General features: G+C 33.7%; 5 protein-coding genes across 7 annotated transcripts; 3 read left to right on the top strand and 2 right to left on the bottom strand.

Annotated features, from left to right (window-relative positions):
• Positions 1-2283: 2283 nt before the first annotated feature.
• On the bottom strand, positions 2284-8899 carry LOC110683185 (binding partner of ACD11 1-like). The gene is made up of 8 exons (XM_021859533.1): positions 8688-8899; positions 8477-8580; positions 8316-8391; positions 4469-4537; positions 4319-4384; positions 3523-3848; positions 2867-2990; positions 2284-2742 (listed from the first exon to the last, which is right to left on the bottom strand). The coding sequence occupies exons 1-8, from the start codon at positions 8691-8693 to the stop codon at positions 2725-2727; spliced, it is 789 nt and encodes a 262-aa protein (XP_021715225.1). The 5' UTR covers positions 8694-8899; the 3' UTR covers positions 2284-2724.
• Positions 8900-22389: 13490 nt separating this feature from the next.
• LOC110683184 (annexin-like protein RJ4) lies at positions 22390-25663 on the top strand. The gene is made up of 4 exons (XM_021859532.1): positions 22390-23181; positions 24718-24936; positions 25040-25129; positions 25219-25663. The coding sequence occupies exons 1-4, from the start codon at positions 22702-22704 to the stop codon at positions 25426-25428; spliced, it is 999 nt and encodes a 332-aa protein (XP_021715224.1). The 5' UTR covers positions 22390-22701; the 3' UTR covers positions 25429-25663.
• A 17269-nt stretch (positions 25664-42932) lies between these two features.
• Positions 42933-47954, top strand: LOC110683183 (inactive protein RESTRICTED TEV MOVEMENT 2-like). Of its 3 annotated transcripts, none has more exons than XM_021859531.1 (2): positions 42933-43122; positions 43530-44077. In XM_021859531.1, the coding sequence occupies exons 1-2, from the start codon at positions 43005-43007 to the stop codon at positions 43970-43972; spliced, it is 561 nt and encodes a 186-aa protein (XP_021715223.1). In that variant the 5' UTR covers positions 42933-43004; the 3' UTR covers positions 43973-44077. The 3 variants fall into 3 exon arrangements, with proteins under 3 accessions (XP_021715223.1, XP_021715221.1, XP_021715222.1); XM_021859529.1 differs by lacking the exon at positions 43530-44077 and adding an exon at positions 47228-47954 and having other exon boundaries at positions 42937-43122; XM_021859530.1 differs by lacking the exons at positions 42933-43122; positions 43530-44077 and adding exons at positions 46789-47069; positions 47228-47954.
• A 1787-nt stretch (positions 47955-49741) lies between these two features.
• On the top strand, positions 49742-50852 carry LOC110683182 (inactive protein RESTRICTED TEV MOVEMENT 2-like). Its single transcript, XM_021859527.1, has 2 exons — positions 49742-50009; positions 50162-50852. The coding sequence occupies exons 1-2, from the start codon at positions 49895-49897 to the stop codon at positions 50701-50703; spliced, it is 657 nt and encodes a 218-aa protein (XP_021715219.1). The 5' UTR covers positions 49742-49894; the 3' UTR covers positions 50704-50852.
• Positions 50853-51069: 217 nt separating this feature from the next.
• Positions 51070-53740, bottom strand: LOC110683181 (tyrosine-specific transport protein 2-like). Its single transcript, XM_021859526.1, has 2 exons — positions 52125-53740; positions 51070-51362 (listed from the first exon to the last, which is right to left on the bottom strand). The coding sequence occupies exons 1-2, from the start codon at positions 53609-53611 to the stop codon at positions 51287-51289; spliced, it is 1563 nt and encodes a 520-aa protein (XP_021715218.1). The 5' UTR covers positions 53612-53740; the 3' UTR covers positions 51070-51286.
• Between the last annotated feature and the right edge of the window lie 18349 nt (positions 53741-72089).

Below are 72089 nucleotides of genomic sequence, written 5' to 3'. Positions count from 1 at the left end.
TAATACTTGATTTAAGACATTTTTAACAATCAATTTTTAATGTGGTTAAATCACTTCCCTTTTTTAAGTGACACAATTTTTCTCTTTGGAAATTTTATACAAAGTGCGTGCTCCTTATATCTTTTTTTTTTTCCCTTTCTCTTTTGGTCTAGCAATTGCATGTTAAATTATTTCCCTATCCTATTCTCACCTCATATCCTTATGACCTTACCCATTATCTTTATCTCATACAAGCTAATATCTATTTCTCCAACTAACTAATTAAGTTTCATATAATAATATTTTTCTCATACATAAATCACAAAATGCAATCAAAGTTTTTAAAGATTAACCAAATGAATAAATGAGAAGCCTAAAAAAATATTTTCCTCAAAAAAAAAAAGAGAAGACTAAAAAAATATAGAGGGAGTGTATTGAATTATACAAATGGACACAAATATCCATATAATCTATTAACTACTCCGTATTACTAAAACAAAACGTTGCTGACGTCATCACTGTCCACATGTCACTCTCTTAATAATCTTTTTCCCGCCTAAATGCAAGGATGATGTCATCTTTTTTTTATTTTTTATGTGTGTGTGGAGCTACCATATTTAACAATTTTGAAATTTGAATATTAGAAGTTTCTACATTACAACTTCAGCCTACCAATTTATCATAAAAAAATGAAACAGTTGTAAATAGCACACTAATAAATGCACTCTTACATTGAAATTTGAAATATGTATTAGGCAATGTTGGACAAGTATTATATCATAATTTTGATGAAAATATAATATTTTAAAATTACAAATATTTTTGTATAAGGTGCATAATTCTTATTTATATTTATCCAATTTTTTTAAAATGTATAAATTATAAAAATAGATTTTATATAAACTGTGCATCGCACGGATTTTAACCTAGTATTTTTTAAATTTAAGCTATTACTGTATAATATTTTAAGAACGTGAGGATGACCTCAACATTTGTATTTGTAGTTTTGTACAAACTAGAATGCTTCATCCAAACAAAACCCAAAAATAAAAATAAAATAAAAAGTTGAAAAAAAGACAAATGACGTGCAGGAGACTAATGGTCCGAAAGAATTTGGGACTTCTTCGGTTGTTTAGGCCATGCTTTTTCATTATTATTCTCCTTAAAAAAATAAATAAATAAATAAAAACTTTAGATACACACATTTCTTTTTGGCTTTTTTTGTTGAAAACTTTGATGCGGTGCGTGGGCTGCATGCTCCACGTAGCCAGTTTGCATGATATACACAACTTACATAGAAAGTTCTAACTCAAGATTTTTATTTTTTTTTGAATAAAAAATTCTAAATCAAGATTTGACATTTCTAAAACAAGGGTGTGAATAATTTAACTTGCTTCGTAGCCCCTTTTTTTTTCTTTTAATTTACTCACTTCCTTATTTTGATTTTTTTTTTAATTTGTTGTCAACGACTTGGCTTTGTCCCTCGGAAGGTTTTATAAAAGTCAATGTGGACTCTCATCTAACTAGTACCTATATGGAATTGAGAGCAGTTGCGAGAAACCCCCGTGGGGAGCTTGTATGGGCGGCGGTTAGACGAGTTGAAAGTGTGTGAGAGGTGGAGTGTGCTGAGGTAGCTGCGACACGTTTGTGGGCTTTTAGTGGCTAGGTGTGGCGCAAGTATGGCTGGAAGGTGACTCTTCTTTAATGTGTGAGGCAATTAATAGTGGCTCCAGAGGTCGCTCGTCAATTTGGTTAATTTATGATAATATCGGCATATTATCAGTCTTGTTATGTTTTTTTTTTTTCACATGTTCGGAGGGTAGGTAACACAATAGCCCACCTTGTGGCAAAATGGGATGTTTGTAGTTGTTCGGAGTTTGTTTGTATGAGTCCATTTCCACTAAGTCTTGAGTGGATTCTGATTTATAATAAATAGCTACCTAACGTTTCCTCGAATTTTTTTATATTTTTTAACATACTCGTAACTTTCTATATTAAAAGTTTCCCATCACTTTTCCTCTTGCAAATAATACTTGTTACATCAAATTTTACTTTTTCTCACGCACCTAAATTTAATGTAGTTCTTGATTAAAAAAGACGGAGGGCGCATTTTGGTCTATTGGTTACCAGCCCACCACCAAGCATGTAAAAAATTTTAGAGAACAAAGTTCCGAAGTAATTGAATTTGCAAATTATCCCTGGTTTTTTCATCCTTCACAAGGCTGGGGTGCAACATCACATTTGACTTTAACTTATGTAAGGTTGCTTGTGCTAATAAAAGGAAAAGGAGAAGGAAACTTCATGTTCACAAGAGCTTCCTGTATTCAAATATGGACTATGAATTGATACATTGCACGAATTGGTCCAACCTAATCAACATTCGAACGTAATTTATACACAAAAATAACACGAGATACCATTCATGAACTTAAAAGGCATAAAGAATATAGCGTTCGGGGGTGACAAAATTACAGGGATATTTTTCAAATCAAAATCTCCGGTTTTACAAAACAAAGATCACAAGCTTAGTCCTGGTACTTTTACCTGGGAACGAACAAAGATGACACAATCTCCAGGACGATACTTTAAGACTGCACCATTGCAGCATCTCAAGTATGTCCCTATATTCTACTCCTGACATGACATCTTACTTCGGAATTTGCTTGAAGATCGATTGGACTAGGGATAATCATGCATTGAGAGAACAAACTTGATTGCTCACTTATAGTAGTACAGGATTTCTGGCTATGCAGCTATTGGATCCTGCCATTTTAATAAGTTTTTAGCACATAGTTGAACATAACCAAGCACTTGGCGAATGATGAAACAACAAAACAGCAGAGAGTTTGATAAAAACTGAGAAGAGGAAGTAGTCAGAAGAACTCACCTTCGCTGTAAGATTTGACATAGCTGTGTGGAACTTCTGTCTAGTTTTCGTACCAGCAACATGACCAACCTTTGAAACCTTGCTGAAAGCACCATTAAACCATGCAGCTCCTGCAGTAACATACCTGTACAGGGCAAAACCAGAAATATTTACCAATCAATTTACAAATAACATTACCCCATAATCTACTGTCACGTTACATTTATACATTCCTTGCCAAAAGAAGAAACAGGATATTCTCCCAATTTCCTATCCCAACTTTCACTTCTTTTTTTCAAGTGTTTTCCAACAGCTTATAGGTATAGTTTCTCTAATTTTAATTTGAATATGTTGGTCACATACAAGAAAGTGCACATAAGGTACCTCCTCTAACTGGTCTATAGTGAGAATTTGAATATGTTGGCCATTTTTAGCAGCTTTTAGCCATAGAAGTGATAAAACTACCCGAATGACTGCAACTTACTGATGTTAGAAGAGCTAGCATTTGACCCCACTGATCCCAGAGGTACCAACTTGTAATTCATAGACCCCCAGGTAGGGTTTCCAGCGTACCCCCCCCCCCCCTCCTCCCTCTCTCTCTCCAAAAAAAAAAAGAAAATTATTTTTTAAAAAAAAAATGAAAAAGAAAAAGGACTGTAAGTAACAAGAATCGATACCGGCTTGACTTGACAGCCGTTCCTGTATCGTTTAATTTCCTCTCTGCTGCGAATAAGGCTGCCATTGTTTTGTCAGAGACTTGAAGCTTTTGGTCCACGGACTTCACTTTTTCATTAATGGCTGAAATCCCAACTGTGAGCTTCTCGGTGAGTCCAACTCTTTTGTCAAAGGAGCTGACCTTAGCAGATGCGCTAGCTGTTAGCCGATGCTTCTCATCAAATGCCTTAGCCTTATTCACAGCATCTTGCCGCATGGCAGAGCCTTTAGCTATCATACTGGAAACAACTTCTTGTGCTTTATTAACATATGCTTTACCAGATTTAGCCTGTTGTCATATCAAACACACTTTTAGCTCCAACAGCAACATATAGAAAATAATCAGTATATGTAATTCTTAAACATTAAGGGCATGCAATCTGGTAATGGAGTTTGCTGAATTGAACTTTAGAGGCATGGTTGTATGTGGTCCTTAATAATAATGGCTGGATATGTCCAGATGCTTTGTTTCACATTACAACCAGTGCATACTAAGGACTCTAATGGAAGGGATATATTCACTTGCAACGGAGGAGTATATTTACAAAACTGTCCCAAAACGGGTTGCTAATTTTATATCAGGCACAGACAGAGGGGGCTTGCAATAAATTTCTAACAAAGACATGGATCATGAAGTGTAAATCTGATGATATATATATTAATTAGTGACATTAACCTATGTAAAAGCATGTTGGCACTTGGCAATGAATTAATCATAAGATTGACTTTTTCCTATACCAAGGGTGCCCTGGTGCTCACCTCAGCATTAATGGATGTATCTTCAACATTTGATGTGATCAGAGTATTTTCAACTGTTCTTACTTCCTGAAGAAAATATAATCAGTGATGAAGAATGAAGATACAGTCATTTTGGTTGCACAGGTTAAAGTTCAGTTCAGTGACAATTACCGTCTCAGGTTTTACAGCATAATTTTCCGCAAGAGATATAGTCACAATACGGTCAACTAAAGTTGCTCCCTGCAAAACCAACAAAAAGTATTAATTAAGGTTAGAGGGCCATAAAGCTTCAAGCCTAAACAGTAAACGGATCTTACTATGGAATGTGTCTACAGCAAACTGGCAAAGTACATGAATTTGTGTTACGGATGCCTTCATAATTACAGTTAGATGCCAAAAATTACAAAGCGCATGAAAATTTGCTAAAACAGATCAAGCAGCTTCATGGTTTTGATTTCACTCAATTATAAGTTAGTAAGCTACAATAGGACAATGCTAGGATTTTTATTGGTTGTTAAAATAAATGACAATTTATATACTATGATATTGTGTAGTCTCTTAAGTCTTAAGCCAATCAACCACATGACGCGTTTTATCTTTCAATGGCCACCGTCCACACAGAACGCCCCCTGAATTTACACAATCACCTAACATTCATTATTAAAAACAGGGGAGGGTGGAGAACCCAGCAAATGCTCCAACCTCAGCTCCATGATTTCCACCATCAATTAACCCAAGGAGAGTAGGTGACTTTTGAAAGCAAGCCAAATATAAAAGGTGATGTGTACTTTATATGGGAAAAGAAATAGAATAAACAATTATAAACATACGGAGGGACAAAATTCTCACAAATGCCATCCTTCACTCTACCTTGGATCCCGTCCAATATCCATGATCACTTATTATATTGTCACTTTGAAATGCAATACACCATTTGTAATAGCATAGGAATGAGATTTTTTGCTTAAAAGCATATACTCCCTCCGTTTTTAGATACTTGCTCCATTTCTCCGTGCTCGGAGTTTTCAGAGAAATTGGAGAAAATAATAAAATATGGAGGTAGTGGGGTAGGTGGAAGAATAAAAAATTGTAAAAAGCAAAAGTAGTTGAGAGAATTGGAGGAGAGAGAATATGAAATTAATATGATTTATGTTGGGTCTACTAGTTGAGAGAAATGAATTAAATATTGTAAAAGCTTTCCAAATAAGGAAATGGAACAAATATTTAAAAACAGCCGGAAATGGAAAGTGGAACAAGTATTTAAAAACGGAGGGAGTAACATATTTACACAATGTATTTGTGCAATACGCGACAGTGCGAGTACAATAACTAGTTTAGTGATTAAGTGCTATTAGCTGATTCTCACACCATATCTTGGAATAACCATCTAAATTTTTTGACAAGACAAATCAGTCAATCGGGTAAAGCTTTGAAAAGATTGTGTTTATCAAGGTGGCCAGCACAACTAGAGCTATTTACAAAATAAAAACTATAATATTCCTCTCCGTTTCTTGTTCTCACACACACACAGGGATGCGTGCGCGCGCGCACACACACACACAAAAGGATAAGCTGGCTACCTTCATCCAGCCAAACAAGTGCTTCACCCAATTTCTTTCTTTCTAGTAACAAATATGTGAAATTCATGAATGAAGTAACACATACTCCACAACAAGCATTACAAAAATAGATTCGTCTAAGCAGCTTGAAAGGCTATTTGATCTCTTTCCCAAACTACATGAGCTGTGCAACCACAAAATCCTTTCTTACGGTGTTTGGGGTCTTCCCAACAGTTTGGTTCATAATATAAGTGTTTATAACCAAAAAAGGTCTTCGAATTCTTTATCACTGATACAAAATCCAATAACATTTTTAGCAGCTTGTGTTTTGTTATTGCTGCACGATTGCAAATTTGTAGTTTTTGTAACATTAAGAAATAAAAAAGGCTGGGAGTAATACCAAAATTAAATCAGAATCTTGACATACATTTTGCAGTATATAAAAGCAAAAAGTGGACACATTGGGAAAGTGAGGTAATTCAGATCAAATTGGGTGAAGGAATATATATGTTCACTTCTTTCCATCATGCTTATAACTAAAGGAGTCAAGGACCTCATAGCAAAATAAAATATATCATTGTATTTTGCTTTGGCTTAAGGTAAGGCTTCCAGCATAGCCTAGTATAGGTTCACGGAAACGTGCATACAAGGGGGAGCAGAAACATGAGCTAAATTTTAATAACAGTTAATCAAAGTTCTCACACAGCCAAGTGGCAATAGAGGACAAGAGCACCTCTAAAGGTGATATCAATATGAATCTCACTTCAAATTTGCTAGCTAAAACAAAGTTTATTGACATCCTCAAACCCTGCCACAGATTATATATTTAGCTTCAATCCATGGATCACGGCATTGTCATCAAATTGTTTTAACAGCATAAGAGTAGAAGATTATTATTGTTGACACATAATATCAGCAAATTATTGAATACCAACACATAGATGCTCATAGGAACTCAAGTAAATTTCTTATGGCAATCTATTAGGAGAGGTGCTTATTAGTGCATCATAGTACTTAAACACCTCTTAAGACCCCTTGCATTTCAAATATTTGCGTATTAAAAAGGGTATCCAACTGCAAGCTCACTTGGCAACATTCCTATTGACACAAATAAAAATACAAATGCTCCTTACTAACCTTTTAGTACACTTAGAGAAGTATGTTAAGCAGTTCAACATAACAGACTATAAGTTTTAGAAGCTGAATTAATAGCTTAAAACAAGTGAAGAAAGAAAATTTTCACAATAGGGAGTATAGTTTAATAGTATAATACTACATTACTACCTATAGCAAATTGATAAAATTTATGTGAAATCTATTATTTTTATAAGCTCGTCGTGCCTTAGAAATGGTAAGTTTTATCATAAAATGTTTAAGATTATATGACTCATTGATTGGCCCTTAATAGGCCTGACTTTTCACCTCTGTTCCTGGTAGCTATTCTTCTAGAATTCAAAATACACTAAGGGGAGACATTATCAGCATGTGCTAATGCAAATTTCAAATCCAAGTAAATTCACAAACCTTTCAGCCACATATGCACGAATTTTTCGGCCACTCACATCACCAAGAATAAAACTATCAATAGTGACACTGCCAAATTGCAAACTCCATGATCAACAATGCTTTAGCCACAACGTAGACTTCTAAGTTTAAGCAGAAGATGGCTATCAGCCTCCACAAGTCAACCGATACTTCAAGTTGAGTGTGAGCATGGAGGAGATGGAAAAGGGTAACAGACTTACCTTGGTCCATTGAGCTTCAATTGATTTTCAGGGAACAGGAAAGCTCTAGTTCAGATACTTTGGCAATATAAATTCTCCTCTGGCAAATTATATTACTGTCTAAAATCCAAGTAAGGAGCTCAAAGCGTCTAAGATTACCTTTCCAGCTGACATATCCAAGTCACTTTCACCCAACTAAACCCAAAAAATTCCCCATTCTGTTCTCTAATGCCAGTATGTTAGAACTTAACTGTCTACTGCAAAGCCAAGTTCAGTTCAAAAGAATGTTCGCCACATTGCACACGCCACAGGGCTATACATAATACAAAAGTTATCCTACATTTGCACTCAGATAGTACATCCAAAATTCCAAACATTAAGATCAATAATAACCTTCTTCAATTTTAACACTCCACATTTTCCTACTTAACAAAGACCGTAAGTAACTAGACGTCACACTATACAAACAAGTGCACCCTTATTAAGCAAAGCATATCAGCTAAACTCCACAATTACGGTCTGAATTCCTCAGTATTCGCAGTTAAAGGTTGTGAATTCATATAATCCCTTTCCTCCTCAACACTCAAGTCCTCAACTAATTAATAATTAAAAATAAATTACAATTGAATTTGTTTTACAAACAAACAAGAAAATAATAATAAAATTAAAAATTAAAATAAAACTGATATTAAATGATGTTCAATATTAATATGCAAATAAGGAAATATAATATACCGATAGCAGCAAGGCGATTTCAAGAGCTTTCTCTTCTTTAAAAGTAACAAATGCAGTCTTTGAGTTAACTGATTCACTGCACCCAGAAATTAATGGAGTTAAACAAGAAAAACCCACTAATTAATTAATAATTATCCAAATTTAGAAGAGTAAGAACAAACCGTTGGATCTCAATGTGTTGAATTTCACCAGAAAATGAGAAGAAATCATAAATTTCTCTCTCAGTTGCTAGATCTGACAAGTTTCCAACTTTAACTGTTCTAGTCTGACAAAAAAAATAGCAAAATTTAATCCAAAAAATTCAAATAAAATACTAAATAAATGAAACAATTAGCAAAAATAAAAATGGGTTTTGTTTGAATTTTGTGATACCTGCATTATTAGCAAACAAAAGGGATTTTTGTCTGCAACACAGAGATTTTTTTGAATATTTTCTCTCTCTCCTGAATATTTGGGTGAGCTAGTAATTGGCAATTACAGAGTGGAGTTGGGGGTTGCTTTAAAGAATTTTAAAAAGGAAGAAAGACAACTCAGATAGAAGAAGTAGCACTCATTTCATTGCCACATTTTGAATATACCTTAGTTGACTACTAGGATTGGGTTGGACTCTTGGAGCAAGCAGCCATCTCCTGACTGGATGCTCCATTGCACCTGAATTACTCCCTTCGTCCCATATTATAATTTATGTTTTCTATTTTGGAGGTTCAAAATATTGTTCCTATTTTTATTTTTGACTAATAGGTAAAGACACGTATACCCTTTTTTTTTCTAACTTTATTTATTGTACTTCCTAAATTATCCTTGAATTTTCCACTTGCTTTGTATTTTTTTCACTTTCTTTCTCTAACTTTTATCTATAATTGTACTTTTCACCTTTTTTTTTTAATGTAATTCATTCACTTTCTCCTCTCTAACTTTTGTCTATAATTGTACTTTTTACTTTTTTTTTTAATGTATTTTATTCACTTTCTCCTCCCATTTCTTAAATACTGTGAAAAAACACAAACAGAAACTATATTATGGGACAGAGGGAGTACATTCTTTGTTCCTTAAAATTTGTCTCATATATTCATATCGGCTTTTAGGTCAAAAAGATTTTAACGTAATTAAGTAGAAAAAAAAAGAGAAAATAAGTGGTAAAACATGCGAGTATTAATTAAATAAGGCAAAAGCTAACTAACACTTGTGGACGTTAGATAAGATGATTGAAAATAGGGTTATTAAATTGAAATAAACATTTATCATGACGAGTCTCCTCTCTATTTTTTCTCTCTAAGGTTCTTCAAAAAAAAAGTGTTTCATAGGCCTGAAATTTGGCTATTTCTGACCCTTTCCCTTTAGTTTTTTATGTTTTTGTTATTGAATTCAATAAATTTACACTCTTTAAAGGTAGTAAGTACCCCTATAGTGGGTTTGAGTGTTAAAGTGCCCCTATGGTGGGCTTTGTTCTAGTTTTGTTTTTGTTTTTGTTTTTTGAGTTCAGTATGGTACAAGTAGTTTCATGGGTAAAGATTTGTGCAGGATCGAAAAAGATGTTAATCCTTCGATTACAATCAGATGAATCAGGCGAAAAATTTCTTCGCGACTACAACAAATCGATAGACCCCTTTGTCGAAAAAAGCTGTAAATCAAAACAATATAAAAGAGAATATAAAGAATGTACGATTTGCAACAACGATCATAGCTCTGCTGAAAGGAAGCTTTTATTTGATTCAATTGTCATGTATTTATTAAATTTAAATCTCTTTGTACATGTCGTATGACTTTTTATTTATGAATCAATCTTTATTAAAAAAAAGAAAAACATTAATCATGACGATTGACGCATGATTTTGGCATACATTCAAAATTTTATACTCCGTACCGTTTTAGAAAATATTTTAAATAGTTTTCTAACGCCTCTTGTTAGCATGATCCATTAAATAAAAAGGTTTGGGGTAAACGTAAAATGACACCCTTAGATAATGCAATGGTGGGCTCATGTTAAAGTGAGGGGGTATTGTGCCCATGCTAGGAAAAAAAAATGCCTCTTTTATATTACCATAGAAAACTGGTAAATGATCATATTAAAAAGGAGCCTAATTAGTAATAGATAGTGATCCCACAATCTATGAAGTTTCTTTGTAAATCTCTGTTATATAAGCCAAGGATTTTGATGGTGGTGTCAGTGGCGGAGCCAGAATATTTTTGTTAGGGGGGTCAAATATTATGTATGTACTCATATCGCATACGTAGTAAAAATATATATACTTCTTTATAATACTTCGTATAAAATTTAATAATATAAAATACAATACTTTCCAATTCTAAAACAATAAAAATTAAATGAGTGAGATCCAATTATTTATACAAGTATTAAAAGTAAAAAATTGAGTTAAGTGAGTACCTTCTGGACATAGAGAGACAAATGCCCAAAGACCCCAAACTAGATACTATACTCTTATTACTACAAGTTTGCAGGCGGAATAGGACTCGAACTCAAGATGAGGATGACAAAATGATTATAGTATCCAAATTAAACCAACTCGACTAAAACTAAGCATGTGCAATATACTGCTACTTTTAATACATATAAACAATCATGAAGGAGGCCATGGCCCACGCCAGCCCCCCCTTGGCTCTGCCACTGGGTGGTGTCTACCTAAAATATCTAAGATGTCATAACTCTTTTAAAATTGTCAGTGTATATAAATTTAGAAACTTAAAGAACGCATCACGTGCATATAAATCTAATTCTGCTTAATTTAAAATTGGAGAAATTGTCAAAAATAAGCAAACTTTTTCGTGGTTAGCTCAAAATAAGCAAATATTTTGATTAACTTAGAATGGAGAAACACAAGTTTATCACCATGATAAACAAATTTTGTTGGCAAAATTATAAATAATTCAACAACTTTTTATTAAATATGGACCCCACAATTGTACAAAAATGTCATGCTGATTAGACATCTTTGTCGATTTATTTACGATTTTACCACTTGATAAAAGGATTTTGTTTATTAAGATGATAAATTGGGCTCCCTCCTTAGAATGAGTTGACCTTTATGAGATTTTTTTTTTTTTTATTTTGAATAGGCCAAATTACCTACAAGGCTACAATCTTCCAAACAAGCCACATTCCTCTTTTTTTTTTTTTTTTTTTTTTCAAAATGTCCTCCTCTACTATCCAGCCACCACCTAACCACCCCTCATTCCCAGCCATCACCTGACCACCCCTCGTCTCCCAACCACCTGCCCAACCCCACCCAAAATTCTAGAGGCTAGGGGGGGAAAGAGAAAGGGGCGGCAATGAGGGAGGGAGACTAAAAAGGGGTTAGGGTGGGGGACGGTCGACAGTCAGGCAAGGGAAGAGAGAAAGTGGTAGGCCAACAGTCATGGAGGTAAGGGGGAGATAAAAGAGTCGAGGTGGGGGAGGAAGAGAGTGAGATAAAGGGAGAGGGGGTTGGCAAGCATTCAGGGCCGAGAGGGGGGAGTTTGGTTGCCGGGGGGGAAGTGGTGGTCGACAGTAGAAGAAGGAGAGGGAGAGATGGTTGGTGGTGGAAGGGGGAGAGAGAGAAAAATGTCAAGATTCGAGAGGGGAATAGCGATGGAGGCCATACATCATCTCAACATTATTCATAAAGATTTTAGTCATACAGTTTCGCCATACTTTTAGAAGGAGTAAATATGTTAATAAACATTTTTAGGGACATAATCATATCATTTCAACACATAACACGTTCTATTTATACGATTTTAGTCACACTTTTAAAAAGGTAGGGAAAAATCTCATGAATTTTGTGATGAGACATTTTTCACTACTAATATGCTATTACAAACTTTTGAATAAGGTCGGTGGTGGAGCCTTATATGACAATTTTTATCATAGGTACGATATCAATAAACCCAATGCAAATATATTTCAAATCAACAACACTTAGGTCTGTTCTTTTGAGCTGCTCTGTCCCGCTGACGAAATCTGCTTTGCTGAAATCTGCTCCGCCTGTCCAGAAGCTCAAAAGAACAGGACCTTATTTTTAATTTCTTGAATAATTTATAATTATAATAATAGTAACCAATCAATAATCTAAAAGTATTTGATATCAAATCAACAACACATACTATAATAGTAATCAATGCTTGATTTTAAAATACCTTTTTGCATGATAATTATCCACGGTTCATTTCAGTAAATACGTGAATAAAGAATCAACATATAGGAAAACTTGATTTAAATAATCCAACCTTTGGCCCGACTTATTTTTTATAATCCGACCTTTTAATTATTCCACAATAATCCCAGCTTTATACCCCATTCTATTCTATCAGGTTAAACCAGTCACCAATCTATAACACCAAGTCACCTTGCCATGTGTTGCATTTTGATTCGTCCAAATATTTTTTTAATATAAAAAATAATAATAATTAAATTTTCTTATAAACTTTTTTAAGAGGAAGCCCCAGTTTATCTCCTTGATAAACAAACAAAATTGTAAATAAATCAACAAATTTGCTTAGTCATCATGGCATATTTGTAAATAAATCAACTATCGTGGGGTCCATTCTTAAATCATCATGGCATGTTTGTAAATAAATCAACTATTGTGGGGTCCATTTTTAATAAAATGTTGTTGATTTATTTACATTTTTTTCATTTGATAAACGTATTTTGTTTATCAAGGAGATAAACTAGTATTTTCTCCTTTTTTTAAAAATTAAATACTTCCTTCGTTAACGATTATTTGCAACAAATGTACTTTTCGCGGAGGCCTAGGCAAAACTTTTAAGGCATGATTATTGAAAAATAAGGGCACTTGGTTAAGTATTAATCCTACCTAAAAAAAAACAATTAAACAAAAGCATATCACCACCGAAACCCAGAACCACCACCGACAACCTACCAGAACCACCAAATCCACCGAAACCGAGAACTCAAAACCACCACCAAAACCACCGAAACCCAACCACGAACCCAACAAAACCACCGACTAATCACCTTAACCCTTCGACGAACCACCAAAACCCGATTAGATGAACCACCAAAGCCACCCCCACGAACCACCAAAATCACCGACGAACCACCGAAACCCTTCTACTACCGCTAAAACCACCCCCACGAACCACCAATAGCACCAACGTACCTCCAAATCCCACACACCACCGAAAACCACCACGAAACACAAAACCACCGAAAACCACCACCACCCAGAAGAACCACGAAACCCAGAACCATCACCACCCATAACCACGAAACCCAGAACCACACCACCCATAACCACCACGAAACCCAATTAAACCACCACGAATTGAATAAATCCAATTAAACCACCACGAATTGAACCACCACAAATTGAACCACCACGAAACCCAATTAAACCGAAACTACAACAAATTGAATTAATACCAATTAAGCCACCACCACGAAATCACCCACGCCACCCCCACGAAACCAAACCCACGACTACCCATGAAACCAGACCCACCCACCACGAAGACCCATCCCCACGAAACTTATGTCACCCCCACGAATCAGATCTGAAACCCCTAAAACCACCCCACGAACCAGGCGAACTCAAATCCACAAACCCAAACCCACGAACAAGACGAACCCAAACCCACTAACCAGACGAACCCAAACCCAAATCGCAAGAGGAGAGAGAAGGGGGAAGATGAACCAAAATGTAGGGTTAGGGTTTAAATTCTGGAGATTTCAATTAAAGAAGGGTTAGGGAGATGAATGATTTTGATGAAGGTGAATGATTTTTGGTGAAAATGATTACAATAATCAGATTCATTAGGTAAAGAGTGAAATTAGGTTAGTGATTTAATTAGATGTTTAAGTTGTTTAAGTAAGGGTAATATGGGCATTTTGTGGGCAAAAAGTTACTAAAAATGGAAAGAAAAAAAATTATTGCACATAATAGATAGCAATCGAAAATGACAAATGTTGCAGATAATCGTTAACGGAGGGTCGGAGGTAGTATTTTTTTTTTCATTCATTTTTCCCCCTTCCTCCATTAAATCCGGCCACCTTGCCCTTCACCTCCCTTCCCGGCCACCTTCCCTTAAAACCACGATCTCTCCCCTCCCACCATCCATTCTCTCCTGCCTCTACTCATCACATTCAAACTCTCTTAAACCCCTCAATTCTCTCTCCTCCCATGTCTACTCTTCTGCCATGCCTTTCCTTCCCAACTAAACCCTTAAATTTCTTCAGTTTCTGAAACTAAATTCCCAAAAACCCAAATCAAGGCAAAAACAAGCATAAGTTATTAAACCCAAAATTTAATCCCAAAAAAAAAAAAAATGGAATTCAATTGCGGAAGAAATCAATTTGACCAAGAAAGAAAGAAGAGGCAAGAGAGACGGTGAACATTGGGGCTCGCTGCTGGTGGAGGTTGCGGGGATTTCGGGATGGGGGTGGGGTTCGATTCAGAGAATAGGGCCATGGGTTTTGGGGTGGGTTGGGATTTCGCGGTGGAGGGGTCAATCCGGTGGGGTGGGGTTGGGCTGGCCGGAAGGGGAATGCAGAGTGGCAGAGGGGAAGGGGATGGTGGCTGGGAGGAGGAGAGAGCAAGTTTTTTTTTATTTTTTATTTTTTCCTTTATTTTTATTTTGTTGAATTGAAAAGAAAAAAAAAAAAAAAAACCAAACCAATTTACCTGAATGACAGGTAACCGGTCATTTTGGTCTGATAGAATAGAATGGAGTATAAAGCTTGGATTATTGTGGAATAATCAAAAGATCGAATTATTAAAAATAAATCAAGCAAAGGTCGAATTATTTAAATTAAATTTTCCTAAAATATATACACATATATTTCAGTAATTTTGTTCACAATATGTTTAGACAAATTTATATTTTATATTTAAAAGTAGTATTAAATTGATAATAAACAATGATAATCGTGCGTGGTATAGGACCTAACCTAGTTAATGAGAAATAACAGTCAAAATTTGTAAAATTGGTCTTGAAAAACAATTAGTGATGCTAATTTTGGAATGGATCGAAATAAGTATTATTATAAGCATGCATAAGGCTCCTTTAAGTAATTTACCGAATCTTTACATAGTTTAAATGCACCTTGATTGTATTAAATAAAACTGTATAATAAACCTTTTTACAAGTACTAATATATATATATATATATATATATATATATATATATATATATATATATATATATATATGCGGTAGCTGGATGAAGAATGACATTTCACGACTTAATGTAACATTTAAATGTTTGATACACACAAGCAAGAAGCAACTAACAAAAATAGTAGCATATTGTCTTTTATTAGTACTTATTATTATTGTAATATCTTTTGGCATGAAAAATGAGTTAGCTGGTTCTGGAGTTGACTGTGGAGATCATGTACATGTAATCCTGCAAGCTCCTCGAGCCATACAAATCTTTTAATTTGATTAATGTGTCAACTGTCAATAGTTGAACTACATACATCAGGGAGAAATAGGAAGAAGAGAAAACCAAAGTTAAAATAAATGATCGAGTAGTTAATCACACGTACTCTAGCTTCATGCTAATTATATGGAAAAAAAAAAATTATGCCTATATGATTTTGTTTAGTGTGTTCCTTTTCTATGTTTACGTTTCTTTTTTGGGCGTTTTCTTTCTTTGGTTACGTTTTTATTTTAAGTACTCATAATAGTTTTACTCAATTATCCTCACATTTACCTACTTCCAATAATGCAACTATACTCATTTACCATTTTATTATTACATGAGCAAATTCATATTTATCACAATGATAAACCTGATTTGTTTATCAAAGGGTATATTAGTCTATTTAATCATGAGCATTAGGGTCAGTTTTGTCAATTTATATTGTTGTTAGGAAATTCCAAGTAACGGACGTTATGTCAGATTATAGGTGAGCAGCTTCATCTTCTTCCCCTGTTTCTGCATCTTTATCTCCAATAATGCAACTATACTCATTTACCATTTTATTATTACATGAGCAAATTCATATTTATCACAATGATAAACCTGATTTGATTATCAAAGGGTATATTGGTCTATTTAATCATGAGCATTAGGGTCAGTTTTGTCATTTTATATTGTTGTTAGGAAATTCCAAGTAACGGACGCTATGTCAGATTATAGGTGAGCAACTTCATCTTCTTCCCCTGTTTCTGCATCTTCATCTCCTTTCCCAAAAATAAAAACTTCAAACCCACCTTATTTCTGCATCTTCATCTTCTTCCCTAAAATAAAAAAACTTCAAACCCTCATTAGCAGCTTCAATGGAAGATAAAAAGAGGATGAAAAATCATACTCTTAAGGGTTAACCATGGGGAGGTCTACTGTGTCATTTTTCAAAAAATGACACCATAACATGATGATGTGTCATGTTATAATTGGTCAATTTTTAATTTATGTTTAAAAGCCTAAATGTACTATAATTGTAAGTACATGTAATTTTAAAAGAATACATAATTATAGTTTTTTAAAATCTATTTTTATATTTTTAAAATTATTTTTGAAAATTAAATTATAATTAAAATTTAGAAAATAAAAATTCATCATTGTTCTTCATTCATGATCTTAATTAACCACCCCCAAAATCTTGTATAATCTATTCGAAACTCAGCCCAAAATTCCGACCAAAAATTCTTCCAAAGATTTGATTTATTGGGTTTCGAATCTACTTCCTTGATCCGTATACAAATTTCGTTTTAGGGTTCGATTGATAATTATGATTTATGTAAAAATCAAGTTGTTTGATAGTTTTGAGGATGATAATAGCCTTAGGAGCATGTATTATGATGATCTAAAACACAAATTTTCAATATTTTTAACGATCAATGGATAACAAGGGTGTGCTATGCGATTTAGAGTTTGATTTTTTTTTTTCGCAAACTTGTTTAATCTAGAATCGAGATCTGCGATTTTTTTTTAATCTGTTTGTGGTTAGGTAATTACTTGTATTAAGTTAGGTAATTACCTGTATTAAGTTAGGTAATTACTTAACCCACAAACAAGTTCGAGAAAACTAAATTACATTTATCAAATCAAACAAGGGTTGCGATCAAAAAAAAAAAATTGCGACCACTTCATCTTCTACAAACTTGATTCTCCTTGTTCTTTGACAAAATTATACAATAGTCCACATAAACCATATTTTCGAACCATGCAAAGCAGAATTCGTCCTTTGCAAATACTTATAAATGAGATTGTTGTTGAGATTTTTTTTATAAAGAAAAACCTAAAATCAAAAACTGGAAAAAAAAAAATGCAAAAACACAATTTGATTTCGAATTTTTATCCCGATTTTAGTCCGGACGAATTTATCAACAACTAAAATTGATTTTGGGGATTGGGGGGCTAATCTATGACATGATTGATGAACAATGATGAACAATAATGAACAATTTTTATTTTTTGATTTTTAATTATAATTATAAATTTGAAAATTGATTAATATTATAGTAAAAATAGATTTTCATAATTTATGACTATGTATATCTTAAAAAAAATACATGTATTAAAAAGAAAACATAAAAAAATACAATTTTAATACATTATGGACATTAAATATAATTCAAAATGAAAACAAAAATACTAAATACAAGCCAATCAGATTTCGCCACATTAGCAAATTGTGGTGTCATTTTTAAAGAATGACATTGTAGAATTTTAGTTAACCATTCCCTTTATTTTTCCCTATTATCTCAGGGTTTTCTTTTAATTCGTGACGAAGCCGCCGTATATATGGTGGTAGAAATGGTGGCTCTCAAGTAACTTTAATGGAGGAGATACATAATATAGGGAGGAAAAAATAATGATTAAAATGGCTGTCCATTCTCACTGGTCTTTGTGGGCAATGGACTTCATCGTCGTCTTCCGACGACCTTCCTCCATTGTTAAAGGGAGAAGGTGGGTCTTCTTAATTTCTTTTTTCTATCTCTTTTGTTTTGAGGGAGAAGATGGAGTGACTCTGTCAGTTAATGGTCTGTTTTGGACACGGAAATGAAAGGGATTGATAATATTTTTTAATTACCTAGCACGAGATTCAATACGGAATAATTATGGAATTGTCATTTCATAAACATATTAAGTTTATAAAAGTGGGGAACCTGGGCTTCCTCTTATTACATATTCCTTCTGTTTCGTAATAATCGCAACATTTTTCTTTTACATCCGTTTTATAATAATTGTAACACTTTTTAATTTGGTAAGGACCACTACTATTTTATTATTTCTCTCTTTTACAAACCCCACACACTACTATTTTATTATTTCTGTCTAGATCTCCTAATAACCATTAAATATATCCCCCACTAACTCTAATTTATATTATAAAATAAAATTCAAATTTTGGTCCCCACCCTATAATTCTTCTAAAACTTTGTGCTACACCTAGTGTTGCGATTATTATGAAACGAATGGAGTATCTATATAGAGTAATATATTTTTAAGGACAAAGTAATATATTTACACGCTTAAGTTGTAGGGATTAACGACTTACCCATTTGGCCCTGTCTTTTTCTCTTATTTTTGCTGAACTGATATTATTTTTATTGAACTGAAACTATTTTTGTTGAACTAAAAGTAATTTTACTAAACTGAAATTATTTTTACTGATTAAAACTTATTATACTGATTCTCTATTACATTTCTTCTTTAAAGTTAGTAATTAAATTTTTTTTTACTTGACTGAAATTATTTTTACTATACTGAACTTATTTTTATTGAATTGATATTATTTATACTTGACTGAAATTATTTTTACTGAATATAATATTTTTTGAGGTGAAGAGAACAACACGACCTTACTAATCATTTTACCAAAATATTTACATAATTTGCGATCTCAAAGCAACAATTCGTACATTTACCAAAATATATATTAACCTACTCCATCCCAAAGCAATTATTCCTTTGTACCAAAAAATTTACCTACTACGAAGTACTCAGTAAATATTTTCATTTTACCTACTCTCAAGTCCCAAAGCTTTTTTTCTTAATACTCGTGTATAACCCCAAACACACATAACTTTAGAAAAAGGAACGGAGGGAGAATTAAAAAAATAAAAAAATGCTTCTTACCTTCTTTTTTTTGATAAAAATGTTTTGTCATTTTATATTCACTTCATTTCAATTTATTGCAACGGCTTAACTTACATACATACATATCAATGCATAACTTTCATTAAAAAGTTACATTACATACTCTCAATGGCAGAGCTAGGATTTTAATGTTGGTAGGGCACAACTGATTAATACTAATCAAGAGCTATATATTATAATATAGTATAATATAATATAATCACAATCAATAATAATTAAAAAATGGAATAGCCAATTAACATAGATTACCGTTATAAAAGAAATATCATTGAAAAAATTTAATTATCAAGCAAAATTTTAACCACTTAATTAACCACTACTAAAAAGAAGGAAATTTTGTTAACAACTACCATTTAAATAACCACTTTTGAGAACAACTACTTATTGCTTTTTTTTTTTTTTGAAAAAAATTACCACAAAAACACAAAAAGTTTAAGTAGTACTACCACTTTAGGTTTTCCGGCCAGAATTTCCGGTTGATGGAGTTTACTTTATACAATTTCAATCAATTGCGATAGAGATAACAATGGAATTCGTGCACGAGCACAATTATAGGTAAATTTTATTTAATTTCGCATTATAGATGATTTAATTTCTCAATTGAATATTAAAATTAGGGTTTATGTCAAAATATAAAATTTAGGGTTTTACAAAATTGGGGGATTTGGTGCAATTGAGTTGTACTACCCAATTTAGGGTTAATGTAGAAACAATTTTGTTAGTTCATATGGGTTTTTTGGACAGAAATTTAATAAATTGGGTCTCCTTAACCGGAGATTATTGTCGGAAAAGTAAGCATGGTAGTGCTACTTAAGCTTTTTGTATTTTTGTGGTAGTTTTTTCAAAAAATAAATTTAATAGGTAGTTGTTCTCAAAAATAGTCATTTAAATGGTAGTTGTTGATAAAATTTTCTAAAAAGAATTAGAAGTGAGAACAAATTTGACTAGTAACATTTCAATATGAGGGGAAATTTAGTCCTCAACATTATCATTATTATCAGTTTATATTGTTATAATCATGGTCGCCCACTACTAGCATGATTAAAGATTATGTAGTATTAGCAATTGAAAAGTGCAAAACGGACAATCTAAAGTAAAATATTAGGCATAAGACTAATCACAATTCAAATTCACAATACTTATCCACGCATGCATCTAAAGTATCAAGTATATTTGTATATGAGTTACGATTGAAAATACTAAACCCGCTAGCAAATTAGAGTATTAATTGCATATAGATCTTGATCTTGTAAGGTTTGCTTATTTATTTTTACTAGGTTAAGTCTCGTGTCATGCACGATATGATTAAAGTTTACAACAAATAAATTATAAATAATGGTGTTAATTCAATAATTTATCAAAAAAAAAAAAAAAAAAAACTTGTAAGAAAATAACTTGAATTTTAATTTATACCAATACCAAATACGTAAAGGTTATTGAATTGGTGTTGAAGTATATCCTACCAAATAACACATGTAAGTGTCTCACATTGAGAAAGAAGAGAGAGTTATAAGATTAAGGGGCTACTCTTCCTATTACCATATGGTTTTGGGATGGAATCTCCTTTGGTCTTGTGAAGTGGACTCTCTTTCTTGATTTGCAGGTATGGCCCAGACCCATATTTAACAATTGGATTGTATATGAAAATAATGAAGTAATAGAAATTTAGAAGCTATAAGATTTTATATAAGAAAATGAATATATTAGCTTAGGTTAGTTAATTTTATTTTCCTTTACGATAATTAGTATTCCGTAACTAACTTTTTTAAATATATTTTTAGTGAATAGTAGGAAAAAAGGCAAAAATGATTTTGTTCGGTTGTTCTTATAAGCGGTATGTATAAAATTTATACAAAGTATGCTACCAAAATGATTTTTCTTTTTTAATTAAAATAAAATTTTATTGTCTAATTGATAAAAGTTGGAGAAAAATTGATAAAATTATAATAATCTTGGATAATAATATATTCGAATACCTTATTTTAAATCTATGTTATGTTAGTATTTTTGTAACTAAAAGTTTTCTAGTATATACATAGAATATATGTAAAAAACAAAAATTAATTGAGTATAATTAGATTAAATAAATTGTGAAAATGAAAATAAGTATTATTGTAGGCTAAAAAATGGATGTCATTATAATTTGGCGAAAAAAAAAAGGAAAGGAAAAAAGGCGGGAAAATTTTTAACCAGGAAATGACAAGTGTCATTCCTAATTTCGCCTTTAGTATATAAATTATTGATTATTGATTTTTTTTAATAAAAAAAATCAAACTAAAAAAAAAACTAAAATGGTAGGGCATGTGCCCTACCAAGTCCCCTCCCCCATCCACCCCTACATACTCCATATTAATACTAGTAATTTTTTTTTTTTTGGTCACCCGGCTCACCCTTTAGCATAATCCGGATTCAGGGCTCAGTTCTAGATGATTAGGTTTCAGTTCCCTTCCAATTATTGTTGCGGGGGATCGAACACGCAGTCATCCCTACCAAATGCAGCCCCAATCACAAGTGTAATTAAATATGACCCTCCTAACAAAACTTTATATTGTAAGTCAAATAAATATCCGATGACCATTATACTATTTCCCTTAAATATGCCATACTTGAGATTAATCTAATGCTCAATTTGTTTTTTAATACTGGCAACAGTTTGATTGAAACATGTGCCATCAATGCACAAGTTTGACCATAAAATATGCAGTTATTAGCCGATTATTATTAATATAAACAATTAAAAAATATATATCTTAAATTATACATTAATACTGATTCAACAATATCGTAGTACAACACAATGACAATTGATTAATTTTTATAAACGGGATCTAGTGTAAGTCAAAGTTAATACTTCATATACAAATGGTAGTGTCTAAGTTAAGTTGTTGCAAGTATTCGGAAACGTTTGAAGTAAGGAATTGAATAAAAAGCATGTGATGAGTCAACAAGTCAAACTGAAAAGCAGAAGAGGGACAATCAATTAAGAAATTGAAAAATGTACAAAGTCTAATAACAAGTCTTTCTACAAAGCGTTCATTACATACTCATCATAGTCATAGTCTACTAGGAAAGTCACAAAACTTTCACTAGAAGCCAATTCTAGTCCACCTGTATTTTTTAGGCCAAGTCAAATTTTTCATATTATAACCCATCATTCTTTCCCCCTTCTATAATGGATCCTACTTTCTTTTAAAAGCCATATTCCTTCCTTGCACCCCAAGTACATATACACACACTCACATAAATGCAAATTATATAGCCAAACAACCCTTACAAAAGTTTAACATATTATTGTAATAAGTTTAGTTTAAGGAAATGGCTAACCTAAACTACTCAAAGAACCAAAGCTCATGCTATGAGAGTGATTGTAAGGCGATCTACGAGTCATGGGGAAGGCTAAGCACCATGGTACAAACAATCGCGACACAATCAACACAAGCCGAGAGGAGGGAAATAAGGGAGACTTACAAAGCAATGTATAATGAAGATTTATTGAGTCATTTGCAAAGGGTTAAGATTATGTTGAGTGGTAAATCAAGCAATGAGGAGACTAAATTCTCGGTTGCGACATGTGAGGCCTTGTTGTTATGGATGGTTGATCCTTGGGAAAGAGATGCTTGTTTTGCTAAGAATGCACTTGAAGAAAATGAGACTGATTTTAAGGCTTTGGTTGAAATTTTTGTTGGTAGGAAATCAAGCCATATTCTTATGATTAAACAGGCTTATCAAAATAGGTTTAAGAGGCAACTTGATCATGATTTTGTCAACTTAGAACCTCCTCATCCTTGCCAAAAGGTATGTATGCTTACTTTACAAATTATTTTGCATTTTTTTTTTGTTGATTATACTTTAAACGATAATGAAATTGAGTATTATACTGTTTGATTTTTTCTTCTGTTATACACTCTTTAGAACGTGTGCTTTGGTTGGTATTATAATGTCATTCAAAAGGCATAATAAATAAATTACTCCCTTTCATTTTTATGTGTTCACCATTTGCTTTTTTGCGATTTTTGAAAAACATAATTCCTTTGGTTTTTTAGTTGAATCATTTTCTAAAAACAAAAGTAAATTAGATACATCACTTTTCTTTTTAATTACTAATAAACTCTCTCTATATATCTCTCTCCTATTACATGGGTTTACTTTTTTTCTTTCTCTCTATTTCTCTGATCTCAAAAAATTGTCTAAGAGTACGCAATTTTAAAGTGATACAACTAAAAGGAAACGGAGGAAGTATTAGGCATTACTATTTCTAATCGTGTATTCATAAAAACTATAAAAGTTACATTGTGTATTTAAAAATACGGAGTAAATATTTAAACGAATTTGACAAGATCCCAAAAGTATTTTTTTTTTTTAACAAATACAATGGAACATTAGATCAGGACTTCAATTCTAGAAAAGAAAACGAAGTAAAAAAAAGTAATAATAAAAAAAAAATAAAGAGAGGAGTATACTATACAACTTATTCAACCTATTGTGAAATGGTTCGTGTTTGTGGGAAGAGAGGGATTAGAGGAGATTGCACAAAATTGTCCGAACTTGAGAGTATGGGTATTGTCTAATGTTTCTTTTCTTACACCAAAAAAGTGTTGGGTACTTTGTTGTATCTTTTGACTGTTGATTTCTTTTACTATTGAAGTGTGGTGCTAATTTATCACAGAGTACTATGTTTAGGTGAATTTTTATTTTTCGAGAGAATTTTTTATGTTGTTCAGAGGTGATTTGTTACGTGTCTCACTAAGTTAGGTAGAACTTATTGACATAAGACCATCTTAATATGCATATAACCCATCATTGTAAGTGCTTTGTTACTAAAAGTTTAAAGAATATTTCAAAAGATCCTTGTAAAAACACCATTCCCAAAAAAGAAATAGTTAGTAAATAGGCAAATAATGATGCGATGAACAATTTCAACAAAAGAAGTAAACAAAACAACGAAGTGGCATGCTAACAATAGTATTGATATGGATGGAATTTGGAGTCGAAAGGACATCAACAAATTGTGACCAATCCTTTCGAATAATAATGAATCTTTTGTATGGTCTTGTAAATCAACCACTAGGAAGAAAAATTAGCATTATGCCAAACCCCTTGGAAAGCCCCCTAAAAAGGCCTTAGTTATAGGGCGGCAAAAAATGACAATCATACTACATATTCCTTTTAAGTTGGTTTCCGACTAATATGGATTTGAGTCATGTTACTTCATATTCAAAATAATACTTGTAAGTTTTAGTGGTGAACTGCATGTAAGAATTTGTACAATGATGTAATAGACTAATTGTATCCAAAAAATTTTATGGAATGTTTTTTTTGATTGGTTTATAGATTTTGGTAGCATTGGCAACATCCCATAAAGCTCACAATGTTGATGTGAGCCAAGACATAGCAAAATGTGATGCAATGAGGCTCTATCAAACAGGGGAAGCAAGTTCAGGATGCATTAATCAAGCTGTAGTTCTTGAAATTCTAAGTAAAAGAAGTATCCCTCAGCTTAAACTCACCTTTTCGTCGTATAAACGCATCTTCGGCCACAGTTACACAAAGGTGGTACAACCTCTTGATCTTGGCTTCAACAATCAACTTTTCATTACATATATAAGCATTACTTAAGAGAACCTAACAAACCGGCCTTTGCATTATAATGTAGCAACTCAAGAAGGTTAATTCGACACAATTTGAGGACTCATTGAGAAATTTAGTGGATTGCATCCAAGACCCTCCCAAATACTATGCCAAGGTATTTAAGTTTCAATGAAAATAACAAGTGTTATGTTTTGTTTCAATTAGTAAGTTATGATTGTTTAATTGGTGCTATGGTGCTTGTAGATGTTGCAAAGTTGCATGATGAAAGGCGAGGAAACGAACAAGAAATCCTTGACACGGTTAATGGTGAGCAGAGCTGAGATCGACATGGGTGATATTCAAAAGGTATTCAGGAAGAAATATGGGATGGAACTTAGAGATGCAATATGTCAAGCCATTCCTGCAGGGGATTACAGAGATTTTATGTTAGCATTGGCTAACAATTTTCGTTAATTGTGGTAGCCTTAACTAGTAGAAAATTAATGATACATATATGTAATTGTGTTAAAATTAATCATCATTATTAAAGTTAGAAGACTATGATTAGTTAAAACTAAAAATAAATGATACATATTATGCTGAAGTGTGTAACCTTTGATGTAAGAATATAAGGCTATGAGTATAAGTTGTATAACTAACTACAGTAGCTTTTAAGACAATGATGTAAATGAGCCTGGTTGCTTTTCCATTTTGGTGTTCTAAAAGGTCTGCTTTTCCCCTTCCTGCTTGCTACTCCGTATTTTGCTAAATAATGTCGTTATAAGTTGATATAATGTCGTTATAAGTTGATATATTGCTTTTGTCCAAATTTAAATTAGTTGTTACATTTATTCTTTTAGATCATACTTTACTAGTTCTCTTTTAATCACAACATATTGACTTTTTGCACAATTTATTAACTCTTCTTTGATCACCTTTTGCGATTAATATAAAAAAAATATGGTTATGTGCGGTTTTATTAAATTCATTTTGGTATATATATTTCACAATATCTAATTTCTATAGTTTTACTCTTCAGTCATCACTAGACGAAAATCCTAATTTGACACCGGTTCAAAACCCCCCTAAGGCACCGGTTTTGAACCGTTAGGGATTTGAGGGATGCCAAATCCTCAAAAATTTGGCACCGGTTAACCGGTGCCAACTTTAATGGCGCCAGTTTTTTATTTATTAAATTCAATGTAATAGGCACCGGTTTTAAGCATGAACCAATGCCTTTGACCTTTTTTTTTTTTCCGGCAATAATATATATTAATATTAATACTAATAAATATAATAATAATGAGATCATGTACATAATACGATAATTAATAATAATAATTATTATTATTAATTTTAATAATAATAATAATAATAATTATTATAATATTAATAATAATTAGTATTATTAATATATTAATAATAATAATAATTGAAAATAATAACAAGGACATAAATATTGATAACAATCCCAAAATATGATATTAATTAGAAAAATGTGTCATAATTACAAACAAACATAATTAATTAGTAATAATGTAGTACACTAAGCTAGTTAAAACAGAAATAAATGATATTTACAAATTAAATGTGATGTAGGCCGCCAACATGTCTCGAATTACATTGAGTTCCTCGCTCGTGAACGGATTTCCCGTTTGTCCCTTGCAAAACTTGGAATACATACACAAAACGTAAGTTAGTAGGAGTGAACTCATAAATAGTCGTAACATGTCTTTATCACTTATTTATAGGTGGCTAAGGCTTGAAATTTCAAGAAAATACCAATTAAGGGGTTTTAGAACGCAATTTCAACCAAAATGGCCCGAGTAAGGCCATTTTGACTACTAGGATGCCTATTTCCTACATTTCTTGTCTAGTGAACTCATAAATAGTCATAACATGTCTTTATCACTTATTTATTGGTGACTAAGGCTTGAAATTACAAGAAAATAACAATTAAGGGGTTTTAGAACGCAATTTCAACCAAAATGGCCCGAGTAAGGCCATTTTGACTACTAGGATGCCTATTTCCTACATTTCTTGTCAAGTGAACTCATAAATAGTCATAACATGTCTTTATCACTTACTTATAGGTGGCTAAGGCTTGAAATTACAAGAAAATAGCAATTAAGGGGTTTTGGAACACAATTTCAACCAAAATGGCCCGAGTAAGACCATTTTGACTACTAGGATGCCTATTTCCTACATTTCTTGTCAAGTGAACTCATAAATAGTCATAACATGTCTTTATCACTTATTTATAGGTGGCCAAGGCTTGAAATTACAAGAAAATAGCAATTAAGGGGTTTTAGAACGCTTTTTCAACCAAAATGGCCCGAGTAAGGCCATTTTGACTACTAGGATGCCTATATCCTACATTTCTTGTCTAGTGAACTCATAAATAGTCATAACATGTCTTTATCACTTAGTTATTGGTGAATAAGGCTTGAAATTACAAGAAAATAGCAATTAAGGGGTTTTAGAACGCTTTTTCAACCAAAATGGCCCGAGTAAGGCCATTTTGACTACTAGGATGCCTATATCCTACATTTCTTGTTTAGTGAACTCATAAATAGTCATAAAATGTCTTTATCACTTATTTATTGGTGACTAAGGATTGAAATTACAAGAAAATAGCAATTAAGGGGTTTTGGAACACAATTTCAACCAAAATGGCCCGAGTAAGACCATTTTGACTACTAGGATGCCTATTTCCTACATTTCTTGTCAAGTGAACTCATAAATAGTCATAACATGTCTTTATCACTTATTTATAGGTGGCCAAGGCTTGAAATTACAAGAAAATAGCAATTAAGGGGTTTTAGAACGCTTTTTCAACCAAAATGGCCCGAGTAAGGCCATTTTGACTACTAGGATGCCTATATCCTACATTTCTTGTCTAGTGAACTCATAAATAGTCATAACATGTCTTTATCACTTAGTTATTGGTGAATAAGGCTTGAAATTACAAGAAAATAGCAATTAAGGGGTTTTAGAACGCTTTTTCAACCAAAATGGCCCGAGTAAGGCCATTTTGACTATTAGGATGCCTATATCCTACATTTCTTGTCTATTGAACTCATAATTAGTCATAACATGTCTTTATCACTTAGTTATTGGTGACTAAGGCTTGAAATTACAAGAAAAGAGCAATTATAGTGTTTTGGAACGCAATTTCAACCAAACTGGCATACCTCTTTAAGCTGTTGTGTGTCTGTACAATGACTCACTATGTCAAACATGAATCTCATCACGTATAGGCCACAATCAACTCCGTTATCTTGTTGTGCGCACTAGCATGAGGAACAAAGTACATGAATCAAACATACATAGCAAATTAGCAACATCTTACGCATTGTATATTACGAAAATCACAATATCATGTGGCATTACCATCGGTGATTTCCATGTAGGACCTCGAGGAGCTCGAGAATTTATCTTCTTCATAACACTACATAGAAAAGTAAGTTCAAATTTGATTAGTATAATTAATATATATGAGTTAGGTTATGATAATCAATAACAAGAATTGAAGCTATGTATATTTACTTTTGTAGTATGGACTTCACGAGGCGCTTTCTTGGTTGAGGTAACCGAGCAGAATCAAAGAAGAAGATTGTGTTACTGGAAACACAAATCACCAGTAGGGTCCAATGATAACTACGTACATACATTCACACGAGACAAACAAATCAATAATTAGGCAAGTACAGCATATAAACTGGGAAAACAAATGAATTTGACAAGCATAATCTAACGTACTCCTCATAATATGGGGCAAATATAAACATGTCTCCCGCACGCACTGATTCCTTGATACCCCGTTCAACATAGTACAACATGTCAGCGTGGTTGCCTAAGATTCTAGAAGTGGAGATCTGCTCAGGGCATAACCACCCAATTTGACATGGAGAACCAAGCTCCCATAAGTGCTCCTGGAGTGCTCTGCATGCATGATAATAGAATGTTAATCGAAAACCAACCGAAAATCACCACTAAACTGAATAACATAAATTGAGTACTAGTTGAATTACCTGATGCATATTTTAATGAGGGAAATGTTAAGCATTGCACCACTTAGAAATTCCTTCACATCTTCTTTGAATAGCCATGCCATTGCATCATCATCGTAGTGGAACATTTCCTTAGGTAGTGGAACTTGAATGGGGCTGTCACTAGGCAACACGCAAACACGGTTGTGCAGATAAGTTAACTCCTTAGAGAGCGATTGAAGCACCCTGTCTTCAACTAGTGGAGTAGCTTGCATAGCTGAACCTCGTGAAGAGCTCTTGTTCGACGCTTTTCCACTCACCGAGCCATGTTCACTCCTCTTCTTTGGCATCGGTTGATCAATGCTTTTTGCCCCCTCCACCCTCTTCTCCGGAGTTTGGCTTTTCCTCGATGACTAATAAGACAAATCACACAAATGGTTAGAAAAGAATTTCATCCAACTCTTGGGATGAAAATCGGGTATAGAGTAAAGCGTGAACTTTAAATCTTAATTACCTGGTTCACCAACCGTATCCAAGCACATGGCCATTGCACAAAACTACCTTTTGCCGCCCAAAGTGTAGTAAACTCATCCTCCTCTACGGGAACAGGTATTAGGATGTCCTTGAACCCGACAACCACAGAATGGATCCCGACCGAATAATGCTCAGGTCGAAGCGGTCGCAAATGGACCGTACCTTGTTCGGCCGGTTGTGCACTACCATATGCAACGACATTCAAAGCTCCACTAAGCGATTCGCCCGGGTGAAGAATTTCACAACGGGTCTCTTCCTGCACCAATTTGGAATATCACTTGTAAGAAACAAGTAAAAAAAAAGGGAAGAGCAAAACAACTAATGAAAAACAGAACAACAACAACAGCGGAACAGCGCAGCAACAGAACAACAGCTGCACTGCCGGCACTGCTGTTGCTTGCTTCCTGCACAGCTGCTGCGCAGCTCACAGGCAGGCAGCACAGTTCACAGGCAACATATAAACAGCAGGGACCAGCTCACAGCACAGACACAGGAGCAGTGAGCTCACAGCACAGAAACATCACAGACACAAGCTCACAGCAGGCAACACAGTTCACAGGCAACATATAAACAGCAGGAGTGAACTCACAGCACAGAAATAGGAGCAGTGAGCTCACAGCACAGACACAGCTCACAGCAGGCAGCAGGCAGACACAACTCACAGCACAGACACGGCTCACAGCACAGACACGGCTCACAGCTCACAGGACAGACACAGCTCACAGACACAAAAACAGCAGCAACACAGCACAGAAACAGCACAAATCACAGCATCACAGCAGGCAACACACTTCATAGCTCCACAGAAACATTAGACACAGCTCACAGCACAAAAACAGCAGCAACACAACATAGAAACAGCACAACTCACAACATCACAGCCGGCAGCATAGCTCACAGCTCCATAGAAACAGTAGACACATCTCACAACACAGAAACAGCAGCAACACAACACGCTCACAGCACAACTCACAACATCACAGCAGGCAGCACAACAGGCAAACGGCAGCATCAGATCAACCATGAAAGCAGGCAGGCAGCAAACACAGAAACAGGCAGGCAGCAAGCACAGAAAAAGCATGACAGAAACAACATGACAGCACAGAAACACGACAACAATAGCATAGAAACAGCACAGAAACCGGTCTTTACAGGAACGAAGAAACACGAAACAAACTAAGAAACGAAGAACATTTACAGCACATAAAACCGCAAACTTCATCCAATATAAAGAAACAACACAACAAACTTCACAAATTCACAGCAGAATCAAAGAACCAATATCACCATCCAAAGAAATAACTAAACAACTCACCTATAGAACTGGAAAGTCATGAGGTGTTGGATTTTCAAGCTCCCTCAAGTACGCATGTGCAGGATTGCTAACCTGCAACAGCGTATTGATAGTGCGAGGCTAATTAGAACCCACGTAACTCAAAAGGTCAAAACTTATACATTAGAAACCACTTGATCATGTACCTCCTCGTCTGCATGTATCTCATCTTCTCCTTGTTTTCGTGGGTGACTAGAAGAGTCGACCGGTGTAGTCGAGGAGAAAGGCAAGCTCGGAAAGTTCATTTGCTTTGCCCATGCATTGAACTCTTCTCGCATCTCGTTGCGCACTTGTTCCTTAATTGATGCCACCGTGGCATCCAAGTTGACCGGTGAGTTCACACTTGTCCGGGATCTCCCTGATTTGGTATATTTCGAACCCATCACCTTCTCCCATCCTAGCAAGCTCCCCCCCGCACCCAATACGCGTTCTGGATGGTAGGGCTTTCCCAAAGCCAAGGTGAAAGGGTCCTTCTCCACTGTTGGGACGAGCTTGCCTTCAACAAGCTATTCAGTGTACTCAAGCTGTATCAAAAACAAAAAGGCAACATCAAGTTAGTGTTTATGTAAAGTGATATATATGCAAAAGATTCATGTAGTTTACAATTCATAGTTGCTTACAAGTTTATCTGCCATTTCTTTCGTTTCCGGAGCCTTGATGGACCATTTTCCGGTTTTCTTGTCACGAGAATGCAAAGAACAAAAGAAATCTCCGGCACGACTCACCAAAGTACTGGTTGTGGAGTCAGAGGGCACTGTGGAGGACCCTAGAAGCGCAGTGGGGTATACTCCCTCACTCACCCACGTCTCCCTCCATTCATCAAACGTCATACACCCCATACGATGGTAGTATTGCTTCTACAATGCATTCTTGGAATTATGCTCCCTTATTTCCCACATAATTAGACATATTAGTTTCAAAACTACCAAAATATTAAATATATTATATAATTGTCATCAGAGTTACTTGAACTTACAATTGCTTCTTTTTTGCTTTTTTGGAGAACGAAAGCATCCCAATCTTCTTTTGATACGCTAGGACATATTTGCCATGGGAGTTTCTCTTCATCGATGACTTCATCATCATTGCCACCTCCTTTCTTGTTCTTTGGTTTTCTCACAAGTTTCTTTGTGATAAACCGACGAACTAAGGAGGTCTTGAAGCCTCTGAATCTTGCCGTAAGTAAGGATTCAAACACCCTTCGCTTGGCGTACTCATTTGGAATGTTAAATAGACTCTGCAAGCACAAATAACAGTCATTATTAGTTTGCCCATTTAATAACAATAAATTGAAGGAATTTGTAAATGTGCAAACAAAACACTTGCCCTAGTATCATTCCAAAACGTGTCAATCAAGCCTATAGGTACTTCTCTCAAACGAAGAGTAATGGGAATTTTGCGCGCACAAATCCCAACTTGAACAGCATACTGACGACGCCATTTGCCTGTAGGTTGGCTTACCCTGTCATACTCCAGGACCATTGGACCGACAGGTTTCTTGAAACTTGTCGTCGGACCCCTCAGCTTTTTGTTCGCTGGTGCCTTTACCCCCCCTCCACTAGGATTCTCATCAAACGACTCAGACATTGCATTTTCGATAGGAGGCGCTTGTTCAGCTGCAATTTCAAACTCATCAAGCATACGATCCAAAACATCTTGAGCCTGATCTTCTGCCTCACCCAAATCAGGCTCCTTGTTCACATCATACAACTCGTCCCCATCCCCAGATGAATCATCATCATCATCCTCTACATCCTCCACTCCAATACGGTAGTGATCATCCACCATGAGATGTAAAACCTGTCATTACAAACATAACATGTTATTAGTTGTAATATAAATAAATTTGTAAGGTAAACTTATAATCAAATATAAATTGCTGAATTATAATACAAATTAACATAGAAAATGGGGAACTAAGTTACTTCATTCATTTAAAAGAAAATACGAAAAATGGGCAAGTAAGTTAACAATTTCATTCATTTTCACCTAAAAATGTGATTTAATAATACTTTCGACGACTACAATTTCAAACTAACAAAAAATAGTACCTCAATCTAATATTCTTCGTGGTCTGATCGCATGTAATTGGCTTGGTCGTTTATCTCATTTGGTACAACAGGTCTAGGAACAGTGAAAGGTGCCGAGTCATCAAACGCATCATATTCTTCCTCATCCTCGACATCTCCAACACCAAGGATTCTTCCTTTGCCGGCTAGCACAATAGACCATTTTGAGTCGGCTGGGTCACTTACGTAAAACACTTGCTTGGCTTGAGATGCAAGGATGAATGGTTCAGCACTATCATTCAGGTGGCCAAGATCTACAAGAGTAAAGTCATCATGTTTGATGTTACGCCTGATATTATCAACCCACTTACACCGGAAAAGAGCAATCGTGAAGTCACAATAATCAAGCTCCCATATTTCTTGAATACGACCGTAGTATGACAACTCTGCATCAACAGGTGATTTATCCTTAGCACTTGCAAACTCCCTTGATGATGCCACAAGCGTTACACCACTGTTTTGGGTCGAGGATGATTTCAAATCCTGACGCTCAGTCCAAAATGTGTACCCATTTATGTCATATCCCTCAAATGAGCGAACGTCATCCCTAGGACCATAAGCAAGCCACCTTACTGTATCTGTGACACTCTCATACTTTCCACCCATCACTCGATCACGAAACCAACTCACAAAATTCTTATTATGCAACTGCATCAGTGCCCGTTCACCTTTCGATGGAAATTCATCACGCAAACTAGCCATGTGCTCGTCTAAGTAGGATTCAAGGGACCTTTCGATGGAAAATCATACTTCCTTCCGGGTGAGCCCGATTCCTCACTTTATCTTGCAATGTACCCATATGTCTTTAAAAAGGATAGCACCACCGCATGAATACTGGACCGCATAACTTAATCTCACGCACCAAATGAAGAATCAAATGCACCATTATGTCGAAAAACGAGGGTGGGAAGTACATCTCAAATTTACATAAAGTCACAACCACATCCGCCTGTAAAGCATCAAGTGTACAAGGATCAAGCACTTTGCTGCATATTGTATTGAAAAACGAACAGAGGCTTGTAATAGCTTCCCTCACGTGCTTTGGTAAAATACCACGTATTGCAATTGGTAGGAAAACTTGCATCAGAACATGACAATCTTGGGATTTCATACTTGTCAGCTTCAATTCTCCATTTAAGGATACAAATCTCTTCATGTTAGATGTGTACCCTGATGGAACCTTAATGCCATACAGACATGCACAAAACATCCGTTTTTCTACCCCTGACAATGTGTAGCAAGCCGGAGGTAAATAGGCCTTGCCCTCCTTGGCTTTTCCCTCATTTTTCTTCTTCGACGCATTCGTGGCCTTTCCCTTTCCCTTGCTCTTCCCCTTTCCTGTTTTTGAACTCAATTTATTTTCCTTTTCCTGTTCCTTTCCCTTACTAACCCTTTGCTGAACCCACAATTCTAGACGCACCCCCATCTTTTTCAAATCGTCCGTGCACCCTTTCCGTCCTTTGTCTTGTTTTGAATATTCATCAGCGTTCCCACAAGAGCATCACACACATTCTTCTCTATATGCATTACATCAAGACAGTGCCTAACGTCATGTTCTTTCCATTCGGGAGCAACCAAAAGATTGATTCTTTTTTAAAGAGAGCAGTTGACTCCGCCGCTTTTTCTGATTTCCCAAAGACTGTTCGTACACCCTTCACTCGAGCGTAAACCTCCTCACCAGTCAACGGCCTAGGCGCATTCCCCTCTTCTGCTGTCCCATCAAAAGCCTTTTTCTACCTACGGTACGGGTGATTGCGCCTGAGCAACCTTCTGGTCCGCAAATACACCTCTTTGTGAGAATGATCAAGGCGTCTGCTTGGCGTATCATCAATACAAATGGGGCATGCTTTTTTCCCTTTGTTCTTATACCCAGACAAGTTGCCATATGCAAGAAAAATATTTAACGGTCCACATAAGAGCTGCACGCAATGTGAACATCTCATTCTTATGAGCATCAAACACGGAAACCCCTTCGTCCCACATCTTTCTCAAATCATCAACAAGTGGCGCAAGATAAACATCTATGTCGTTTCCTGGTTGCCTTGGCCCCGATATCAAAAGTGAAAGCATTACGTATTTCCGTTTCATGCACAACCAAGGAGGCAAATTGCCACTAAAAGTACCGGCCATGTGCTGTGCTGGGCACTAAGTGTGTCAAATGGATTCATCCCGTCCGTGCACAAACCAAGCCTTAAATTCCTGACTTCATCACCAAATTCCCCAAACTTCATATCAATGTTCTTCCATTGCGGGGAGTCGGCTGGGTGCTTCAGCATTCTGTTTTTCTTTCTTCCCTCTGCATGCCACCTCAAGTTTTTAGCGTCTTGTGGTAAAGAGAACAGACGCTTAAACCTTGGAATAATGGGAAGATACCACAACACCTTAGCAGGCGGTCCCTTCGTACCAGCATTGCAGCTCATGCGCTTGTAGCGCGACTTCTTACATCGTGGACACTCCTCCAATTTTCATATTCATTTCGATAAAGAATACAATCATTAGAACATGCATGTATCTTCTTATACTCCAAACCAAATGGACACATGAGCTTCTTTGCGTAATAGTAAGACTTAGGAATTTCATTCCCGTCGGGCAACATCTCACTTAACGCGGTCAACAAAGAAGTAAAACTACTGTCCGTCCACCCATGCTTCGACTTAATGTTAAAAAGTGTTAGAACGGCTGATAGTTTGGAGTATTTTTTGCACCCAGGATACAAATGCTTTTTAGAAGCCTCCGATAATGACTCAAACACGTCACCTTCAAAACCACGCATCATCTCATCCACCCCTTCATCATCGACCTCATCCACATGATCATCCTCAAATCCATCCTCAGCACCATTATCAACAATATGTTCATCATTATTCTTGTACTCCTCGTCCACACAAATGTCATTGCTTCTATCATCATGCTTATCATTCCCAATAACATCCCCACTGTACTCTCCTTCTTCACCGTGCCAAATCCACACATGGTACCTAAACCCACGACAAACTACATGATCTCTAATGATATCAACACTATTGACCACCTTCACATTATTACAATCAACACAAGGACAATAGAGCCAATAGACACCCATTCTACGCTGATAAGATGAAGCCCTCTCGCAAAACTCTTGAATCCCATCAAAGAATTCCAATGTATCACGTCTACCATACATCCAGCCACGATCCTTCTCCATTAAGTAAATTGTCTCTAAACATGGCAACATATTACGAATAATGTATAATTGCTACATCTATTATATATATAAATCAAATTCAAACACACACCATGCATATAACATTCATATAGATACAAAAATGCATATATGCTTCTGAAGGGTCCTTATCACTCCAACCTAACCCATCCTTGAACGTTTACTCTCACTAGTGAATTATGTCGACTTTCCAATTTTAAGGAAAATCCGACAGCATTTCCCCTCAGTTCTCCAAGTACACGACGTAGGTAATTACTTACCGACATATGTACCCGGAGAACATGGTGATTGAGGAAATGGTAAGCCAAGATGTTCCTTAAAATCGAAAAAAAAGGACATACATTCACCACCTAAGTGAGAGTAAACGTTCAAGAATAGTCCCAACCGGGGAATATTCAAGACTTTCTCCTAATGAGAAAGCCTTGAACGGGTATCTAGGCATATGATGATACATGCAATCAATTAAAAAACAATGGATTAATCACACATCATGATAGAAGTTGCACTAAAGTTATATCATACACCATCTCCACAAAAGTGTGCAAACAAGAACTTATATATAGCACATAAAGTTATATCTATACCTGAGTACCAATAAAGTCTCAACACTCTCCAGTAGAAGGTCAATGCCAAGGTCAATGCTTCGCCCAAAAATTCCTCTAAATCTTTTTCCTTATAGCCTATATAGAACACAAACAGAAAACCAGATTAAGGGAAAAGATAAGAATGAATTTAGTGAACAAGAACAAGGACAGTCAGAGTAAGATACCAGGATGCTTTCCGCCCACTCTCCAAACTGATGATCTTACCCTAGAAGCCCTTGACACCCATTTCTTAGCCTGAAATCCATATATAGTGAGAAGCAACTCATAATTAAAAAGCACCAAACAGCAAATTAAATAGATTGAAAGTTGAAAGGAGCATTGCTAGTAATTTTAAATAGATAAAATGTTTTTGAAAGAACATGTTGCGGCCTAGTGAAGTCTCAAGGGCAAGGAGGGGGGTAGCAAAGACCTAGGATTGAATCCTCTTTTAATCAGTGTCATTTGTGACTCCCTATATTCCTATAGAATTGTAGAGCAAATATACAACATTGAACTCAGTGAGCACCACTTTAGGATTCTTTCTCTTTATTCATATTCTTATAAGTAGGACTGTACAAAGTGCAAACTTATCAACCATTGCAATATATGTGCTTTCTTTTAGTATACAAACTGATTCAAAATACTTACCGCTTACATAATACCAAAGTTTAGAAATGATAACTAGTTAACTACACATAAAAAGCATTCCAAGCACCACAACACCCCTAGGTACACTACTAAGCTAAACTAAAAAAACCACCAAACAGCAACAACAACTAATAAGGACTTACATTTGTGGAGGGGCAGCCTTGTGCGTTTAATGGAGGGGGAGCCTTGCACGTTTAATGGAGTAATTAAGTAGCAATTGACAAACCCTAGCAATTACAAGAAACTTACAATTATTAAACTAAAGACCAATTCCTCAAAAAAACCCAACAATGGTTTTAATGCAATACATGGAGAAGCTAAGTGAATGGAGGAGAGGCGTTATTACTTACCTTAGGTCGAAGTTGCTTCAATGGAAGGAGGAGGATATGGCGAACTGAAGAGAAGAACGAAGCCCAGAAAGGAATTTTGCGTGCGTGCGGAGGCATAAGCTTCAATGGAAGCTTCAATGGAGTAAGCGTATGGGAAGAGGGAATGCGCGCGTCTTGGGAATTTCAGAATATGAAAGAAAAATTGAATTGAATTGAATGAAATAAAAGTATTGAAGAAGAAGAACGTTGAAAACCGTTTTTTTTTTAAAATTTGGCACCGGTTCAAACCGGTGCTAAGAACTAAGGTTGGCACCGGTTTTAGTGGAACCGGTGCTAACTCCTCTGATTTCATTATTTTTTTTTTTTTGAGTTGGCACTGTTTTGAACCGGTGCTAATTAAAGAAGTTGGCACCGGTTTAGGTGAGAACTGGTGCCAACTATGAATTTTCCATTCCCGCCCATTAATGTTGGCACCGATTTTCAAGAACCGGTGCTATAGGGGGGGTGCCTATTTAGTTTTTTCTACTAGTGCATTAATGAGTTAATGGTAAGTACACGTACATTGACAAGCGTAAAAATAAAAATGTTACAACTAAGGACCTTAATTAACTGTTCAGCTTAGTTTCAGTTCAGTTTAATTCAGCTCCAATCAATTCAGTTTAGTTCAGTTCAATTCAATTTCTAATTTCCTCCAAGGAGTTATCATATCTAAACTTGAGGAGTCAAGGTTGTGTCTAGGCCTCTTTTTGCAATGAATATTAAATAGTAGTTTAAACTTAGCTTCCTACATTACTAATATATGTAGTATGTGGGTAAATCATTGATATCTTTAAATATCGATGACTTTTTTTTTTAGTTGACACGTGTTCCTCTTTAAGAAGCTTATTTTTAGTTGACACATTTTGTTTTTGGGGTAAGTTTTTTATCTTACATTTACTAGTGTACCCCACTTGCTTTATCATTCTCTCTCCTCTCCTTAATATGTGTATGTGTCTAAATTGAATGTGTCAACTAAATAGAAATGGAGGAAGTATATATTTTCTTAGATGGTAAGAAAAAATGAATAATAGACAGTACGTAATAAGGATAAAGAATATTCAATGTTTGTTTAGGGGTATGGAGATTGTACTAGGAACAAGAATAAAGATCGATAAAACAAACCTTTTCTTATCCCACCAAATTCAGGGAAGAGATAAAAATAAGGAATATGAATAGGTATGAAAAGTCAATTTGATATGATGAAAGATTGAAAGTGTACATTATGAGGAATCTTTATATATTTTTCTTTTTGATATTAGAAATCCTCAATGGTAGTCAAAGTAACCAATAAAAGGGAGTATAAAAAAATAAAATTAAAACTTAAATTGGACATTGTCTAGACAATAATAAGATAACACACTAGCACTTCACATTTGAGTATTAAACCCAAATAAAGCATATTATGTTATTTAATTATTTCTTCCTTCTGTAATCTTTTAAATTATAACTAGGCTAGATTAGGAAATTGAATTATTTTAATTTTCTTTAATTTTCTCATCCAACTACAATACCATATACTACCACAAGGGGACCCCTGTCTCCTTATTTGTTCCTTTTTTGTATGAATGTCCTTTCTCGTATGCTCTCGTTGGCAGAGACCTCAAAATGCTCAAAGGAGTGAAAATTTCAAGACGTGCACCATCTATCTCGCACCTATTCTTTGCAGATGATGTCATGTTCTTTTTCAAGATTGACGAAGAGTCATGTACACTGATTGCGGACATTTTGGATAGGTTTGGGACGGTTTCAGGGCAACAGATCAATTTCAGCAAATCATGCTTCAAGTTTAGTCCTTCTGCGAGACCTGACAGAGTGCAGGTGTATAAGTTGGTCTCAAATTTTGGGACTCATCTAGGGGTTCCGATTGATTTGCAGGGACGAAAAACTGGGAAATTCCAGTATCTTTTGGATAAGATGAGGGGACGAATTCTCTCTTGGAGTAACTGTAACCTGTCAGAAGCAGCAAAGTTAATTTTGATCGATTCAGTACTCTTGGGGATCTCAGCTCATGTCATGTAAATTGCCACTTTCCATAGCTAATAAGATGGATTCTTTGAATGGGATCCATTGGGTTCGAAGACAAGTGTTACATTTGCCGAAAGGTATGGGAGGTTTAGGAATTCGTTCGGTGAGTGTCATGAATGATGTTCTTCTGTTTTCCGAGGTTCAAAAATTGCATAATAATAACGACAATTTCATGAAATGCCACTGAGCACTTAAAAAATTCATGAAATGCCATCGTGTTTTCCAGAATTCACCAAATGCCACTTACAAACAGTTAAATGTCATGCCATGCCATTAATGAGGTATTTCCGTTAGTTGACCGTCAGTGTCCGTTGGTTGACCGTTAGTTGACCCAGCACTTGTCACGTGTCACCTTCTGATTGGTTCGTTTTTAAAAAAAAAAATATTTTTAAAAATAAACCAAAAAATTTTTTAAAAAAATAATAATAATAAAAAAAAAAACCACCATCTTTCTCATTCCCTCTCCGTCATCTTTTCATCACCATTAAAACCCACATTCAAGCTCGAAGGCAAGAACCCAACATGCTCATTTCTTTACCATTTTCTACAAAATTACAATCAAAATGCTCACAATCAAGAATGCAACAACATGGGACAAACAATTTCATCAAACAAGCATCATACGAGAAAGCCCCAAATCGATTTTTCAAAGGGGTTTTTCGAATTTTTCAAAAATGTGTATGAATTCGACAATGAAGCAAGGATTATACATGGAAATACTTACATTGCAATGAGAAGAAGAAATTACACACAAATTGCAAAGGGGAGGGGAATGGAGTTTCGGGTTGTGTGGGTGGGTGGGTGGCCGAAAACAAAAAGGGGAGGGGAAGGGTGTTTAGGGTGGGGTGGCCGAAAATCGAAAAGGGGAGGGGAATGGGGTATTGAGTGGGGTTTTCTGGTGGGAGGCTGCCGGACTTTCGTTCTCCTCTTCGCTGTGCTGCCGGACTTTGACTGGTGGCAGCGATTTTGGGGTTTTAGTGGTTGTTTCGAGGAGAGAGAGGGGGTTTACGGGGATGGGGGTTGTGGTCAAAAGGGAAGGAGGGGGACGCGACGGGGAAGGAGGAGGGGGTGGCTGGCCGGCAGGTGGATTTGGGTGGATATTCTGGTGGGGCAAGGGGGGATTGGTGGTGGCTGGGTTTGGATTTCCGGTGGGCGGTGGGGCTAAAGGGGTGGGGGCTGGGTTTTCTGATTTTTTTTTTAAATTTTTTTTAGATTTTTTTGTTTTTTTTTTAAATTTTTGTTTAATTTTTTTTTAAAAAACGAACCAATCAGAAGGTGACACGTGGCAAGTGCTGGGTCAACTAACGGTCAACCAACGGACACTGACGGTCAACTAATGGAAATACCTTATTAATGGCATGGCATGACATTTAACTGTTTGTAAGTGGCATTTAGTGAATTCTGGAAAACACGATGGCATTTCATGAATTTTTTAAGTACTCAGTGGCATTTCATGAAATTGCCGTAATAATAATCCACAGTTGCTGGCGGCTAGAGTCTATAATGCTAGGCTTCAATGTGTTTTGAAGCCTAATTTTTCTTCAGGTAGCAGGGTAATGCCGGTCCCTAATAAACTCTCATGGACTAAGAGGAATTTTCACAAGGTGTCGCTGCAATTTAAGGCTGGTTTTGCTTGGAAGGTAGGGTTGGGTGCTTCCATCAGGGCGTCTAGTGAGAAATGGATGCAGGGAAATGTTCCGGTTGTTAAATCGGATCAATTATTGCGGCAAAACAGACTCTGGATGGTTAAGGATTTAATCGATCAATATACACTGACGTGGAAGGTTAATGTTATCAGAGAACGGTTTGAGTGGGATAGTGCGGCGAAAATTCTGGAGATGGAAATTCCTTCGCAGGAGGAGAGGGATTTTCTTTATTGGCCAGGCTCTAAATTAGGGGTATTTAATTCAAAATCAGGCTATGCTTACCTTGCTCGCTTGAATGGAGATGACGAGCCTGTCCACAGGAAGGAAACCTATTTTTATAGGATGATTTGGCATCTGAAAATTACTCCAAAATTGCGTATTTTTTTGTGGAAGATTGTGAAGAATGGGATTGCTGTTAAGTCAAATCTTTTAATTCGTTCTTTACAGGTGGATGCGATGTGTGACTATTGTGGAAATGCGGAGGAGGATGCTAAACATCTCTTTGTTTCATGTTCACTGGCGAAATATGTCTGAGATCATTTTCCCATTAACATTCGCTATGAAGAAAGTGGATCTACTAGTCTTGATGAGTGGATTCAAAAATGTATCCTGCTGTTTTATAGTTAGTATGGAATTGATAGTACGAATATTCGTACTTTTGTTGCTACTTTATGGGGCTTATGGGTTAATAGGTGCCAACGTGTATTCCAAGGCACGAATGGTTATCTTAGAGACCTTTATTTGAATATCTCTGAGGCTTTGCGATGCATGGAAGAATTCAATAAGCCGGATGTTAGACGGTTAGGAACCCTAAGGGTTTACGATGATAGTTTGGAGGCACTTTCTGCCTTTCCACCGGGGTTCAGTCAAGTTTTTATTTAGGAAAACTTAAATAATCTATCGGAATGATGGGTGTACGTCAGGGTTGTTTGCTCAGAGTTGATGGATCATGGGATAAGCGTCAAGGTCGATTTGGTATAGGATGGACAACTAGCTTTGGAAGTAATGAAGATCTAGAGGGAGGTGGTGATTTTGGTGTGGGTTTTTCGGCTTTGCACGCAGAGGCTCTAGCTGTTTTGGAAGCCATTAAATGGGAAATTCAAAGAAATTTTACTGGACTCTGAGATCCTTATTTCTATTTTGCGAAAGTCGTGCCAAAGAGACATTAACCTTCATTGGACGTTTGTGGAAATAAGGAGTTTGGGGAATCAAATAGAGCTTTGCAACATTCCCAAGGTTTAAAGGGAGCAAGTGCACAGTGCTCATCGGGTAGTAAATGCTTGTAGGACTAGTCTAGTTGAATTTTCGAACGCTTTTATAGTTTAATTTTGTTAGTTTTGCTGTTATAAAAAAAATAAAATAAAATAAAAGTAAGTACATAAAACAGAAATCAAATTACAAAGATAAGTATTTTTTTTTTAATGACTTAACTTCACAACAGCAACTTATACATAACATAGGCATAAACATAAAGCAACTTACAACTCAAGAAAGAAAACAGGAATAATTTATCAACAGGATATCTCAATTTAAAGAACATTAGATGCCCTTCATATCAACACCTATATATTGAAGAGGGCTTTCCCTTAATTTCCAAACAACCATCCTTCTCTTAATATATATTGAATAAGGTAACTTAAGGAAAATAAATGGCAATCAAAACCAAGACTACCTCAACCTCTGCATCATCTTCTTACGTCGATTTCGAACCTGCTTCTGATTTGGTGAAAGAGGAAGGACTTGAAACTTTGATCATCCATCTTCCTGGTATTGTCATACCTTTCTAATATTTGCATTGCTTTTTTACTACTACCTCCGTTTCATATTTTTTGAAACTTTGAAATATTTTATATTTCACAAATAATACCCCAAAGTTGCAAAAAATATGAAACGGACGTAGTATAGCTTTTGAATTGGAATAATAGGGTGTCATCTAAAGAAGCGATAAAAAAAGTTATTATTCTTGCCTATATTACTGTGCATTAATATACTCTCTTTGTCTTATAATTTTTTAAAAAAAGGAAGGCATGCATGCAAACCAACTTCAAAAGAGGTAAAAAAAAAAAAAGAAATAAAAAACTTTACCAATGATTTTACATATATACTCAAAGAAAGAAGCAAGAAATTTATTTATTTATTATTTTTTTTTCATGAATTTGCATGAATATATACAGACTTTAAGAAAGAACAATTGAGGGTGCAAGTTAACAAAGATGGAGTCCTTAGAATAAATGGCGAAAGACCAACAAATGGAAATGGAACAAAGAGGAACCGTTTTGTAAAGGAAACTAAAGTTCCAGAGGGCTGTGATGTAAATGAGATTCGAGCCAAGTTTATTAACGGCCGCCTAAATATCACAATGCCAAAGAAAGTGGTTACTACACCACCAGCTCCTCAAGTCATCCAAGATCAAAAGCCGAAGGCTGAGGTTACTAATGATCATCAAAAGCCAAATGGTGAGAATGGAGGCATCAAACAAAAGCTAAAAGGAAGAAGTAATAAGGTGGCCTTAGGTTTCGGAATTGCGGTTGTGTCAATGGTAGCAATTGGAGCTATTGTGGCTTCTAAATTTGGGTCTGAAAGCAGTTCTTCTCCTTCTATGTTTAGTAAGGAGTAAGGATTAATGCAAACTAACTAATCCTAATTCTTCTATATAAACTGTATATAATGTTAACTAAGTGTACATAAACATTTATAGCTTGAATAAAAGGATGGAGGATAAATTGATGAAATTTCTTTAATTTTAATTTTGATTATGTGCTCAAGTATTTTAAATCCAAAGGATTGGACATGGTTGTGCAATTATTAGGGGTGTCCATAATTTGGATAAAAACCGAAATCCAATCCAATCCAAACCGAATTATCAATTCGGATCGGATCCGAACTTTAAATCGGATCGGATCGGATTGAGATTTTTTGGAAATTCGGATTTTCGGATTGGATCGGATTGACCCTAATTGGATCCAATCCAAACCAAAAACCGAATTGTAAAATTAAGCTTGTATATTTTGTATATTTTGAAGTTTAGCTCAAATACATAATACTACATAAAATAAATTAGAGAGACTTTGTATTAATTAATTGATGACTTAACGTTGAACTGTGTATTTTAATCATGATTTTGAAGACTTTTATTTATAGTAAAGCTTTATTTTTATAATTGTATTAGGCGCTAAAAAAATAATGTATTATAATTCGGATTTTCGGATCGGATCCAAATAACCGAATTTTAATTCGGATTGGATCAAGAGAGAAATTCGGATCGGATCGGATTGGAAAATTGAAAACCGAATTATATTTCAGATTGGATCAGATTTGGACTAAATCCAAACCGAAAACCGAACGAACACCCCTAGCAATTATAAGGATGGTTGATAAATGGATGAAATTTCTTTAATTTTAATTTTGATTATGTGCTCAAGTATTTTAGATTCAAAGGATTGGACATGTTTTTTTTTTTTTTTTTTTTTTTTTTTTTTTGATGTTTTGAGAGCTACAAGGACAGGGGTGAGGATTGGACATGGTTGTGCAATTATATTTATAGTATCTATGGCTCTTTCTAGTACACTTTTGCAACATGGTTGATTGTTACGTAGATTAAAGGTGTTAAAATCGACCTGAATAAATAAATAAATCATCCGTTTTGAATTGTAACCAACCTGATTTGACTCAAGAAATTAAGAACCCAAAACTCGACCTGAAACCGACCTAAACTCAACTAGAATTTGTACTTGGTCCGATATGAACTAAACCCAACACCAATTTAACCTAACCTGAACCCAACCGAGCACTGATTTAACCTAACTTGAATTCAAACTGACATTAGCTTAACCTGACTTGAACTCAACCTGATCTGAAATCGACCAAATAAATACCAAATTCAATCTGATCTATTTTGACCCAACCTGATCATAACCCGCACGACCTGTTTTTTAACCTAACATGAATTCTAACCAAACCTAATTTTAAATCCAACCTATTATTAAACTTCCTTTTTTTTTTCTTTATTACTTAAACATAATTACTTCAATTCATGTAATTGTTTGTTTCATAAATCATTAAGAACTTTCTATTTTTAACTTAAACATAACTCTACTATTTGTGGCTATCATCTATCAATTTGTCGTTCATTACTTATCGTCTCACTTATATAGCTATGATAAGTCATCGATAAGTTTAACTTTTATTTGGCTTAAAGATATTACTGATACAAGAACTAATTTAATGAGAAAATTGATAAGTGCTAATGGCACAATATGAAAGATGACACATGAATGACCTAATAGTGACCCAATAACAAGGTAATAACTCAACAATTACTTTGGTTAAATTTGACCTTATTTGAATATTTAATTTGTCAATTCAATCCAAATTCAGCTAAATTTGTAAAGGATTTGAATCAGAATCAACCCATAATTGATTCAACCTTAGCCTATCCTAATAAAATTGAACCGAACTTAAGCGGATCGAAACCAACCCAATCAGTCATTTGACCCGTAATTAACTCAATCAAAACCCATATTGAACCCGATACGAATTTATCAAAACTAAAAATGAACTGATCTGAATTAAATCCAACTCAAACACAACCCTAACCCGACAGCTCTTGCCCTAAAATTAACACGATCCGAAATTAACTTGACTCGAATTGACACGACCTGTCATGGTTCAACCCAGACTCCATCCAGTTACTCGAATTGACACGGCTAACGTGCATCATGAGGGACACGATTTTGTCTTCTTGTAAGTACTTTAGTCGAATGTGATAACCAAAAAAGTTTACGATCAGATTTTAACTTGACCTAGTATTCAACTAAAGTACTTACAAGTGGATATTACCCCAATTCTTCCGACCTACTATTTGACTAAAGTACTTACCAGAACCTGGGCTGATATTAACTAGACCTCGACCTGATTTTAAGCCAACATATAATAAAGGAACTTAAAAGGAAGATAACAAATTTTACGAAAAAACTTTTTAGGGACCAAAATTCCTAGTTACATACTTCGTATTACAATTAGAACTTTACCACAAGTTCTTAACCAAAACCTGTCTACCAGTCCTAACCGAAACTCAATAAGCACTACCCGTAAGTTGTCCAATTTGAATCCCAGATTCAAATCCCCGGTAGCAATCCTATCCTATTGCAGCCTCATACTATGGCATCCAAAAAATAAACAATTATCGAATTTTGATCGACAAAAAATAGATATTGGCTAGATGATAAGCAGCATTTGTTTGAAAAAAAAAAAAGGGAATAAACTTCCCCTATTAGCTAGGACTTAATGTACTTAATTATTTTGATTATATGAAAATGTGTTGTTAGTGTTTTACATATATTTCTATAACAAGGCAACATGCTACTTGCTACATAATACAACATAGGCAAATTCATAAAGCAACTTTAAGGTCAAGAAAGCAAAGAGGTATAATCATTCTGCAGGAAATCCTAATCTAAAAATATAAACTTATAAGATGCCTTTCATATCATCACCTATATAAACAACATTATGGCATTCTTCCTTGAATATCCACACAATTATCCTTCTCTCAACATTTGTAATATACATAGTAGTAACATATAGTACAAGAAATTTAACGAAAACAATGGCGGCAAACAAAACCAAGACTTCACCTTCTTACGTCGAGTATAATCCTGCTTTCGAATGGCAGAAAGAGGAAGGTCTCGAAACTTTGATCATCTATTTTCCTGGTATAGTCAAATTTCTCTACTTCTTTGTTCTGCTTTTAAATTTTGTTTAGTAAACACAAACATTTAATAACAAAGGTGACAAGATTGTTTCTATATTTGAATGGAATCAATTTAGGAAGAGCATAAATTCTCATCATTTCTTTTATATGCGCATATAGACTTCAAGAAAAATCAACTCAGGGTGCAAGTTAGTAAAGATGGAGTCCTCAAAATAAGCGGCGAAAGACCATTAACTGCTGATGGAACAAAGAAGAGTCGTTTTCTCAAGGAAGAAAAATTACCAGAGGTTTGTGATATGAATGATGTTCGAGCCAAGTTCACTAATGGAAGCCTTCACATTGCGATGCCTAAGAAAGTTACACCTGCAACTCCTCAAGGCACCAAGCAGCAGCCTGCATCATCAAGACTGTCAGCTCCTCCTCAACCAGAGGTTACTGATAAAAAGCCAAAAGCTGAGGCAGCCACGGTATCAGATGATCAAAAGGCAAAGGGTACAAGTACAGAACATGGTGCAATGGCCGGGACAAGTACTTATGCACAGCCAAAGGCTGATCAAATGTTTGAGCATGGAAGCATAATGCAAAGGAAACAAAGAAGTAAGAAGTGTGCTTTGGGATTCGGAATTGCAGCTGTGACAATGATAGCTATCGGAGCTTTCGTGGCTTCTAAATATGGGTCTAATAGCATCTCTTCACCATCCTTGTATATGGATGATACAGGACTTATCTAAACTCCAAATGTTGTATATTATTCTCTCTTCCATTGGATTGGGAAAATTCACATATGAACTTGGACAAATGTATAGATAGATTTCCAGGCATGAATAAATGTAAACTTTGGTACATAAATTGATGAAAATTCTAAAGATTGTGTTCCTTTTAATAACATACTAGATCCAAATTGCTAAACTGCATTTGCATCTCCTACAGTTTATGGAAGTCTATAGTAACGGCAAATTTCTCATAAATGTTTCAACGCAAGCAAATTCTGCGTTTCACTACCCTAAGTACCACCCTGTATTAATCCCTGAGCTCCCTGATACATCTGTCAATAAGTCTCCAAATAACTCGAAACACCCTGAAGATAAAAAGCAATTCAGGGTCATAAATTCGGCATGCCCCCTACTCTATAACAGTACAGCAATATTCTGCCTTTGCCTTGGTTTTCAGGTAAACATCCATGTTCGTCAAAACCAAAATGCACCATGATTTTAAACCACATCATGTACTTTTATAGAGAATTTCTACTGAAAGTCCTTTGAAAAGTTACAGGAGATCTCCAATTGCATCTATGCATCTATCAATTATGTAAACTGGTGTACCCATAAAACAATGAAATAGATCTCCAATTGCATCTATCAATTATGTATCTTATATGGCACCATTGTGCCGTCTGAGCATTATCTTAACTATTGTCCTGTCTTTCCAAGTACAACCACGCTCAATAACTTGGCACTACCCGTTCAACTATCAATAACTAGACTAGCTAAGATCCGGCAGGGGTATAGTTGTGTCACTTTGGTTGGGATTAAAAAAATGTTCGTGTTAGATAATATGTTAATATGTAAGTTGTTCAAATTGTCAAACTAAATGGTCATATGCAGCATATTAAACACAGAATACAATCCTCTAATATTAGGTCCATGCTTTTTGTCTTTCCTTGTTTTGGGGTACCAACAAAAAATGGAAACAGGGAAAGCCTTGCATGAAGGCCTTGTTTGGTAAAGAGATGATTGATGAGATTTTAGTTTTTTTAGAGCAATTAGATGGTTTGACCACTAATAAAATCAGCTAGTTTTGGTGTTTGGAAAATAGATGATTTAAAGAGAGCATTGGAATTCATTTAATAAGCTAATTTGAAAGTTCTATTCAACCGTATTTTGTAAGAGGTTTTGGAGCAATTCTTGCAATAAGCTACTTTGGTGATTGGTAAAGTAGGTGATTTGAATTAGTTAGTCAAAGCATCTAATGCAATAAATTAGTCAAACCAGCTAATACAATCACTTGTATCAACCAGTTACCAGCTAATTACCAAACAAGATCGAACTGTTTATGTTTACAAGATTAAACCATGGATCGACCAAAATGGTATCCCAATGACATCAACAATCATCCAAAATCCTAGAAGTTATCCCAAGAATGCTAAGAGTCACTCCTCCAATGAGCAATGGATCAATACCTTCTTTACTTTATAGAGCTTGGCTTAGAGCTTAGAAGTAGCAGAATTAGGCACATTGCTAAACTCTTGAAGAGTAGATCCTAAGTAATATACATTAGAGCTCTACGAAGTAATTTGAGTATACAAAATCAATCATTATTTTATAAACGTTTGAAAAAAGCTATCCGATTCCCCCAAATTAACAGTAGTATTGCGTTGTAATTAATAATCATAAAGTGATTATGTATTTGTTTAATGCATAACCTTTCTAAACCTCCAAAATCTGTCACTGCCTATTCTGATCAACCAAATATAAAATCAGAAGCAACCGCGGTCCATGGGTTTGCAACAGGAAACGTGTGATTAACCAAAAATTCTATATGCAAAGAAATCAAGAAAGTTAGTATGCAAAAGGAATATAGTATGCCTTTGCAGCAGAAAGTCAGCTAATCACAACAAAAGATATAAAGCAACTTAAAACTCAAGAAAGCAAACAAGAATAATTCCTTTCAGAGGAAATCTTAATAGAAGACTAAAGAGATGCTCTTTAAAACCATACCTATATAAGGGGTTCGGGGCGTTCTTCAATCAGAATATCCTCACAATTAGCTATATCTTCGCAATCAACACGTTCTTGTATATACAAAAGCTACAAACAACCGAAGCCAATGGCAAACAGAACCAAGACTGCAACTATTTCATCGCCTACTTACATCGATTTTGAACCTTACTGTGAATGGAAGAAAGAGGAAGGAACTGAAACTTTAGACTTCCATCTTCCTGGTATGTTTTTATTTTCACTAGTTTCTTCTTTTTTGTAATTTCTTTGCCTTTTTTTATAGGGAACAAATTAACTAAATTTGATTTTGTATGAATGTTAAACATATACTAATATGCATGACTTGAATCATTTCATTATATCTCGTTATTCATAGATTTCAAGAAAGATCAACTAATAGTTCAAGTCAATAATCTTGGAGTTCTCAAAGTAAGCGGAGAGAAGCCGGCAACTGCAGATGGAACCAAAAGAAACCGTTTTGTCAAGGAAACAAAGATACCACAAGGCTGCGACATAAATGACATTCGAGCAAAGTTCAGTGGCGGCCACCTTCATGTTACCATGCCGAAAAAAGCCTCTCCCCAGATTGAGCAGCAGCAGATGAAGCCAGAAACAACATCATCAAGTGCTCCAAAACCAGAGGTTACTCAAAAGCCGACATCAGAAGCCCAAGCTCCTAAAGCAGAAAAGCCAAAGGCTCCAAGTTCAGAGAATGGTAAAGCAGGAACAAGTACTAGTTATGATCAGGCAAAGGGTGACAACAAGTTTGGGCTTGGAAGCTCCGTGGGAAGATTGCAAGTGCATAAGAAGGTGAACGTGGGTTTAGGAGTTGCAGTAGCAGCAGTCGTCGCAATTGGAGTCTATGTAGCTTTTAAATATGGATCTAGCTCTTCTCCTCCTTCAAATATTGAGGACTAAGGACAGACATGGCATCAAATAACTTGATTTACACCCTATGTGTTTGTGTATCGCCTTTAAGGCTTTAACAAATGGTATCCTAGATCAAACCAGGGTACAGATAATTTAATGCATGACAAAAATGCATCAAGAAATGAATAATATTATTTTTCTATCAAGTTTCCATTTTTTTTTATCATAATAATTCTAGGGATGAAGTGCAGGGATGAATATATTTGTTTTATAGTCAGTGATTTCAAGTAATAAGGGTATGATGCCCAACGTCGCAAGGATAATGACTTAATGAGCTACAATTGACTAACAATCTAGATGTAATAGCAGGATACAAAGGATTTCTGATTCCACAAGCAACCATTACTCCAACTATTGGATGTTAGGGAAATTTACCACTCCAATTGAACAATTACAAGAGATCTAAAAACTATTTGTCATGTTACCTAGCTGAGATATAGACAAGATCAGCCTCGAACATCAATAGCCATGTATAACTAAAATTAGTTCCATTAAAATTGGGTGGAGTTATGATCAGCGACTAAAATACATCTGAGCTTCAAAGTCTTGACTCTTGATCATGGCCATCTATCTAATGCCAGATGCTCAGTATGACAGCAATGCTAAAGAGGAGGAAAAGCACCATATTTCCTCCAGGCAAAGAAGACCTGTGATTCAAACAGAACAATTTAAGAGCCTTAAAAACATTAATCAATCTAGAAAACTTTAACCAAAAATTAATCTTGAAAGCTTGAAATCTATCAACTTTGTTTTAACCGGAAACCTAATTCTTAAACGCAATTACATAAGATGATATGAACCCTTAACACCATGCCACCTCCACTCTCACGCCAAACAAAAGTGCCACAGACAATGTGGTTCCGGTAGAAGCAATACTTATCAAGTCAAGAGTATCTTTTATTTGCCTTTGATTTCAGCATAATCACTAACTTTATTTTTCTCATTTACTGAGACTCCAAATCATGTGATTTCCCAAGACAGTCTATGTCTAACTAAGAATTGTTCATTATACTGCATTTTTTTTTTTTTTTGAAACCATCATTATACTCCATATCAATTAGCAATATAAAGGATATCTTTAAGTTCAATATGTAAACAACCAAACAAGGATACAATAGGCTCAAACCTCCACATAAAACACCTAACCGCTAGTTGCAAGGAATCCTATCACCCCTACTTTTTAGGAACGGTGGGACAAAGGAAATCTAAGCCAGCAAGCAGATTATAACATTGTCTTAATTCTCAACTCATCAGAATTCTAATTGAGACTCTGAACACAACTCATCATCAAGCAGATTGAAGTTCCACTCTATTTTTCTTACATATTTTCCTTTTAATTGCGTTTCCTTCTAAAATTACAGAGAACAGCTATTAATATCTTGAAATAAGAGTGAATATACTGATAGTACCTGAATTTTCTTCGGGATTTATAAATATATGCCATGGCTGGAGGAAGAATGCCAAACAGAAAACAATTTGCATAGACCCCAGCAAAGTCGAGAGCCCTTGAGAATGTCGATGGATAGAAGGAAGCAACAAGAACTGGAACAAGAATTAGAGCACCAGACACAAGCCTCTCAAATTTCCTGAAACCATTTCCCTTCAAGATTGATTCATCACTAGCATCTGCAATCCTAGTTTCCCCTGAAGACTCTATAGAACCCAACTCATTTTCCGATTTACTAAACCGAAAAATCAACTCCAAGGTGTCAATTAACTGCTTGGGAAAACTAACAGCATAACCAATGAAGCTAGTAGCCAAAGCAGAAAATGCAAATCCTTGAACAGCAAACAAAGAAGAAGATGTTACAGACAACAGCAATTTGATAGGGTCTCCTTGTATACATGATGATTGAGCTTTTCCAGTTCCAGCAAGTCCTAATACAATAAGATTCCATGCCAAAACCATAATCAATGGAACAGTTCCACCAATAAGAATCGCCTTTCGAGCCTCCTCAATACTATCTCCAGCAACTTTACATATAAAAGGTGTAATAACATGAAACCCTAAGGTAAGGACAGTGACAGGAATGGCAGGTAAAATGGAGAAAACATGCCAAGATGAACAGGACAAAGACCTTACAAGATTTGCTCTAGCAACTGAAACACCAATACCCACCAAAGTAATGATAGAAACAAGCATTATAAAGCACAGAAATCGATTAGTCGAATCGATTATTTGGAATGGGAAGAACCAAATTATACTCCCAAGAAATAAAGGGAAAATCCCATGTATTACTACATTGTTTAAGCTAGGAAACCATTGAGAAACAATAGAACCAATACCAGAAACACAAGCAACAAGAAGAGCAAAACTAAGGCTAGCATAAACAACTGAAACAAATGCACCAAAATGGGTACCAAAGGCCTTAATTGCTAATCCAGTAAAGCTCACTTCTTTGACCCCATCTTCCTCCATTGTAGCAAAACTAAGCTCAGCAACTAAAATTATGGAAGAAATGACATAAACCCATGAAAATAAAATGGCAATAGTAGATGGTAATGGCCCTGATCTTATTGTTGCAGATGGTAAACCTAACATTCCAGGACCCACAGCAGTCCCAATTATCAGACTAACAGCAGCCCAAAAACTCTTTTTCTCCTGTTTTATAGCATTTTGAGTAAGTTTTAAATCATCTGTTTCATCTGTAACAAAGGAATTTGCAGAAGAATGAGCAGCATTGTTGAAATTAGATTTAAAAGGCGGTATTTTTACAGTTGAAATGAAGAAAAATGGGTGCTTTATAATCTTGGAGGGGATGAATTTATGAGTAAAACTACAAGGGTTTTGCAGGGATGAAGATTTAAATTGGTTGTTGAGAGTAAGATTATTAAGGGTTAGAAGAGAAGTAGTCATTCTTTGGTGAATGGAATGCTGTGGAAGAATGTTTTTCATGGAGAGAAAAAGTGATTAAAAGATGAGTGCAGTAGAATCTTGGGATTCAGATACTGAATCAAGAATACTTTCTTTGTTTCGGATGGAGAAAGTGAAAGCAATGGGCCATGGCGGCTGTCTCTGCTAATTTGAATGTGTGTAATTTTTTTAGAAAATTCGTCAAAGAATAAGTTACTTGGAATCCTGGATACGCATGTTCATTTAACAACTTTACATGATGCCAATCATGCCATGACTTGTGACTTTGTGAGGTGGCAAAGGCCGGATCCAGATCAGTTTTTGTACACCGAATCTAGATCTAATCCAGAACCATGAGGTATGAAAAATGGGATCCATAACTATACACGTCGAGTGTTACGGATTCGAATCCAAAACAGACTCTAAATGGTTCATATACATTTTACAACTAAAGAATTAGAGGAAAGTAGTGACTTAATGATCATACAAATGCAGTTACAATGTAGTGTTTCATTTCATAAAATTGTCTAACATAATTTGGACCTCTATTTAATTAAAACACGAGTAAAGGTTACAAGAGGAGACTAAACTTTGATGTTTGTCTAAAACTAGGGATTGAACTTTGGTTTGTTGCAAAGAGGGGACTATAACTGGTTGGAAGTGGAATATTCCGTTGGGATTACCTTCACTAATCAGTTACCCTCTATTTTCGAAAAAAAAAATTTAAATGAAATGTCTGAGCTGCAACACACATTAGTAAACGTGAAAGAAAAACAAGAGCCATACAACAAGGCGGGAAAGTAAATGGACATCTAGCTAGAAGCTTCTCTTATACGCTTCCCCTATATAAACAAAGTACTACCCCCTTCCATTAGTACACTTCCATTTTCGAAAAAGCTCTTGAAAAAAAATATATTTGATGTCATGGCCTACTGGTCCCAGTCTCAACAAAGTAGCAAGACTCACGAGTGTAGAAAGTATATTCTTTATCTTTGTCTGTGCTTCATGAAGGGTGTTTTTTTTTTTAATTTTTATTTGGAGTGTAGCTCATAAAGTTTGTGCATAAAGTTCGTTTTTGTTTACTAAAACTAATAAAACAATTTATTACTTTAGCTAAGTTGTGTTGAAAATGGTGTTTGGTATGATTAATTTGTTTAGATTATGTGGTATATTTGTTTATTGTTGATTTGTTTTTGTTAATTAAATATTAAACTAGGTTAGGGTTTACGGACTTGCCCCAATTTATCAACATAAGAAACGAGAAACATCAATGTTTCTCAACATGGCAAAATGGTAAATAATAGCCTTTTTTTTTCTTTTTTTGTTGTGGCTAACTCACCCTCTTCCTCCTCCTTCAACCATCCTCATCTTCTTCAAGCTTTCCCATCATCAGTGGCAGACAAATTGCAACACCATGCCCAGTTTCTCAACATGAGAAACGAGAAACATCAATGTTTCTCAGCATGGCAAAATGGTAGGTAATAACAAACTTATTAATATTTTATTGTGTTTTTTGTGGCTGACTCACCCTCTTCCTTCTCCTTCAACCATCCTCATCTTCTTCAAGCTTTCCCATAATCAATGGCAGACGAATTGCAGCACCATACCCAATATCACCAACACCATGCCCAAAACCACGGACACCACAACAAACCCCAACCACCCCCCCCATCTCCGGCGGCTTCGCCGCCGTATTTAATGAAAACCCTAAGAAAATATACTTCCTCTGTTCTATTAATATTGCAACAACTAGACTTTTACACTATTCATCACATTTGTTTGACCACATATTATGATTTATACGTAAAGTAAAATATAGTCATGTGGGGTCTTGTTAGATTCGTCTCGTAAAATATTTTCACAATATCAACTTTTTATAATTTTACTATTTTAAAATCATAGATATTTAGCATATAAAATGTGCTTTGGGATGCGTAATTTCATCCTTTTGCAATATTTGTGGAACAGAGGAAGTATAAATTAAGGGCATGGTTAACCCTAAATGGTATATGTGTGTTGTTGTTTGTGAGATTTTTGTTCATTGTTAAAGATACTCCCGATCTACAATCTTCCTTTGTTGAATCTAAATTCTCAAACTCCATTGTTCAGGAGAGAGAGAGAGAGCAGTGAGTATGGGGTTTTTTGTTTTGCTGAAATGACGCATATACCCTTGCTTGTTTGAGCAAAAACACGAAAATACCCCTTTGAGTAACATCGTATGTTTCTCATGTTGAGAAACTTGTATTTAGCCAGGGTTTACTTAGTTTGTCAACTATGTGTGGTAGAAATTAAGTATTTGCTTACAATCATTTAAAAACAAAACTCTAATTTTAATTTTTGCCTTAGGTATGGATGCTTTGGCGGATTCACACCCTCTGTGGAGTAAGCATGACTTGTTGGTGACCCATGTTTTTCCAAAGGTGCGTGGACTAGGAAGGGATGATGGCAATAGAGAAAACGTGCAAGATGTGGTGGAGGCTCAGGCACTTGACTTTCACCTACTCTTTCTACGGCCCTAGGGCTGTCATCCAAGAGTGGGTGCTGAGATATATCTTGTACAATGATGGGAGAGACCTTCATTCTTGGTTGGAGAAGGACATTACAGTCTACTTTAATTGGTTTCCACTATTGTTCAAGTAGGAGGAAGCCTAGGGATGTGGGTCATTTCTGCGCAACTTAGTTGGTTTTGAGGGGGGGGGGGGAGGTAGCTGCTTGTTTAAGATTTAAGTAGTTTAAGTAAAAAGTTGGAGAGTTTAATCATTTTCATGGCATAGTAATTAGGATGGTGTGACAAGTTAGGGTATAACTTTTTGTACTTGTCACTGCCATGACAATGTTTTATGAAGTTTATAAGTGTATTTTGATCAATCTTTTGGATATTCTCTTATGATGATGATGATGATGTAATTAATGAATATTTATGATGGATGAATGAATGGAATGTATTCCATCATTTAATCCATTGTTATTGCTTTCTTATGTGGATATGGTTGATGATGAATGAATTGCTTTCTTATTTTTCACTACTACAAAAACCTTGCTTTTTCAACGCTATCATCTCAACGCTTGGGAAGACCGTCAACGTGAATTTGGACTTTGCGTGTTTTGTCGACACTGTTAAGCATCTTAAAATTTTGTCGGCTACTTTTCGTGTCGAGAGCTTAGTTATAGTCACGTGCCCTGTCTGTGATATAATCTTAGATCCCGCGTGTTCAAATTCTAGGGTTATTAGCAATTTAGTATTATCATCTTTTTCAACCGCCTCTCTGTAAATTTTCTCTCTTTATCTACTTCTCTATCTCTCTTGTGCTCAATTTTTTTCTTCGCAAAGATCTACATACAACTCATTCCATGTTTAGGTAAATTAATTTTTCTTTCCTCTCACAATTTGAATTTTCAGTATAAGATGGGTATTTATCTCAAATTGAATTTTTTTTCCAGATCTCGTTGTTCAAGTAAGTAATTTTAACGAGTTTGAAGAATTTTAATTACTTTCTAATGTAATTGCAAAGTTGAATCGAATATATGAAATATATGGCTATTTTTAACATGCTACAGAGTAGAGCTTTGCAAATAACAGTTTCAATTGATGTTAAATTCATTTTTGGTTTTTAAATTTTTAAACTAAGTATAATTGGGGTATATATTTTGATAATGCTAATGATACCAAGTGTTTAGTAATTGTGGTACTAGTGACTTGGGGCATGGTTCTTTTCTTGAGTTGTTGACTAGTGGAGGAGGTATATGCAGCTCATCATCCATACCTAAGGTTTTAGATTTCTGATATTGATTATGACACTGAAAGATTAGATGAAGATGATGCTGAGTTTGTAAATGCTATAACTAGGGTTAGTGAGGAGAAAAAGAAGGGAGTGTCTTATGAAGAAAAGTTAGATATGCTAAACACGCTAGATGAATCAAAGGGTGGGAATCCTAACAAATTCAATAGTGATTCAAATGGAGCTAGTAACATATTTGACAAATGTATGTGAGTCATCAGATGATGAGGATGGATGATGTAGGTTATCTGTTACCACCTATTTCAAGGTTGAGGCAGCCTGTCAGTAACATTGATGTAGGGAGTCATTCTAGCTTCTTTATGGGAAAATCTTTTGAGAATGCACCTAGTTTTAGGAAAGCTATTATAGCTTATTCAATTGAAGCATGAATAGAGACTTTTATTCAAAAATGTTAAAGACAGGATTGGTTTTCATTGTAAAAATAAAGACAAAGGTTGCCCTTGGAAGATATGGGCGACATGGGAAAAGGGTAAGAGGAATTTCATGATTAAAACTCACATCAGTGAGCACACATGTGGGAGGTCAATAAAAATCAGAAAAATAAACTCCAGCTAGATTACCAAACACTTCCAAGAAAAGTTTAAAGTTAATCCATATATCAAAATCCATGATAAAATTAAGACAATATGTTTAGAGAAGGGCCTTAAAGTGAGTAAGTATAAGGCCTACAGGGCTAGGATGATGGGACAAAGACTAATTGTTGAGGAGTAGGAAGAACAATTTTCTTTACTTTCCACATATGCACCTAATAAAATTAGAAGTAATAGAGGCAACATAATCAAGTTGAAATTGAATGCTGATGTCTTTGAAAGGTTATACATTTGTTTGACTCTCTAAAGAAAGGATTCTTAGCAAGATGTAGACCTTCATTTTATTAGATGGTTGCTTTCTGAATGTACCATTTGGAGATCAACCATTAGTGGTTGTTGGGAGGGATGGGAACAATCAAATGTTCCATATTGCTTGGTCAGTGGTTGAAGTTGAAAGCACTGAAACTTGGACTTGGTTCCTAGAGCAACTAGCTATTGATCTTGGCACAAGTAAGGGTGCTGGTTACACAATGATGTCTGATCAATATAAGGGACTACTTACAGTATTTTTAAATATGTTACCATCACCAGATTCAAGAGTACGTGCTATGCATATATACTGCAACTTCAAGGGTGTGGTAGGTGGTGGCTTGGAACTTAGAAAACAATTTTGGAAAATAGCCAAAACCACAACTGAAAATGAGTTTTTTGCATACATAGAAGTCATGAATGCTATTTCCAATGATGGAGCTGAAGATTTGTTGTTAAGGAACTACAAAAAATGGTATAGGGCCTTTTATAGTCTCATGTCCTGCTGTGATGACAGTGTGGATAATAACATGAGTGAGGTATTTAATTCATTCATCCTCAATATCAGACATAAACCAATAATTACAATACTGGAGGAAATCAAGGAAGGGTTAATGGAGAGGCTTCACAAGAAAAGGGATCAACTTAGAAACAAGGAAATGGTTTATGCCCTAGAATTCAGTAAAAGTTGGAGTGGAATAAGATTTAGGCTAGGGGATGGAATGCTTACTAGGATGATGGATTTGTTATGGAGTCAGAGAAGGATCAACTCAAGAAATTTTTTTTGTCAACTTAGCAGACAGAACATGCAGTTGTAGAGCATGGCAGCTTGATGGCATCTCTTGCAAACATGCAGTTTTAGCTATGTGGAACAAAGCTGACAATCTAAAGCTATATGTCAATTATTTTTTCAGAAATCGACAAACTTAAAGGCTTATGATTACTTGTTAAAGACTTTGAATGGACCTCATGAATGGCCTAATTCTGTGTCATATCCACTAAATTGAAGAAAATCTAACACAAGCCTAAAACTAAAAGGAAATTGCAACTTGGAGAAGTCACATCCTCTGGGAAATCGAGAAAAGCGCAAGTAAGAATGTCTAGTAGTCTTTGTGGTGTGCTAGGGAATAACATAAGAGACTGTAAGGATGTAAGATCAGGAAATACACCCTCCAGTAGGCAACAACAAAATTAAGACTCATTTGATGCAAACACAAGACCCAAAAGTAACATTAACATCCTAATGCACATGAGGGGAATTAGCATTTACTCATATCCAAATGGGTATCAAAGAGTGGCAACAATATGTGAATCCAATTATTAATGTATATTTTATGTCATTCTTTCAGATTAGGAAACAAAACACTGATGTTCTGATAATTGATACAAAGAGGATCTAGTAACCCTCAAACAAGTGCTGAAGTTTAATCACAACCTGTGTAGTAAAGGGTATAAAGGGATTTTTATTCAGATTTTGAGGGAGATAAGACAGTGTATTCTTTTAATAATGAAGAGTACCCTCCATCAAGCCAACAAAGCCAACAAACAACAACCATAACAACATAGGCATTATAGGTTAAATCATCAAAATCATTTTATATAGCATGATCTAATTACATTTTTTCAATAACGGGATCTAGCAAAGCAGAGGAAAAATAGCAGACATATATGAAGGTAACATACAACTACACTTCTTTGAACTATAGTCATTGCTTATTACATTCATTTGCTGAAATAAAACCAAAAGTAAACAACAAACACAACCATAATATTGAACCAGATCTGAAAACTAAACTCTAATTTCATAGCTCTTTTTATCTTCAATATAGTATAATCAGCCTTAACCTTCCTTGAATACTTGTTTGCTTCATACAGTTCCTTCCTCATGGCCATCAAATCATGTTTTAATTATTGATTCTCTTCCATTAAGCCTATAATTACTTCACTCTGATAGGTTGTTGGAGCTTTATTTGTATCAAACCACCTAAAAATTTGCAACCCTTCCTATCAGTTTGTGCATCATAGTCTGGCGGGCAAGAAACCTTTTTCCAAGGTTGCCTCCACAATGACACCTCCTTGGACTTGCACTCACATTTTCGTAGCTTACCCTTGACATTATACTCTAACAAAAACCCCAAATTGAACTTATATATCAAAAAGTGCATACATAATATTTATACAGTGTAATAATTAAATTCCTTACTAAAATCTTACCTTTGTAAGCAGGATAGTTAAACTTGGAGAAAAAATCAAATTCTGAAGTTAAATTTTAGACCAAGGATATGCAAAGTTGGAGAAAAATCAAATTCTGAAGTTAAATTTTGAAGTAGCAGCTATGTGCTGAAGTTATTTTTTTTATATCAGAGTTCAGTCCCCAACGACTACTTTGTATTAACAAAAAAATTGTACCTTTTCCAATGCATTTTTAAGTCATCACATCAGTCATTATTTCTATTCATTTAAAAAAAAAGTAATTACACTAACCGAGTAGAGGAGTAGTTAATTTGAAAACTTGTTTGAATCCTCTAACTGCAACAACTAGTAGTTCAGACCCCTAACTACAACAAAAAACATCAAAGTTCAGTGTCCTCTTTCATGTTTTACTCTTATAAACACTGACAATATCCGATAAGGCTTAAGGGTTGTGGACTAAATTGGGTTGGACTTACATCATATATAGGATAAATATATAAAGAATAAACAGGTAAAAGGATTTGGATACGGTTTTTTGTTTTTTTTTTTGTTTTTTTGTTTTTTTTTTTTTTATCGTTCCCAGTTCCTTTTTTAGCAAACGATCCTGACTTGTTGGATTTAGTCCACAATTCCAGTCGGATCCAGGATTCGTTGTCATCCCTAGCTCCCTCTTACCACATTTGGTTGACACGGGGTACAAGGCATCTTATTTAATTAACTTGCATTTCCGTTATTAAGGCATCTTATTTCAGGAGTTCATTTCCGTTACTGAGCCATCTCATTTCAATTACGGAGCACATTTCCGTTATTGAGGCATCACACTATTGAGTAGCCCTGACGTTGCCCGGATTACTACTTTGTAGTTGTACAATTGCTAATTTATAAAGGCAATTAACAGTTTGTACATAGTACATGTCTTCGATACTTTTGTAGTATAATACTTCCTCTGTGTTTATATATTGCACTATTTGGATTAGGCACAAAATTCAAGAAAAAGTGTAAATGATTGAGTATGTCAAAAGTGTCCATGTGAAAACAAAAAACAAATGAGAGATAGAAAAGGTGGAGTGATCGTGGTTGTTATCACATGATGTGAACAAGGTTAAGTAGGGAATTTAGTGTGTGAACACAACCAAAAGTGGAAAAAAAAACCGTGTAAGGAAATATTGCAATTAATATGCAACTTCCCAAAAAGGAAAATGGTGCGGAGGAAGTATTAATTAGCGAGCAAACTTAGAGCACAATTGACAATTAGCTTAGATGGTTAAACAATATTGTATCTTCTAAGAGATTAAGTGTTTGAAACTCCTCATTTTTTAATATAATTGGGACAACATGGAGTATTATTAGTTGTGTGGGTGACGTGGCATAATGAGAAGTTGAGTGAGTAACATGGCGTAATGAGGGGGCCTATATAGACTTTCTTAGGAACACCTTTTAATATATTAGTATAGATAGATGTTACAGTTTTTAATTTTTTTCTAATTTCTGCAAAATAAAAAAAAAATTAAATCACTTTCACAAAAACCCACTAACGATGTGTCGGTCAAATCATGTCAATCAAATAGGGACCGAGGATACCGACTTTCACAAAAATATTAGTTTCAATTCATTTACCTAAATTTTTTTGTCGGTCAAACAGCATATTATTATAAAGTAGAAATTTTTTTATTTTGAGAAAAGTAGAAGTTAACTATGCATGATATACTTTGTATTTGCTATCTAATTTCATCTCGACTAATTACAATCATCAATTCAAGCATTTAACATATACAAAAAATCTCTCGCCTCTCCTCTCCTCTTCTCTTCTAAGGTTTCTCCAAAATCTTGGTCGTTTAGGTCAGAAATAGTCTAATTATAGTCTAAGTTCTTCAGAAATTAGACTATTTTCGACCATTTTCCCTTAAATTTGTCTAGTTTTGCAATTTAGGTTTCAATAAATCTACTCGAGTAGTGTAGATATTCGTCTGTCTCCCTATGGTGGAGTCGTTAGTTTTTATTAGTTTAGTTGTTTGTTTATGTTTAGGGTTTTTTTGTGTGTTAGGATTTATAAAAAAGGTAATCATCTTTTGGTCTATTGTCAGTTCAATTCGTTGGTAAAGATTTGTTCAGGATCGCAACGCTTGTCAAGTTTTCAAATGCGTTCAAGCGAATCAGATGAAAATCATCTTTACGGCTACAACAAATTGTTAGACCGTCTCTCCGAAAAGGTTGTATATTCCAGCGATGTGTGCGAGAGATGTACCACAGTACAAGATCTTTTCAACAATCGTAGCTTTGATGAAGGAAACCCTAATTTGATCCAATTTTATATATTTGTTGATTTAGATTTCATTTGTAGATGGCGGATAGCTTTTTATTAATGAATTGATTTTGTTAAAGCTTAAGAGTTTTGATGATGATGAATAAAAGTAAACTTCAATTAATGTGATTTTTCTAAGTGTTGTAACTAGAACAGGTAAAGTTGACTTTGGAAGTGGAAGAGTAATCTTTCTATGGAGACACAAGGAGAATCCAAGGAAAGTTAAAGAAAGTAGAAGAAGAGTTCCTCAGTGGAACTAATTGAATTCCCCAACAGGAACATGAAGAGAAGCTCTCTAACAGGAGCTTGACAGCATGTTGAGAAGATTAACTTGGTCTGCGTTGAAGACACAGCAAGTTCCATAAGAACTTGGCCTGCGAAGTTCCAGCAAGGAGGTGGAGAGTGAAGGATAGCAGGAACACAATCCTGGTCTGGGTGAAGCCCAAGTATCCTTAACATACAACGATTAATGAGATAATCTAGTTAGAGAATATAAGTCTTTTTGTTAAGTTTATTTATCTAAGGATTATTGTAAATGTGTTAGGTTAGTTTATGCATGGAATTTATTAGAGGCGTGACAAAGCTTGGCAAGCTTAAAAATGGAAAGTTTATAAAAGATAAGTTTTCAATTTATGAAAAAGATTTTCTATAAAGATTTTATAGAATCCGTTTTTACATGATATTATTCTTTTCATAAATTATATCTTTGATAAGTTTTCTACAAAGATTTTCTTTACAAAAGATTTACATAAAACGTGTTTTTATGAAATTGGTAGTTTTATAATTTCTATCTTTTTGAAAACCCTACTTTACATACGAGTACTTCTTGTATATAAAGTAGAATTCATAATTTACACAATTTGTGAGTTTATGCGTGAAGTATCTGAAGAGAGCTCTTAAGTGTAATTTTGCCAAGTCTATACTTTGTCATATTAGTTTCGAATTCCATGTGTAGCTTTCCTATCACATATTAGAGTTAAGAGTCTGTATTGTTTTGGTTTGGGTGATTGTTTAGCTTGTTGCATACAGATTGTAGGCTTCTAGATTGAAGCTGATTGAGTAGACATTCAGGGAGTGTCGAGTAGAATCTGAGTCTAGGATTTAGGTTGGGTAAGATAGGGTCCTATCGAGTAGCAAGTTCGGTCAGAAACTTGTGAGTAAAGGTCTTATTATAATAGGTTGTAATTAGGAGAGTTTTCCCTATTATAGTAAAGTGTTTTGGAGTTTGAAATCCCTTGGAGGGTCGAGGTTTTAATTCCGCAAAAAGTAGTCAATAGGAACTCACATACAATTCACCCCCCCTCTTGTAGTGTTCGTCTCAACTAACAGATTTGTTTCAAAAAAATATATATATATACTTTGTATTTTTCTTCAAAAAATTATATATATATATATATATATATATATATATATATATATATATATATACTTTGTGTCTTTTAAATGGACTAATCTAATTTGATATAGAGTAAGAGGATTTTCACATTTATAACCAATTGCTCCTGGAGTGGTACAATCAAGGTTATTTTATTACCATATTGCATAAGAGTGAGCCTCCAACTTATCACCTTAATAAACAAAATTCATTTATCAAGTAGCAAAACCATAAATAAATCAACAAAAATATCTAATCAACATAACATTTTCGTAATCATACAATAACTAGGTTAAACCGTACCCCGTGCAAGACGCACAGTTGTTAAATAATTTAATGAAAACCAAATTATAAAAATGGTATAAAAATATAAGGACTCGACGCACCAATTATTCAATTATGAAGTATATAACCACATATAATAGTTATAATGAATAATATAATATTTTAGAAATTTTAATTTAGATTTATGTAAAGCAAATGTCATTATTTGGATAGAATGCTTCATTGTGGTAAGAATATTTTTTTTAAAGCAAATACTTTCGGAGGGAAAATTTTTAATATGACGCTGCCAAGTGTTCTTTTTATTCGCCTTTAGTAATATGTAATAGATTCGTAATATAAAAAGATGATAATTTATTTCACAAAGTTTCATATGTGGCTGGTCACACGACCGTGTGTTCGGGATTACTTGGTCAGGAGTTACTCGGTTGGTTAAGGGTTACTCAATCGATCAGGGGTTACTCGGTTAGTGTTTGGGTGTGTATCAGTCGGCCACACGATATGGTCAGTCACACAAAAAACGCGCTGATTTTATTTTTATAATTAATATAAAATTTTTATCTAAAATAAATTGCAATTCTTTTTTTATTGGCTATAATATAACATTTTCCTATGTGACGCTCTAAAATTAATCTTACGTGGTATAATCCTATAGTAGCGTTTTAAAATTATTAATCCTACATGGCGATTATTTATTATAATCCTACGTAGCGCTTTAAAAAAAAAAACTAATCTTACGTGGCAAAATCCTATTGTAGTGTTTTAAAAATATTAGTCCTAAGTGGCGCTCTAATATTTTTTTTTAAATAAAAATCCTACGCGGTGCTCTAAAAACTCTGAAAAGAACTCCCCTTTATATATATATATATATATATATATATATATATATTATATATATATATGTATGTATATATATATATATATATGTATATATATATATATATGTATGTATATATATATATATGTATGTATATATATATATATATGTATGTATATATATATATATGTATGTATACATACATACATACATACATACATATATATATATACATACATATACATACATACATATATATATATATATATATATATATACACTAGATGAATCTCGTGCGATGCACGGTATGTTTGTATTATTATACGCGATCAATACTATGTGTAATTATCTAATAAATTTTGTAATTTTATACGCTTGTTACTACTTGAATTTTTTTATTATAAAATGAATTGCTAATTTCGTTTATACGCAATCAATACTATATATATTTATCTAATAAATTTTGTAATTTTATACGCTTGCCACTACTTGAATTTTTTTATTATAAAATGAATTGCTAATTTCGCTTCTCTTATTTAGATAAAATTCCTAATATAAAAAGATCATATTTTATATTTATAATTAATTTAAAATTTTAATTCTAAAATAAATTGCATTTCTAAAATATATTTTGAGTGATATACAAAAAAACATGATTAGTAAAACGAACAATAACACTATAGAATTTTTAAAATAATTAAAATTGAAAATATGTAAAATATATACCAGGGGTAGGGAGTGTTACATTACTACGGAACTGATCTAAATGTAGCAATTGAAAAAAATCAAATCTATGCAATGGAATTTTATTATTATCTGCAACGCCCTTAACAGTTGTATTTTGAAATAAATTGTATCATTATCTTGTTATCGCTCACAACACGATATTCATTATTGTTAGGTACATCAGAAAAATATTGAATCATGTAAATTTTGCCTTCAATTAGTTTTGAACGAAATTGTTGGACAAATTTTCCTTTGATCAAAGCATGGACATAATCACCCTGCACATGTAAAATAATATTGTAAGTTACACAATGAATTTAAAAAAAAAATATTATATATTATTCAATGAATTTTAAACGTAAGTATGATCAAATAAAAAATTTAAAGGCATACCTCTTCGTCAATTAAAACCATGTCCAAACTAATCAAACTTTTATGTTTCCGAAAGTACAAAACATCAAAAAGCCTTGATACACGTGCTTTAATTTTCTAATCTTTTATGGAAGAATTAATATCTCGAATCAACAAAATAGACCTAATACCCGTAACTACAATTTGAAAAAAATTGAGTTTAACGAATTAGGCCTACATTTTTTTAAACCACGATATGGAACCCCATTGTGTGATTCTTTGAAGACTATTTATAATAATAACAAATCATAAGCTAATTAAATCAATTTATATCTTTTTCCCAACTTAAATTTTATCATTTTTCAAATTGTAATTTTTAAAAATTTCTAACAGTCCAAAAATTTATCCATGCAACAACATGCATTATCATCAACAATTGTCAAAGGCTAAAACTTTAAGATGTGGGGCACACGATATAGTAAAATCTCAAAACTACAATTACAATTACAATAAAATCAAGTTTACATGAACTTAAGATGACAAAAATTATTAAAGGATAAAATCATATAGTCATTGATCAAGTTTACAATTCCTATTATATCTTATGAGATTTTTGGAGTTTTTTGGATCGGTAGGTTGGAAGGCACTAAAGGTGGTGATAAGGATTAGTTTTTTTAAAAGGATTAATTTTATAAAGTTTTTTTTTTCTTATTTGATAAACATAATCCTACGTGACGTACTTTATAAATAATAATCAAAATTTTATTATGTTTTTTTTAATAATCATTATCGTACGTGGCACATTTAAATTGCAATCCTATCTAGCGCACTTTAATCTTACGTAGAGCAAATTATAATCTTATATGGCGCTCTAATTTTTTTTTTAAACAAAATCCTACGTGGCTCTCTAAGATCTCGGAAAAAAAACTCCCCTTTATATATATACACTAGTTTTGTGCCCGTGTGATGCCAGGATTGTTGAAAAAAAATTTACATAAATTTTTTGCTTGGATGTTAAATACGATCATATAGTCAATTTACAATATCATATCGCTTATTTATATAAAAAAATTAGTTTTGTTTGTAATCTATGACACTATGTTATTATAGACTTGGAATTATTGTATTTTTACCAAATTAAATTTTTTTCTAATTAAAACTTATTTTTACTGATTTTCTAGTATATTTTAAATGAATTAAATATATTATAAATAGATCTTATTTTAAAGAACTTTTTAAAACAAATTTTATGATGGAAATAGAACCGAGTTATACGATACTAGATGAAAGCCCGTGCGATGCACAATTTTTCATACATATATCTCAAGAAAATATATTTTTCTATATATATATATATATATATATATATATATATTTATAATTATTTGATTTATTTTACAATTTAATAATTTCAGACAAAAAATAAAAACAAATAATAATCTAATTAAAATGATATTGCCAATTACAAAAGTATAATTTTTTAATGTAATTTATAATGCGACTTAATTTATTGTTGTTTTGTATTTTATTCGTTGTTGTTAGTTATATGACATAATATGATATCTTTCAAAAAAAAAAAATTGTAAATATGATATTTCATTGATTACATATTAGGATAAAATCTTTAATGTGAAAAGATAATAATTTTTTATTTTTAAAATAAATTAAATCTAAATCATTATTCGTTGCTATTTACACTTGAAATTAAACTCTCAAATCTATATATCATTTTGTATATTTCTTGTGATCTATACCATATTATCTGTCTTTTCAAATTTTTAGACATAAAATGTTTAAAGAAGGAAAAGTTTTTTATTGCATTATAAGTTTTAAATTTTTTTTATGAAAAAAACATCTTATTAATCGGGTATTTAGATTAAACCATTAATTTCATAAGATAATTTTTACTTTTTTTAATAATTTAAATCCTAATATCCCACGGTTTTTAATACATAAAATCTCATAAAAATAATTTTTGTAATTAGATCATACTCATAATATTTTTGATTACTTTGCTATTGTTTGTTAAGGATAATTTTTTATTAATTTTATGTAATTTATCACCTAATAAATATTTTTATAAGAACATTCAAAATAATAGTTATTAGATGTAATATTTCGATGTAAAAAAATTTGTATTAAAAAAAAAATTTGATAGGATCACCAACTTTGTTCACACCCATATCTCTTCCATCTAATAAAAGTAGATAAATTAACATGTTAGCAAAAATAGAATTTATATAAAATTAATCTTTAGTCTTATAAAATAAATTATAATATTTACCAGAAAGTGAATAATTGTTGTGAAATTAATCTAAAAATTGTAATTATACAAAACTAAATCTATGCATTGGAATTTTTTCATCGTCCCCAATCGCCCAAACAATAGTATTTTGGAAAATTGAATCAGTATTTTGTTGTCGCTGACAATGCGTGCGATATTACTTCTAATTTGTAACGACTGAAAAGTATCTAATGGAGTAAACTTTTCCTTCAATCAATTTTGAACAAAATTGTAGAACAAAGTTGACTTTAATTGAGCCATGAACGTAATCACCCTGTAATTAAAAAAAATTAAGTTAATTTTATGACTCAATTAAGGTACCTAAATCACAAAAAATTTGTTTTAATCATAAAATTAATTGTTAAAAACTAAAAGGTTCATTAAAAGGTTTAATAAATGTAAACGATTTATAAAGATATAATACCTCCTCATCCAATAGGATCATTAGGTGAGAAACTCGTACTTTGATATTCCAAAGATTTGTGCTCGAATATAATTATCTGATTAGATTAGATCTGCATGCAAAAAAAAAAAAAAAAAATTCAGTAAACAAACATAAACATATAATCATTAAGTATCCCAAACAAACACAATTTAAGAAATAATCACAAATATACATTTAAACATGGGTTTTAAAAATTAGGCTAAGAATTACCCAGCCGTTGATGACCTAATAAAACTGACACAAAATTAATGACACAAAATTTGCTTGGTTTGGTTTTGTATTGATACGAAATTTTGTTGGTGTCATATGATGCGTCAATTTATAATGGTAAAGATCACAAATTTTAATTTAATTTTAATTAAGGAATAATTTTTATTTCTTATCATAAAAACTATCAAAATTTATCTTATAATAGTAGGTATATAAATCCTATATCTAAAGATGATTATTTTAAAAGATAATTTTTAGTTTTTTAAATAAATTAAATCCTAATAAATCAATATTCGTTATTTTTATTTACGTGGAAAAATTCTTAAATTTCATTCGTCACTTTTTTTTAGGTGGCAAACGAATTTATTAATTCCAAATAAAATAGAAATCTAATATTTAATTGGTCGAAATAATACCTTTGCTTATGTGGCACGCCAAATACTCTGGAAAAATATCTACTTTATTTATATATACTAGATGAAAGCCCGTGCTATGCACGGTTTTTTCATCTAAGATTTTTAATTATTTGATTTATTGTATTTAATAATTCAGACAAAATTACAAAAGTTTAATATTTATTTATTTTTACTATAATTTATAATGAATTTATTAAATATAAATAAATTGTAAATATGATATTTTTTCCATTATATAAAATCTTTAATGTGAAATGATAAATTTTTAATAATTTAAATCCTAAATCATTATTCATTGTTTTACCATATCTTTTATTTTGATAGAATCACCAACCTCGTCCACAACCAACCAACTACATCAATGGATAAATTATGTTAGTCAAACTGAAATTGATATAAATTAAATCTTTATACTTATACAAAATAAATCAGTATATTTACCAATAAATGAAAAATTGTTGCGATATAAAATCAAATCTATGCATTGGAATTTTTTCATCATCTCCAAAAATAACTAAAGTCATCCATATATTAAGTATACAACATCTAATCGTATGTCATTACATAAACAAATAATCGTTAAGTATCCTAAATAAATACAATGTAACTAATAATTACAAATATAAATTTAAACATAAGATTTTAAAAATTACTCGGACATTGATGACCTAAAACTAACACAAAATTACTGACACAAAATTCGCTTGATGGGTTTTTGAATTGATACGAAATTTTATTTGTGTCGTATGATGTGTTAGATCTGCATGTAAAAAAACATTTAGTAAATTAAACATAAACATATAATCGTTGAGTATCCCAAATTAATACAATGTAAGTAATAATTAGAAATACTAATTTAAATATAGGATTTTAAAAATTAAGCTAAAAATTACCCGGCCATTGATGACCAAAAATTAACACAAAATTACTAACACAAAATTCGCTTGATGGGTTTTTTATTGATACAAAATTTTGTTTGTGTCGTATGATGTGTCAATTTATAACAGTATGTATCACAAATTTTAATTTAATTATAGTTAACGAACAATTTGTATTTCTTATCATAAATACTATCAAAATTTATCTTATAATGATAGGTATCAAACTTTATTATAAGCGTTTATCATTTAAATATTTTTTAATATATTTTTTTTGGATTTCTTATACTTTAATAAATTTATCTTTTCCTATATTTTTACTTTATTTTTTTCATTAAAATAATCTAATTCATGGATTATAATCTACGTGGCATTAAAATTTTAGATATATCAAATCTAGTTCATTACTTTTATCTAGATGGCGACATAAACAAATAATCGTTAAGTATCCTAAATAAATACAATGTAACTAATAATTACAAATATAAATTTAAACATAAGATTTTAAAAATTACCCGGACATTGATGACCTAAAACTAACACAAAATTACTAACACAAAATTCGCTTGATTGGGTTTTGTATTGATACGAAATTTTATTTGTGTCGTATGATGTGTTAGATCTGCATGTAAAAAAACATTTAGTAAATAAAACATAAACATATAAATATATAATCGTTAAGTATCCCAAATTAATACATTGTAAGTAATAATTAGAAATACTAATTTAAACATAGGATTTTAAAAATTAAACAGAAAATTACCCGTACATTGATGACCAAAAATTAACACAAAATTACTAACGCAAAATTCGCTTGATGGGGTTTTTTATTGATACGAAATTTTGTTTGTGTCGTATGATGTGCCAATTTATAATGGTAGGTATCTCAAATTTTACAATTTGTATTTCTTATCATAAATACTATGAAATCTATCTTATAATGATAGGTATCAAACTTTATTATAAGCGTTTATCATTTAAATATTTCTTAGTTTTTTTTTTTGGATTTCTTATACTCGTAGTATTGAATTAATAAATTTATCTTTTCCTATATTTTTACTTTAATTTTTTTCACTAAAATAATTTAATTCGTGGATTATAATCTACGTGGCATTAAAATTTTAGATATATCAAATCTAATTTGTTACTTTTATCTAGATGGCAACATATTTTTGTAATTCAAAATTAAAATACAAATCTTTCTTCTTATTGGTCGAAATAAGTATATTTCTTACGTGGTGCTCCGAATGCTCTCCAAAAATGCCTACTTTATTTATATATATTAGATTAGATTTATTAAAAGTTATGATTAATTTTGTATATATGAAATATTAGAAGTATATCGACAATAAAACTCTATACAACAACTTTATCTTAAAAAATCTATCCAAAATTCGCTTACTTAGCATCATATGTGTCACAATAATACCTAATTTTCGCCTATGTGGCGTGACACTTGGCGAAAAACTGGAATGTCAAGTGTCGCTGTCTCATGACCTGGCTGCGAGACCAGCTTTATTTATTAGTAATATGATATTAGATGAGATTGTAGGTCCCATATTTACTAACAAGATGTTGATTTATCGTGGTGTTAAACTTGTA

The sequence above is a fragment of the Chenopodium quinoa genome, unplaced genomic scaffold, assembly GCF_001683475.1.
Source record: "Chenopodium quinoa cultivar QQ74 unplaced genomic scaffold, ASM168347v1, whole genome shotgun sequence".
NCBI lineage: Eukaryota > Viridiplantae > Streptophyta > Magnoliopsida > Caryophyllales > Amaranthaceae > Chenopodium > Chenopodium quinoa.
Note: the sequence above shows the minus strand (reverse complement) of the source record. Positions and strands in the feature narration are given on the sequence as shown.

What these genes read in the sequence shown, in the direction of transcription:
- LOC110683185 (XM_021859533.1), bottom strand. An exon ending in CAACACATTGAGATCCAACG is followed by an intron (nt 8,392 to 8,476) that starts GTTTGTTCTTAC and finishes TTCTGGGTGCAG; the next exon opens with TGAATCAGTTAACTCAAAGA. An exon ending in ATACATCCATTAATGCTGAG is followed by an intron (nt 3,849 to 4,318) that starts GTGAGCACCAGG and finishes ATATGACAACAG; the next exon opens with GCTAAATCTGGTAAAGCATA.
- LOC110683184 (XM_021859532.1), top strand. Translation starts at nt 22,702, where the DNA reads ATGGCTAACCTAAACTACTCAAAGAACCAAAGCTCATGCTATGAGAGT. An exon ending in TCGGCCACAGTTACACAAAG is followed by an intron (nt 24,937 to 25,039) that starts GTGGTACAACCT and finishes ATTATAATGTAG; the next exon opens with CAACTCAAGAAGGTTAATTC. An exon ending in CTCCCAAATACTATGCCAAG is followed by an intron (nt 25,130 to 25,218) that starts GTATTTAAGTTT and finishes TGGTGCTTGTAG; the next exon opens with ATGTTGCAAAGTTGCATGAT.
- LOC110683183 (XM_021859529.1), top strand. Translation starts at nt 43,005, where the DNA reads ATGGCAATCAAAACCAAGACTACCTCAACCTCTGCATCATCTTCTTAC. An exon ending in TTTGATCATCCATCTTCCTG is followed by an intron (nt 43,123 to 47,227) that starts GTATTGTCATAC and finishes ATGCGCATATAG; the next exon opens with ACTTCAAGAAAAATCAACTC.
- LOC110683182 (XM_021859527.1), top strand. Translation starts at nt 49,895, where the DNA reads ATGGCAAACAGAACCAAGACTGCAACTATTTCATCGCCTACTTACATC. An exon ending in TTTAGACTTCCATCTTCCTG is followed by an intron (nt 50,010 to 50,161) that starts GTATGTTTTTAT and finishes CGTTATTCATAG; the next exon opens with ATTTCAAGAAAGATCAACTA.
- LOC110683181 (XM_021859526.1), bottom strand. Translation starts at nt 53,611, where the DNA reads ATGAAAAACATTCTTCCACAGCATTCCATTCACCAAAGAATGACTACT. An exon ending in AAATCCCGAAGAAAATTCAG is followed by an intron (nt 51,363 to 52,124) that starts GTACTATCAGTA and finishes TTTGAATCACAG; the next exon opens with GTCTTCTTTGCCTGGAGGAA.